The sequence below is a fragment of the Tamandua tetradactyla genome, chromosome 22, assembly GCF_023851605.1.
Source record: "Tamandua tetradactyla isolate mTamTet1 chromosome 22, mTamTet1.pri, whole genome shotgun sequence".
Classification (NCBI taxonomy): Eukaryota; Metazoa; Chordata; class Mammalia; order Pilosa; family Myrmecophagidae; genus Tamandua; species Tamandua tetradactyla.
The window spans coordinates 6,282,638-6,354,726 of record NC_135348.1 but is presented as its reverse complement, the minus strand read 5'-3'; the positions used below and the strand labels follow the sequence as shown (position 1 = coordinate 6,354,726).

The following is a 72,089-nucleotide window of genomic DNA, read 5'->3' as shown; positions in this document are numbered from 1 at the left end:
TATATTCTTACTTTCTAAAATAGCAATTGAGGCATCCAGTTTCAAAACTGTCTCAGGAAAGACAGACTTCAGGCCTTGTAATCTTGAAATCTTCCACTACCCATTAACACTCACTGTCTACCTTTTTTTTCAGTGGATTGGTGAATGCTTCAAACAATCACAAGACCTTGTGTACTTTCTCATCAATAATTATGACTATCAAAGCTGCTTTAAGACATTCATCAGAGGCTATGGTTTCAACCAGCTTTCACCTTTAGTGATTATTACAGAATATAAAAGAAAATTGAACAGTTGGTGGGACACCCTTTTACTATAATGATGACCTATATGAAAAGAAAATGGACTTCTTGGGTTAAAAATTGAGAAACGTAATTAAATTATAGCCTTGCTTAGTTCATGTTTTGTAAATGAATTTCATCTAGAAAAACATTTTTCTTTTAGATGAGGAAAAATCAAATTTATCCAGGATGGACTTGTATTAAGGAGGTCTATAGTTAATTGCTTAACTTGGTAATGGTGATTTCTAAAGCAGTTTCAGAACATGTGTGTATATAGCCAACAAATCACATTATAGGGGCTACTTCAATGTGAATATATGTAAAGTCTGGCATGGTATGTTTTAATGATTATTAAATTGGTGTTACTGACAAGGTAGAAAATAAGACATTTTCAGTGTTCTGCAGTGTTTAATTAGACTTATCATCCGAGGAACTGATTATGTAAATATTTCATTGAGTGATAAACTTCACACAAAGCAACTGTTCTAACGCTTGGTGATAAAGAACTTGATGTTACTTAAAATTCGCCCGAAAGCTAAACTGCATGAATCATTGTGACTCTAAGAAGGAGCAATGAGTTTAATATAGAAATAAAAGTGACCTGTAAGATTTCTTATGGCTTAATTTGGACTCCTCTTGAGCTGTTCCTGATTTACATCTGTCTATTTTCAAAGTGTCATTGCAATTCTTAGCATCTCTGCAATTAAAGGTACCAGACAAAGCAGCAGGATACTATTGGAATAAGATATCTTTCTACAGTTAAAAATTCTTGACATCATTGAATTACAGCCTAATTTACAGGACTTTCAGTTTCAAATCTAGATAAGTGGCATTTGTTTTCTAGTAGATCCCTGATAAATATCAAGATATCTTTGTTTTCTCTCAACCTAGATCTATATCGTACACCTATCACCCACATGCCTAAATGAACTTGACGAAGATCGTTTTTGGACCACAGAACAGAACCAACATGACATTTTCCCTCCTGAAGAGCTCCTTTCAGCATTCTCTTCTACTGCTTCTTAACACCCAAATCTGGAGTAAGGAACGGTGTTCCCAATCCATGAGCCCCATCATATGATGTGATCCTCAGGAACGGGCTTAGCTCCTTGGTGTGCCGCAAACTCTTGTATCTGCCACATGTGTTGTGTAGGGGAAACAGAGCTGAAGAAAGTGACTTTTGAAAGGAACAGGTGCCAGTTCCCAGCTATTGAGTGCATTGGAAGTTTCAAACGACCAGTTCCTTCCAGCCTGCTGTCATCATGGGTGCTCTGTTGAGAATCTTTTTACTGTGCCTACTGCTTTTATTTTAAAACCAATATCATATATAGTTTTGCAATTAAAATTTTCATATGCAATTCAGCAGATGGCCATGATGATAATGGTTTTATTTCCAAATCGATAACATTTGGGGTTCATTCCATGTCATGGCTAAAGCTACAGTTTGCGACAATCATTGTTTCGGTAGCTTTGCCTTTTATACAGCATGATGTCTCTGTTGAATAATCACCCTCTTTCTCCTCTGACTTGGCTCAATGTCAAGGATAGAAAAGCAAGTGGAATGTGAGTACCCCACAAACTCTAAATGCATTTCTACAAGGTCTTGGAGTCATGAATTTGTTTATCGAAAGAAAGTTATAAATTTGCAACATAGTCATCCGTGAGAAAAATCATTTACAGTCATTTAAGGTCATTAAGTGGTGGCTGTTCATCTGTAAAATAGTAGAATTAATGATTGTTATATAAGGCAATCGATTTAAAACACTTACCATGCCTCTGGAATATATTAATTAGTAAATATTAGTTATTGTTAGTAATATATTTTGAGCTTTCTTGGAAATATCAGTTCTAGCCTTCTTAAATCTAGCAGAACATGAGTTAACAACCCCCCCCTCCATTTGTTTCTTCTGCTTTCCAGCAGCGAGTCCTTCTTGTACTTCTTTTTAGATTTGCAAGCTGGATTTCATTTTGCACTTAGAACGCTTGAACTAGGAAATATTAATAAAGCCAAATCTTATTCACTGACAATGTCAAAATATAACAGACTGATTAAAGAGAAAGAAGACACGAATAAAATGACAGAATGCACATTAAATTTTAATCACTACAGGTTCATCTAAGACATGTAGCTGAAATGCTGAAAGGAATTATATTTAGGTCAGAGAGATGGCAGTGTTATAAGAGGCTGGATGAATTCATCGAGTTAATGGGAAGATGATATAGAAATTAGGGCGTGAAGAACCAAATATCTTTCTGCTTCCTAACACAAATGTTTGGACATTTTAAGTGCCAAATAAAGCTGGGTGTTGTTTTGATGTTAATGTATTTGGAATAAAAATGTTAGCGTGTAAAATTTAAGGAGCGCTTTCTGGAGCAGTCTCCTCTGGCGCCCATCTGATTTAACTCAGAAAAGGTCCCTGGAAAGTCAGTAAGGGAAGAGATGCCTGAAACAGACCCTACCTGTGAAAGACAAGCAGTGAGATGAATTACAAGTGACAAAATGTTTATTATGAATGCTTGGCTATTTATTAGTGTGAAGTTGCATGTATTATTTTACTATGTCCTTTCATTTATTCCTTAAAGAAACTGCCATGTCTGTCAGAATGAGGTACAAAGCCATTTTAACTGCCTACTTGAAAGTGTTCAAATTACTTAGCATAAAATATAATGGAATCCATAATCTCATCCAACCTGCCCTTTCCACTTTTCTTCTTTACAAATCCAAGAATCCAATTACCCACCAGCATTCCCACTTTTTCGAAAACATGTCTTCAGTTGGGGTTGAGGTGGGGAGAAGGAAGGTCATTCTAAAAAAAACCCACCTCTGTTTTTGTATTTACAAAATGTATGCACCATTCAAGGCTTAATTCAAATATTATGTCAGTCCTAAACCTTTCTGTTTTATTATCTTTCAGAAAAAGAGAGTAAATTTGCTTTTTCTCTTCAAGTTTGTGACAATTTATTCATAACTATCTGTTTGTGGTAGTTAGATTCAGTTGTCAACTTGGCCAGGTGAAGGCACCTAGTTTTGTTGCTGTGGACATGAGCCAATGGTACATGAACCTCATCTGTTGCTAATTATATCTACAGTCGGCTAGGAGGGGTGCCTGATGCAATGAATGATGTTAGATTTAATCGGCTGGTGCTTAAATGAGAGAGCACAACATAGCACAGCCCAAGCAGCTCAGCATACCTCATCTCAGCACTCGCAGCCCAGCCCAGGCCTTTGGAGATACAGAAAGGAATCACCCTGGGGAAAGTTGTTGGAACCCAGAGGCCTGGAGAGAAAGCCAGCAGAGATCACCCTGTGCCTTCCCACATAAGAAAGAACCTCAGTGGAAAGTTAGCTACCTTTCCTCTGAAGAACTAATGAAATAAATCCCCTTATATTAAAAGCCAATCCATCTCTGGTGTGTTGCATTCCAGCAGCTAGCAAACTAGAACACTGTTGGAACAGATAGTTCTGTTGGAACTTATTAATTTCCATGTTTCATAATAGTTACCTATGTATATTTCTTACTAAAATAGCCCTAAAGAGCAAGGGCTATGTCTTTTTGTTATTGCACATATCATGAATCAGTACTTTGCTGTTGGTCATCCATTCATATATTCATTTATTTCCACTTAAAACTCTTTATGTTCCAGGAATGTCTGAAGGCACTGTGGATGCTGAGATGCAGAGAAAGAGGGAGGGCATGTGTTAATTATTGCCAGAGGTTTTCTAGGGAGAGACTACAGATGTTGTTGTGTAATGCTTTATGTACAATGGATATCTGAGTGGTTTAGTATGCTTGGAACAGAGGGTAATCATGAGAGAGAGAGAGAGTGAGAGACTAAAGTGAAGGATTAGAGATGCGACATGAAGTCCTTGTTCATACTTTGCAATATTTGGACTTTACGTTATAGGTGGAGGGCATTTGCTAAAAAATTTAAGTTCAAAAATTATACCCTCTAATTTTGGGAAGGATGATTCTTAGAAGCCTGAAAATTGAAATAGTGAGGCCAGGTAAAATTTTGTTGAGGTTAAAAATAAAAAGGAATAATTAATGAATAATAATTATTCATTATTCTTTTTTATTTTTAAAAATAGCCTGGTAGATGTTATTTTCATTTAAACACAAGAAAACCAAGGCTCAGAAGAATTGAGTCATGTGACCATTATCATATAGCTAATAAGAGTGATAAAATACAGATGTAAGTTCAAATGGGAAATGACTTCCCAGCTCAAGGTCTTAACCAGTATGAAACTGTCTCAATGGCCTCTAAATCCTGAGTAAGGGGAATGGACAATCTGATTGGTTTTTTTGTTGTTATTGTTTTAAACTTAATGATTCAGCATATTTGTGGCATCCTGTTATTTAATACACAGTGAAGAAATCAGGTACGATGACAGTTGAATCCTTGCCAATGTCAAATAATAAATGCTCTCATTATGCCCATATTATTCTTTACTCAAGAAAGTTTACATTATACCTGAATAGCATATAACACCTTATAATAGGATCCTGTGCTTAAACTGGTAGCTCATCTGAAACTCATTAGGAATATCCATTTTAATCAGGTGTCTATCTTACTGCACCAAATAAAAGAACCATCATATATATATTTATTTGACAACTCAAAGAAGATATGGTTGATTTGCAGATACATTTAGTGTTGCCATTAGTTTCTCTTGTTGGAATGACTAACATTATTTCTAAGCCAAAAAGTTAGTTGTGCTGGGAAATAACACTAGGCCATAGCTTTTCAGCTGGTGACATGATGTAGCTAGGTCAAGTTGTGATAGCAGAACAAAACATAAGAATACGAAAAAATGGGGAATGATGAAATGTATGGACTAATTGAGTTAATTATTTGACAATCAACTCGAAGTTAACTCTATTCAGAGACAGAACAGCTGACTTAACAGTCAGTTAAGTCTAAATAGAAACAATCTAAACTCATTTACTCTTTTCTTTCAAGGTGTCTAATAAATAACAGGCATATTCCCCCAAGAGTCCCCTAGGTGATTAATAAAATATGTTTCACAGAAACTACCATGCTTAATAGCACACTGGATTGGGTAGCAAGGATCAGAAGACTACAAAAAAACTAAAAGCACATAGGAAATCCATGAATGAATCTTGGTACATTCAGAATGAATTACACGTCATTGCCAAACTGTAATGCTTCTATGCCAATGTGTTCATGCAAAATGATTTCACCTCTGCTACCAGTAGGTGAGAAGAGCATGTGGTGGTTTGGCCTTAAATAATAAATGTTACACTGTCATTAACAAGTTCTGCAATTTTTAGAAGTTATACTTTATACTTTAATTCTATTTAAGTTGGATTATGCTAGTATATTACAAGAAATTTTAAATGATGCCATGTGTAGTTGAGAAACCCATAATTAATACCATGCAGATTATGGTAGGGTGCATTTAATTGGTATTTATAATTTACTACTGGATAATATTTTTAGTTTATTATTGTTCTTGCAATGTATCAGCGATAGTAACTCATGTTTCTCACAGCATAGATAGTTTTCCTTATATCATGAAGGGAAGAGACTCTCACCTACCAATTTAAATGCTTTATGCATGATGTACAATAAAGTTTAGGCAAATAAGGGGTTGAAGTCTAGAATTATTGGATGGAGATGTCACCTACAAATTGGGTAATAAAGACTTAATTGGGAATAGATACTTCAATATGATCTGATAGGTTGTTTGTTGCACTAGTTTTCTATTGTTGCTGTAATGAATTAACAAAACTTTAGCAGCTAAAAACAACACCCATTTATTATCTCAGTTTTCATGGGTCAGAAGTTCAGCACAGCCTGCCTCAGCTGGTTCTTAGGTGGGTCTCACAAGGCTGAAATCCCCGTGGTGGCCAGGCTGTGTTTGCTTCTGAAGGCTCTAGGGAAGAGCCCCCTTCCAAGCTAATTCAGGTTTTTGGCAAGATTCAGTCCTTATGATCACAGGACTGAGGTCCTTGTTTCCATGCTGGCTGTCAGCTGGGTTTTTCTCAATTTGTGGAGACTTCCCTCATTCCTTATCTTGTGAACCTCTCCATCTTCAAAGCTAGCAATGATGGGTCAAGTCCTTTTCATGCCTCACACTTCTATGACCCTCTGTGGTGGTTTGAAGCCGTTGTGTACCCCAGAAAAGGCCATGTTCTTTCAGTCCATTCCTGCCGGTACAGACTTTTCAATTACATTGTTTCAACTGAGGTGTCCCACCCGGTACAAGGTGAGTCTTAATCCGCTTATTGGAATCCTTTATAAGAGGAAGAAGGACATATAGAGAAAAGCTCCCAAGAAGCTAAGAGAGCCAGAGGAAACATGCTGAAGCTGAGAGAGGAAGACCCGAAGCCATTAACCAGAAGCAACAAAACCTGTGAATGAAGAACTAACAGATACCACCATGTTGCCTTCCCACCTGATAGAGGTGTTCCAGGTGCCAGCAGCCTGTCTGCAAAGTTCAAGTATCTTTCTGTTGACGCCTTGAGTTGCATGCCTTTCATGGCCTTGGAATTGTAACGTGAAAGTTGATACATCCCTGTTGTTAGAAGACAGTCCTTTTCTGGTATATTACATTCCTGCAGCTTTAGCAAACCAAAGCATCCTCCTGCCTCATCTCTCCACTGCCTTCTTCTTTGAAGACGTTTCATCTTTCTCTTCTGCTTTTAAGGGCCCATGTGATGGCATTGGCCCACCCAGAAATCCAGATAATTTCCCAATTTAAAGTTAGTTGATCAATAACTTCAATTCCATTTCCAAATTCTTCCACAGCAGTATCTAGATTAGTTTAATTGGACAACTGGGGCTCTGAATTCTGCCCATAACAACCTATTTCAGTTGCGACAGAAGAAACATACAAGGAAATCTTTGAAACGAGTCCAATTTTGGGGAAAAAATTATTGTTTTACATTCTTCTGTAACTATGGGGACCGAAGGGAAACAAGTGCCCTTAAGACTTTAAAACATATTCCTGCCCCTTCTCACACCATCTGTCCTATGCTAAAATTAATCACAAAATCTGGTTTTTTATATATATATATATATATATATATATATATATATATGTATATTAACTTTACCTGGCTAGCATTTCCATATCTAGTTAAAGAACTGGACATTTTGAAATAGTAGACATTTATCATGTCATTTGAGCAACCAATTCGGTAGATCAAAAGAGTCTTGAAACGTCAAAACTTTAAATTGCAGTTTAGTCTATGATATAACCTAATAAAAAGAAAACACATTTTGTAGGCAGAAAATAAGGAGAAGAAAAATTGAAAGAAAAAAAATCAAGGAGCAGATACCTAGTTGCAAGTCACTAGATACCTAGTTGCACCACTCTATAATATTTGTTATGGTTTATTTAACTAAGATCAACAAACGTATTCTACGGCAGCCTTATGCCACTCTGTGCCTCGTTCTGGAGGGCAAAGAAAGCAGAACCCCTGTCCTTAAAGCTAAGGGTAATATTGTCTCATATTATTAAATGATTTCTTGGTAAAACAAACAAACAAACAAAAAAAAAACAGGTGATGAACAGGTGGCTTTTCTGCTACGTTTCGAGCTCTCACAAAGCATCACCTTTCTCTTAGACTTAATGCCTGCACTGAGGGACTATTGCATATGCTTGAATAGCTTGAATGATCACCTGCTTGAATGGCTCCTTGGATTCTTTGTTGTTGTTGTTCAGTTAAAAAAAAATTATCTTATGCATGTTCCCATAGGATGGAATAGTGTGTGCTCTCTAAAGGGGTTCTTGGGTGTAAACGATGGTTCCACTCTGTGGAGTGCTTTGGTTTTCCCTCTGAATTCTCACAGGTGGCATCCTGCTTTTCTGTTTCATGTCACTTTTGACAGGGACTGTCATTTGCTTTCCTGATGCTGTTTTAAATCTCTGCCACTATCTCTGCTTTCTGTTATGTCTGCTTTTGGTTGTTACTGTTCTTCTCTTTTCCACATCCCTCTTGTTGCCTATCTCTTCCCATCACAATAACCAGCTTTCTTTCATACAGTGTTCTTGAGTGTACAGGTCTGCACTTTTTACTGTCTGCACTTTTTGTTCATTCAATTTGCAACTCATTTATGAAGTGTGCACGCACAACCTCTCCCACTGCTCTCCACAAGGATACCAATGTCATTAAGTTGCCAAATTGTGGATATTTTTCCATCCTATCTTCCTGGGTGTCTCTGTTATGCTATGGATTATCCTTCCTTCTCTTAAATATTGGTATTCCATAATATTTTCTCCCACTTTCTCACGCAGTTCTTTCTTCTTGGGAGATACCACGTATTCTCAGAGTTTCATCATCTACCTCTATGTTGGAAATTCCCAAATTGGTATGACTACACCAGAAAGTCTTTTCTCAAAGTCCCATACTCATGTCTAATGTCCTGCTGGACATCCCTCCTTTCACAGTTTGGGTCTTTCAGAAGCAGACACTGAGACAGAGTTAGATGTGTCAAAAGAATGGAGAAGAAGATGGCTTGACCAGAGAGAAACGTTGGATCCTGGGGCAGGCATGACAAACTCTGAGCCAACCCTGTGGAGTTTCAGAACAATTATTGTCTATCGGAGGTGCCCTGCATTGCTCAAAATGGCCAGGCCCAGAGAGTCCCATTTTGCTTGGTCATTGGATGTGGCCATCCAGGGAATAGTATGGCTCTAGCTATTTCCGCAGCTGAGAAAGACCCTGAAGTAACTAATAACTGGAGGGTCAATGCCAACATCCCTTGCAGCTGGACAGAAATTCCTTCCTTGAAGCAGGACCTAGATGGCACTTCTAATCAGTGACATTTTCTAAGTGTTTCTTCATGAACTTAAATTCATGCAATCTTATGTCCTCAGGGGCCCTCATTCACCTTTGGCTGAAATCAATTTAAATCTACCCTATGTAATGATTAATTCCACAAATTGATCAAAAATCTAACAAATGCTAGGCTGTATTCTAGACACTGGGGAGTCACCCGTTAAAATAATGGGGAAAACGTTTGATTATTTTAAACAAATACTCAAATGAATCATGTTGCAGGAGGTGGGAATCTCCTTTCCCCTGGCTCCATGTTTTCACAGATGGACTTGAGCTTATGTGGCACCCCTGGCATCTCACCCCCTAATTTATTATTCCCTAATAAGGTAGTTGCCTGGTGCATATGATTGGTAGGATTATTACTTAGGATTCAGTTTCATTAGGAATGATAAGCAACCCCAAATAACACTGGCTTAAGCAAAATAGAACTTAATTTCATGAGTATAAACGCAGGCAGGCCGCGACTGCAGGGGCAGGCAACTCCACAGTCATCAGAGATCCAAGCTTCCTCTGTTGCTCTGCCAACCTCAGTGTTTGGCATCTACCTTCAGGTTCAGGACATCTGCTTCAGCCAGCTGTCCAATCCACATTTTAACCAGATAGAGGGGGAAAGCAGTGGAGGACGAGCATACCCCTCCGTCCCCCTTCCTTCAAGGAGTTTTCTAAAGGTTGAATGAACCACTTCCAGTTACATTCTGCAGACTATAACATGGCCACATTTAGCAACAAAGGGGTCTGAGAAATATGAGTCCTACTACAGGGTAGCATGTGCCTGGCTTAAAACCTCGAGGTTCTATGATAATATAAAGAAGAAGGGGAGAAGTGGTATTGAAAGACAACCAGCAATTCATTGTGTGACACCCATCAGTGGACACTGCTTTATTCCTGAGAGTTAATTCGCTAAAAGCTTGCAACCATTGAGGATTTTCTCTTTTTATTGTTTCTCTACAATTGAACTCTGAGGGTGCAGCCAGCTTGGGTAGGGCTAACTATACAACCATGGGAGGGAGGGACTGGTGCAAGGCGGGAAAGAATATTAATATTTAGATTTAGATGAGATGGTAGGGGTAGGGATTATTTGTCCTTAAATTCATATTTCAGAATTAGTTTTTGGTCAGCAATAAAGTTGACAGTTTGAAATCCATGTGTCCCCTTTGTTTTACTTTCCAACTGAAGGCAAACACGGAAGGGGTATTATTTATGTTTTTAACCCCCTGGGAAATGTAGTTTTCTTTGAAGGATTTAAGGAAGACTTAAAAAGTAAGCACAAACCACAGCCTATGTCTCTGACATATGTTCTCTGCTCTCAGACATAACGCTTATTACCATGTTCTTGATCTTCCGACACTGGCATGGACAACTGTTGGGAGATACCTGCCCTAACCCCATTCATCCCCTTTGTCTGGACTTATTTCTCCTGCCAGGAGAAGAATCCTCGCCTTTCCCTCATTTTTTCCCCCTAACCTCACTGATTGGGATAATAAGGTAGGGATTTAGTATGGGGGAATTTCATAAACTAACACTGAAGGATCATTGCTTTACGGAGTCTGTTTGCTTTTTTGCCACCCCCCTCCCCCAAAGAGAATGGAATATTTTTGCTAACAGAGTTTGGTTCCCCTGTAGTCATAGATGTTCTTTCTGGCTGTAAGAAAAATAGTGGTGCATGCAATAACTGACCTGGGCTAAAATCATGGGGAAGCAGGGGTAAGTTCCTCCCCTCTTCCCAGGGGAGAGGGGAACTTACCTGTTTACCACACTTCCTGAGATCTTGCTTAACAGGAATTTGACCTCAAAAGTACCAGCACATACGAATTCCAAGCCTCAAAGTTTGATTAGTGCTTCTTTCTTAACTTCAGTCTCGATTCCCTAGGGCAACAATCTTGCCTCTGTATCTTCAGCTTCCATCAAATCAAAATAATTTAATATTAGCAAACCAGAAGTCCATCTTATGCCTCTTGGGAAATTTTGGTGTGTTTTGTTCCCAAATCATCAGCTCTGATGAAACTGGATTGTCTAGCCACATGTTTTAATAAAGATTGTTTTAATAATTTGCCACATTCATCATATCAAAATATTTCTATTCTTAAAATTTGTGCAGAAGTTTTCCATCCTCCCCCTTGGAAGATAATCCAATTTGTTATAGGAGTTCCAGCAGCTCTTGACATAAGAGCATCCACATTAAATAAATATGAAGATGATGCTAAATATAACAAATAGTTTTGATGCCATCTTTACTTTCTTCATGTGAGGTTAGTGAAATTGTGATGATGTCCTAGGATCTATCATGTAAATGCAGTGCTGCTCAGTACTTTATTTTCTTTTGTAATTTCATGTTATTTTTAAAAAAAATCATTAACTCTGAACATCTGCCAGTGTTTAATAATAATCCCATTGTTAGATCATTATAAGTAGGATTACAGAACAATTTAAACTATACATGTATATGTATGCATACACATAAACATACATATATGCACTTGCACAAAGAAACCTTAGCCAAATCATTTTGTGGAGAGTCCATCTCTTTGGCTATATCCAACTCCATTTCAGGAACATCTCTTGGCATTTTAGAGTGCTTAGTTAAACACCAAATCCTAATTGAAATAATGGCCCTGAGTTTTTATAATTATGTCCTACTGAAAAAGGGTTCTTAGAAGTAATGTCTTTTCCTTCCTTTACAGACATAACATCATGAAGAGTTATATGTGCACACCTATATTATAAATCAAATTTGATTTCCACTTCCTTTTAAACTAGAAGCAGGATTTATAAGGTCCGACAGGTATTTTCTCTTTGTGGACCAAATTTTCTTTTCAACATTTTAGAATGAATGTAATACATCTTCAACCAATTGGAATCCATCCTGGTCTATGTCAGATTGGATGATATTCTCCATTAGTTTCTGGTGTCAGTTAATATGCATTGTCGGTGGATAACAACTGAGGCATTCTCTCGCCATTCTCATTTTCCTACATAACTTACTCAAAAGTTGCTTCAGTGTTTGTTGACTAAACACTACTTCTTACTCAAAATTTCTGAATTAAAACTTATGAAGAAAATTAAAAAAAACTTTTTAAAATTCTAAAAGCAAAGTCTGTCAAAATGGAATTAGATATGTCTTTTTGGTTCCAACGTGCTTAGATCTCCTGATATTAAAAATAACAGCAGTAAATAGATGTGAAACCATCAAACCCTCTCTGAAACAACATCTCGTGATGCTGCCTAAGGCAGAATCTAGGAAAATAGGAAGGAAATGAAATTATAAGGAGTCCTGTTACTCTGGAAATTATTCATCTAATAGGCTATTAGTCTTCTCACATTTGCTTAAATCTTATTCATGGATTTATACAGTGTAGCACTAGTTTTTCATTTTATGCTTTTCCTCAGATAGGTTTTAAGCTCCTGGAATGCAGGGAATATAGCAAAACTTTTTTTCCCCCTCAGCATGGCCTTGCAGAGTGCTGAGCATTTAATAGATATTTAAACTTCTTGGTTAATGACCTTTTTTTTTTTCTTGAGCTGATGATTATATATTTTCTCTCTCTGAATGAATTAATTGAAATGCATTGGGCAGAAAGTGTGGCCTGTACTCTGATCCAAGAAAGGAAATCTTGGGAGGTCTAAGGCAAGTCATTCATCATGATGGAGCTTAGTCTGTTTCTTGCAGTAGGCTAAGAATGTCTGACACAGTGTATACTAAGTGGGTGACAAGCAGACCAAATGATAAATGGGGTCATTGTACTATTACATGGGAAACTTTGACTAGGAACATATCACCCAGAGTCTTTTATTGCCCTCATCTACTCCAGGAAATTGTTCAAAACCCTATCAGATAAGGGTCTCTCATGAGGAATTGATAGTTACATATTTGTGCAATAATGAGCCCCTGGTGATTTGCAGCTTTCTGAATAGTCTTATTAAGCTTTGTCTTTCTATGTCAGCCTGCCTAAGTGTCTGCCAGCACAGGCTGACATTCCAAGACAGAGTTTAAACCAATTGAATGCTCAGAGATATTGCTATCAAGAGAGATAACTGGGGGCTGAATACCATGACCTATATTTGTATAGGATTTTTACAGGGCTGGTAACCTGTCAATTTTACTTTATGGTTAACTACCATGAAATGTTGTAGGAAGAAAAGTCTCATTTCTTCCTCCATGGTACAGCTAAGCCTATAATACCACACTTCCAAAACCCACGAGCCCTTTTTCTCTTATTGTTTGAATATTTATACATATGTTTTTAAGGTAAACTAAGCATCAATACAATCAAAAGTTGAGAATCTATTTTATAGGAACATTAATAAATGTATAGGTTAAGGAAGAATTTGAACATTTCTCATAGGGGAACAATTTATACCATTTTGTTTTGTTTAGGCAGAATCAGTTTCAGCTTGTTACAGTTTAATGCCTGGAATGTAAGAAATGAAAGTCCAGAAATAAGAAACAATGGTCTAACACACACTGTCTTTCTTTTCTTAGTATATCTCAATTCTATTCACTCTTAAAAATACAATGAACATATATTTCATTGCCCTTTTATTTCTTAGAGAAATATTTTAAAGTAAGTGTTATTTTCTACTGGTGCCTTGGCAGTGATTTTTAGATACAGTACAATTCACATCTGGAATTTTAATTTTAGAATTAAGGAATAATTTTTAGATTCCATCCTCTAGAGGGAAGACTGTGTTAGGAAACACAAGTTAAAATCCATGGATTGTATTTTGATAAAAACAAAACATCTTTTAGGATTGTGAGGAGAGCCTAGTGTCAGGTATTTAAAGCTCCTGGCACATCTTCAATTAGTTGATGACCCATTCATTTATTTGTAAATGTTTATTGAGCCAGCTTTTGGAAATACAGGGTAAAAAAGAATAGTTTTTTGTCCACAGGCAGCTCAGATCTAAGTATAACTGCAGGTATATATAAGTTCAAAGGCAGACAAGATTAATTCTGGCACTAGAAGAAGAATATGTTATGGAAAAACTGATGACTGAGAGAAAAACTTAACCAATTAAGGGAAGACATTGTCAACATTCTAAAAAATATTTAAAACTGTTAAAAAAAAAGAGGTTCATGATTTTGAGCTAAGTCAAAAGCAAAGATAAATCTGGAATTTGGAGAAAAGATAGACAAGCCCAGAATGAGGTCCTCCAAGTAAATCCTGTCAATTTACTCAGACTTGGTTGAGTCTTGAAGGACAAAGTTATATGTTAGGGAAAAGTAATCTGAAATGCAATCGATTATTGAAATGATTCTTCTATCCTCTTATTTCTTTCTTGAATCAATTTTACATTGTTGGTAAATGCCTGAGTATACACACATGTTCTTTTACCAACTAAACATGATATATGCCTTATAACTCTTTTGGCATGCTATCAGAATTATTAACAATCCTTTTCTTGGACAATTTTCTCTATTCAGATGGTCATTCTCTTAAAGAGATTTTATGAAATAGCAAATGAGAAATTATGCAATTATCAATAAAATTCTATCTGTAAATCACATTTTTATAAATATTTACATAAGAATATCATATATTTGTTTTCACTCAAGTAGATAATGCACATAATGAGCATCTATCTGCTGATTCCCAGATCAATTTATAGGTACCAAGTTTCATCTGAACTCTGAGCCTTATGTGTAGTTTCTATAGAATATCTTATTAGCCCTCAAAAGAATTACAAATCATTACACTCAACTCCACCCAATCATAAACTTCTTCTCCAATTTGTTCCTCTTGATATTGCCAAAGATATTATTGTCCTATCCCCAAAGCTAAAACATTTGCTTTTGCGATAATTTTTTCAATTCCCTTTACCTTCATATCCAATCATTTAACCTGCTGTGCTGGTTTGAGATGATGTATGTACCCTAGAAAAGCCATGTTTTAATCCTAATCCCATTTTGTAAAGACAGCCGTTTCTTCTAATCCCTATTCAGTACCATATACTTGAAATTTTAATGAGATCATCTTCCTGGAGATGTGACTCAATCAAGAGTGGTTGTTAAACTGGATTGGGTGGAGATGTATCGCCACCTATTCTAGGTGGGTCTTGGTTACTTTACTGGAATTCTAAAAAAGAGGAGACATTTTGGAGAAAAATTGAGAATCTGAGAGACCAGAGAATGCCACAGTAACATGAAGCAGAGAGTCCATCAGCCAGTGACTTTTGGTAATGAAGAGGAAAATGCCTACTGGGTAGCTATAGAGGAAGCTAGCAGATGACTCCGTGTTTGTCATGTACTGTTCCAGCTAAGAGAGAAACGCTGACCGTGTTTGCCATGTGCCTTTCCACTTGAGAGAGAAACCCTGGACTTCATCGGCCTTCTTGAATCAAGGTGTCTTTCCCTGGATGCCTTAGTTTGGACATTTCAATAGACTTGCTTTAATTGGGACATTTTCTCAGCCTTAGAACTGTGAACTAGCAACTTATTTAATTCTCCTTTTTAAAAGCCATTCTGTTTCTGGTATATTGCATTTCAACAGCTAGCAAACTGAAACACCTGTCTTATTGAAATCACCCCTGAGATATTGACCTTCATACTTCTCTTCACTCTCCTGCTACAATCCTGGTTCAGAATTTAATTTATTTTGATTATTTCAAAGTTCTTTCTTTGTCTAACAGTTTTCCTCTGCTTCATCCTATGTTCCATACTTTCAGTTAAGAAAAACAAATACCCCACAAAATTATATCCACCCATGCCATTTCCTATCTCCAAAATTTTCTTTGGTTTTCCATTGTCTATAGGAAAAAAATTAACTTCTTAGCAAACCATAAGCATTTCTTAACAGTCTGAATTGTTGTATGATTCACCCTTTGGGAAAACACTACCCACTTCCCTTCCTTTTCTTCCCTCTGTGACCCTGAACCTCAGGCTCACCAGGCCATTTCGATTCAGTGTATTTGCACTGAATGCTCTGCATTCTATCTTCGGTGTCCTTTATCCCTTAGTCAACTGGTAGCCAACCAAACCCAGCTCAAATATTACCCTCATTTTAAGGGTTCCTTGTAATTGCCAATTAGGATATCAATTTTGATTGACACTTTTACAATAAGAACATATAATAGCATTTAGTAGGAGAAGCGGCAAATTTTTAATACAGTATATTGTCTCCTAGTAAGGCTGTGTGCTTCTTTAGAAGAGGCACTATGTTTTATTCATCATTATATCACCAGTTCTTAGAACAGAGGATTGTAAATAGTTGAATTTCATCATTCTTTGTTGAGTAAATAAATGAAGAAGTAGTAAAGTCTTACATAGCCGTAACATACTTTTCCACGTAACCCATAAATTTAACTGTAGCATAAATAATATACTCCAAATAGTTAGGCCCTTTAAATGTCCATTATTAGTTGTTATTGCAGTAGTGTATCAATCAGAAAAAAACTTTTTTTTTGTAGAAAATAAATTATCAGAGCATGTTCTGGTTTCTAAACTGCCAGAATGCGATATACCAGAAATGATATTAAAAACGCTTTTAAATGGTATTATTTTATTTTAAGTAGTATTTTATTTATTTATATAAATAGCATTAAACCTGATTTTAGAAAGAGGAATTTATTAAGCTGCAAGTTTACAGTTCTAAGGCCGTGAAAATGTCCAAATTAAGGGAAGGCTATAAAAATGTCCAAAGTAAGGCATCCATGGAATGATATCTTGGTATAAGAAAGCTGATGATGTTCAGGGGCTCTCTCTCAATGGGAAAGACACATGGTGACATCTGCTAGCTCTCTCCTCATTTCATATGGCTTCCCCAGAGGCATTTTCCTTCTTCATCTCCAGAGGTCTCTAGCTGTGTGGGCTCTCTCAGCACTAAAGCTTTTTCTAAAATGGGTTCCTCTTAAAGGGCTCCAGTAAACAACCCCACCTTGAATAGATGGAAACACATCTCCATGGAACCATCTAATCAGAAGTTATCACCCATAACTGGGTGGATCATATTTCCATGGAAATAGTCAAAAAAGATCCCACCCAGCAATACTGAATGAGGATTAAAGGACATGGCTTTTTGTGGGGTCCATAACAGCTTCAAACCAGCACAGAGCTGGAAGGAAGGCTAGATATTATCTCGCACAACACTTTAATTTTAACATTGAGGAAACTGTGACCCCTAAAATTAAGTAATTTGACCTATATCTCACAGCTGATTGGTGACAGAAAAGTAATAATTGTTAAGCATTATGCTTATTTTCATTACTCTACAGTTGATGTATTCCTGTATACAGAGAACAGACAAATTTTATGTATTTATCCTGCCTCTCATCTGAGCCCCTTCAGAGATTTGTGTTTCTCTGAATAAACCCTGCATAGTATTTAACACACTAATAATTGTTTTTCTTTCATTATTCCTTTTACTAGTAAAATGTTGTAGTAACATCGATTTATCAGTTTTGAATCTATGAAACAATTTAATGAACCAATAATGATCTGTAATTCAAATCATTTTATAAGTATGTTCAATACATAATACATGCTTGAAAATATCCCTCTATCTCAGTGTATTTTAGTTACAATAGCTATATTTCTATAAGACTAGAGCACAATTTACAACATTTTTTTCTTAGGGAGCTGCACTCATAAATAAATATTTCAAACTGCATATTCCTAATAGTTTTCTTGATCTTCTGTATCCAATTTAATCAATTTATTTTAATATAGTAAGCAACCACAATATCTATTTATTACTTAAATGTAAAGTGCTTTTTGGTGGGTCTTTAAAACTAACTTCTCAAAATTCTACTTGTTTATAGAAATAAGCATAATCTGTTCACTCCATGTAAAATGTAGTTACCAAAGCAGTTGGAGATGCAGATTCATTATCATTCAGTCTTGCACCTCTGGGGCTCTGGCACAGAGGGACAAAAAGGGCATTTACAAGAAGAAAACTTGGGTTCTCATCCTGGCCCTAGTCTGAAGAGCCCTGAGATGTGGGCAATTCACTTAATTTATCAATATTTTCATCTACTAAATGGGCGTGCTACCATTAAAAGGTAAGCTTTTACTTTATTTATTTATTTTTGTATGCTGCATGGCAGGGTCACATTTCCTTATTTTTTCCATGTGAGTATCCCATTATTGCAGCACCATTTGTTGAATGTTTACTTGTTTGCTTATTTTTGTTTGTTTGTTTGTTTTGCTTGGTTGTTTGTTTTTTGAGAAGTGCATGGACCGGGAATTGAACCAGGGGTCTCCTGCATGGCAGGCAAGAATTCTATTACTGAGCTATCCTTGCACTCCCAAAAGGTAAACTTTTAAACAAAACAGTGTTATGCTACGTTAGTTGTCATCTCCATCTTTCTCACCAAGGAGGGGGGTGGGGCCCTGCCACCTGGGCTTATCACTGATGAGTCATTATCTCAGCAAGTCACTTAAATTCCCTGTGCCTGGCCCATCTCATAACATAAGAGTAGCAACTCTACCTACCTCTTAGGGCTGTGGTGGATTCTGTGAGTCTTTAACATGGAGAGGATAGAACAGCAGTGATATGTGATACTTCCTCTTTCTCTCTTGTAACTATCTGCTTATTATCTATTGCTATAATGACAGATTTACTAGGAATCAGCCAGTTCATAAGTTTTGTATCATACCTGGAAATAATTTTGAGATAAAAAAGAAATTCTTGCGGGGCGGGACACGGTGGCTTGGTAGCAGAGTTCTCGCCTGCCATTCTGGACCCCTGGGATCTATTCCTGGTGCCCGCCCATGTGAAAAAAAAAGAACTTCGTGGAGAGAGGACTCAATACATGCATGCTTTTCACACTATCAGGAATGGAGTTCCCCCTGAGGGTTAGGTGCATGACAGGGGTTCTTAGGAGGCAGCTCTGGTGCCCTAAGGAACAATCACGGACATCCATGCACCTGAAGAAGTGTAATCCTGACCTCTGCTTTATTCACTCTTGACACGCTCTTTTATCCCAGATCTCAAACACTGGCTTCTTTTTTTTTTTTTCTTCTAAATCAATAGAAACTTCAAAAGTCTTTTCAAGCTATAAATGTGGGCTGTAAATTCATTTGCTTTAATTTCTAATTAAAAAATTTTTAAAGATATTTATAGCATCATGGCCAACTTGCATTCAGGCTTTAACACTATTCTTGAAGATTTTTAAATATAAATATATAGGCTCTTTCTTTAAATAAGGTGGATAACTACAACAAGAGCTTCAAAAACAAGTCACTGTTCCTGAGTACTAACAATGAACGAGGCTCTATACTAAAGAATTTATAGCCTCATCTAAATAAATCACAGAATAATCCTCTTCTAGTATCATCTGCATTTTTCAAATAGTGAAATCAAAGTTCAGAGACTTACATAACGTTTCCAAGAATGCAAAGATGTGTGATCAGTAAATGGTGGAATCAGAACTCAAAACCCCTTTTCTTCGGTCTAAAAGCCCATATTTCCAAGCACCATCCTATTGCATTCATCTCCTAAAATAGGATAATATGGTTCACTCCATTTACTAATTCAGACTTAACAGAAAAGCCTAAATGGGGGAATGGTCACAGCAGCTGTTACTCTTTGTACCAGATGAATATAATGACTCTTACTCTTCAAATAGGCTCATTGAGAAATAGCTTCCCATAATTGTGAAGTTTAAGGTTTCCCTTATACAGCCTGTTTCATTCAATAAGAATGTACCATCCATAGTCAAAGGGAATACGCCATCACGCTAAGCATTAAGCACAAAGACATTTGTGATTAAAAATTTTCATCTTGGTACCTTTTAGTGACCCAAATAAGCATTTTCTTGTATGGATTCAAAGTGTTGTCCAGAGGGATTACCATCAAGGCGACATGGGTTTTATTTTGAATAGTTTAAGGATATCATCCGTGAAAACTCTTAAACACAATGGTTCTCCATGTGGAAGTCTTGGAAGAGGGTAATTTTTAGAATGGCGCCTGTTTTCATTTTCTAACTGAAGAGAATTTATACTGCCTTTTGTTACAACTGCTTGAGCACCCTCATCATCTTTAGGTCAAAGATGCATTTTTAAAAAGAGCCCAAAGGCTCATTTACAGGGCGTAATAGAAAGTAACAGCTGGGAAGACATTGTTAATGCCGACTGGGTAATTAACATTGGTTCTCAAGAAAAGCACGCAGCCTGAAATACATATTTACTTGAGAAATCACAGTAATTCCCAGAGAGCTCTTATGTGCTGTCAGGTAAATAGCAGTGCAAGTAGAAATGAGGATATAGGGCAGTATGTGACAGGCAACGAAAATGTTGGTTTCTTTTTCCACGTCTGATGTGCTCCCTTGTGGCACTCAAGGTGTTAGTTACACTTTGCCCCCTCTGCCTGTGCATTAACAAGTTTTCCAACCTCTTCCAACTATTGTGATTTAGGGGATGAGGCACTTGGTGCATGCTAGATTTTTAACCCTCTGAGTACCAGGAGGGAAGACCTGAATCTGCATACAGTGACTAAGTTATATATCTTAAGTTAATAATAAGAAGGGGGCAGCCACAGAGTTGCAAAAGGGCAATTGCAGAGATCAAAAGGCTTACAGTTGCAAGGGAAAAGAAAAAAAATTTTTTGAATGTGAACTACTGAATATGCTTATGAACGCAAAAGACATTCACTGAACCCATCAGATAAAACCAGGGTCTTCAAAGAAGTATTAATTTGACTTTTTAATCACTTCATTAAAGAAATAGAGCCCTTATTACTGAAGACTATAGAATCTCCTGCCCCATCCCACCCAAAGAGATACTGGCCTAAATAAAAACATATTGATATTTTTCTATAATGAATTATTCAAATCTCCTTTCTCTCTACCCACTTTTTCTGTTCCATGGTGTCAACTCGATCTTTGTGATTAAAACATACATTTGTAATTTTGGCCTTGATTTTTGAACAAGCTCCAGCCTCATTTCTCTACTTCCTCAAAGAAGATCTCCAGTAGGATATTGAACTATTACTTCAACCTGATGAATTCAAAACCCTATTTATTCTTCCCCATAAATAGATTCTGCTTTGCAGCATTCCTGTTTCTGATGGCATAATGATATCATTCTCCTTGGCTCAGAATTCAGAGTTAACTTTCAAGTCCTTTTACTTTAACTTCCATCTTCAACCTATAAAAGTCTTAGTTTTTCCAAAAAGTATTTACTGCAACTATATCTGTATTTTGATGCCCTACCTTTTGTAGATCAAGCCTGTATTGCCTTCAGCTTGTACTCTTGTTCTTACATTTGTATTTGTTCTTGCATCTACCCCTAAACTTTATTTCTGATCCAAACCAAATAGAAAAGCCTCCAAAAATGTGTGCCATTTCACTGAGTAGATTAACAATAAATAAAAACAAAATACAAAAGATCCTGAACCTAAAATTTGATAATTTATGTTTATTGGAAATTTGGCTGATGCATAGAGTCTGAAATATTTGCTATGACTTTGATCTTTGCCTTTTTAAAAAGTATTGCATCATGATAACTCCACAAAGTACATTGCAATGCATAGTGTGTTTGCTACAAATAAAATAAGATGCACATGATAATTTAGTGTTTCAAGGTTGAATATGTTCATTTATACAAGAAAATTACATTGCAATAATTTCTTTCAAATGTCAGAGACTCACAATTGTAACTGAATATGGAATAAGCAAAAAATTGTTACAGGAGAGGAAGATTTTTTTAAGGTTGGTAAGCTAGGTGTGTACTGAGTGAAAATGATCTATATAAGAGTGTGGAATTTGTACTGCATGAAGCGCAAATAAGGATACTCAAATACAAGATGCGTTCCTTATTGTCAGTCTAATTCTTGAGAAAAGGCACGCATGTTAGAAAAATCCAAGTAAAGTATAGGATAGAAAATAGTTGAGGAACAAATAAGACAGAAGTGTTTAGCGCTGCATGAAAAATTATGCATCCTATGTAAAGTTCAACAGAATTGTGTGACAAATGAATCTAATTTAATTCTAGAACATTAGAAGGATGACGTTAAAAAAGTAGAATTGCCCTTAGAGAATGTTGTTGGAGTATGAGAAAAAGTCATATAATTACATTTTTGAATCAGACAAAATGCTTACTGAGAAAATAAAAAATGGCGATTGACAATCAGAACATAATAATCCCAAAGGACATAAAAATGCTCAAAATAAGGCCTACACAGTGCTATTCATGATCACGTTTGGAACATGACAAAAGCAATTCACCAATTACAACTATATCCTGGTTTTCATCCTCCTGCTTCCTGGAAAAAAAAAGTATTGTGAAAACCAATCAGCAAATTGCCCTTGGTCCTGGCAGTCTCCAATCTAGAATTGACCCCAATTCCTTAAGCCTCCCATAGAATTATGTAGCACAAGCTCAAGACCTTTAAAAACTCCTTTCCAATTTCTCCTCACTAAGACTCTCCGTAATTCTTCTGGGGTGTGTCCTTACTTGCTGTACCAAATTCAATAAACTTAATTTTTATTTGACTGTAGGTGTGTTCCTGGTTTTCTTTGGTTGTTGGGAATTGACATTAAAAAGTGACAAAGCTCAGAAACTTATCTCAGCCTCAGGCAAGTGAATGGCAATTATGACCATTTATAATGTAAAAATTGCTAAAGAAATTAAAAAAAAATGAAAACAAGTGGTGGGGGGAACTTGAACATAAGTAGTATGATTCAGACTGGTAAAAAAAACACATGTATACGTTCAAGATCTAGTTGAAATTTGATTGAGTACCTTATATGGTAAGAAAGATGACTAATATAGGTTTTAGTTTCTTTTTCTCATACTTCTTTACAAGTAGCATTGTGTCACTTGGTGCTAGGGCTAAAAATGATGCAGTTGGTTCTCTAAAGAAACATGCAGTTTAGTGTGAGAGATACAAGTAAATAGATAATTACAAGCAGTTACAAAGTTTGAGAAAGGATCCAGAAATTGCTCTGATACTACAGAGAAGAGTCCCTGAGAAGGTGAGAAAGGGCAATCTAAAGGAGATAAAGGCTCAGCTACATTTTTAAGGAAAAACAAGGATTGGCCAAATGAAGAGAGCGTTAAAAGTTAGTTTATGGCACTCCAGGCACAGGAAATAAAATGTCAAAATGCACAGAGGTATAAAAATATATGATACATTGGTGACTTTTAAATAATTTAGGAAGATAAGGTTCTGAATGCAAGCAATGACATGGAAATAAGAGGAGGGAACACTTCAGAGTGATGTTAAATAAGTAAAATTAAGTAGCTGTTGAGGTAAGGTGAAAATCAAGGATGACTCTCAAGTTTTTATGGTGATGAGATGATGCATGGACAGATATGGTAGGGAGAAGATGATTTTTTTCCATGCGTTGACTTTGAAGAACCTAAGTATATTCAAGTGAAAATGTCAAATGGAGAATAATACGTATGGGTTAGAAGCACAGATGAGAGGTCTGAGTTGACATAAACTGATGAGCCATCTGGGTGCAGTACTCTTTCAAATTAGTAGAGTGAATGCTACAGCCCATGAAGAATGAGTAGACGAAAGAAAGGAAGAAAGGGAGGGAGGGGAGAGAGAGAGAGAGGGAGGAAGAAAGAAAGGAAGAGAAAGAAAGAAAGAAAGGAAGGAAGGAAGGAAGGAAGGAAGGAAGAGAAAGAAAGAGAGAGAGAGAGAGAAAGAGAGAGGGAGGGAGGGAGGGAGGGAGAGAGGGAGGGAGGGAAGCAAGAAAGGAAGGAAGGAAGGAAGGTAAAGAAAAGAAGTGGGAGAGAAAGAAACAACCAAACTATGGATAGAATCCTGGGGGAACCCAACTCTAACATTTAAGATATAGGAAGAGAAAGGGGAGTCCAAGAGAGAAGATGAGAGGGACTCAAAATAAAATACAACTACAGTAACAATTGATAACAAAATAAAAACCAGTTTCTGTAAGGAAGACTTACAAACTACTTTGCTCCTTTCATGATGATCAGTAACAATTCTCTTTAAAGCCAGAAGCCAGAAAACCAAAATGAAAATCTCTCCATTTCCTCTCTTAAACTCTAAGATTCCCAAAGGGAAACTGATGAAAGATGTCAGGATGTTAGGATTCCAGACCAGGCACTCTGCTGATGTTAATGTAGTCGTATTTTAAAATGAGACTTGTTCTGTCTAGGTTACTAGCCCCTGTTGCAGCTGCTCTTTTTGGTCTTTATCTACTTGACCCTGACTATTTCAGAGCCACTAGTCCAATTTCCAAATGAGCACTTTTTCTGGCAGCAGTCTGCTCTGCCCTCATATATGACATTCTATGTCAAAATAGTTGGGAAATTAACCCTGTCTCCTCCTTCTTTGGGAACAAACCTTCAACTAGTGACTGATGGATACTGTTACATCACCACACTGGTATCTTTGCTCCTTAGTGAGAATAAATCTGAGGCACATGTTTGACCCTCACTCCCAGAGCTCTTCTGAGGAATTAGACTCCACCTGTCAACAGCAGCAACTTCCTTTATTACCTTCCTTTCCACTTCAGTCTCACTTCTCCACTCCTGATGGGTATTTCTGAGGTCACCTCCCAAATAAAACATGTTCTACATGCCCCAGATCCTTGTCACAGGAAAAGCAAAACTAAATCAAGCCCAAAGAAAATAGGTGCCAATCATTCCAAAGAAAGTGGCTAAGCACAGTTCACAGTTCTTAGCAATAGACTATTTAAAAAAGAGGTTGAAGGAGATAAAGAGTGGACTTTGGGAAAAAAGAATTTCCTTGGAGAGGGTTGTAGGTATGCTAAGTCTAGCCCCATCATGGTGGAGGGTTGGATAGTGCTTTTCACTGGCTTCAAATCTAGTGATCAGATCATAGAGTCACTGAACACATTCCCTATGTTTCCAGTTTGTCTTTGTGCCCTGAGATTTGCTAGCTGTTCTGATGGAATATTGAGATGTGTCTGCCTTGAGAATGTCCTGGATTCACTCCCAAAGTTTCTGGGGGCAAAGGATGTTGATTTTTCAATGACTCAGAGTGACGCATAGTAGGGAGAGTTAGATGAGAGCTATTTTAAGATATTTTGAGAGACATAAGGTGTCTTTATGACATAGGCAACTTTAAGAAGGCTTCAGTTCAGATGACGGAAGATGGACAGAGGTGAAAGAAGAGTCATAAAGTGCTTCTCAGAGAAGACACATTTTTTTTTAAGGGAATTTCATCCCCAGAGATGCCCCAGGGGATGGAGAAGTGGTCATCAAAGAACCCATGTAAACAGTTTAAGATGCAAAAAGTTAGATTCAAATATGGTAAAGCCTGTGAAGGCATTGTGAGCGTACATTAATGCAAAGGGGCATTATCATTTCCGATACCCACTTAAATCTCAGAGGAATCCCCAAGCAGTCAAGTTGGCCGTATTCCCCTTTCACCGGATTCTTCCCTCCCTCAGCAGACTCCCCTATCTAAACTGAAGAAAGAGAGAAAGAAGTTCATCTTAACAGAATTTTCAGTTATGATTATGAAAGACACTGACTAGTTTAGAGAATTATGATTCCCCTGAGACTAAAAGTAACTAAAAGACTTTTTACTGTCCAAAAGCAACTGACTAGGAGTCATGGGATAAGCCCAAGTTTCACCCATGGGTTGGGAAAACTGTCTTCACAGGAAGAGTGTGGGGGGAAAAAATTTAGCTTTTTTTTTTTTATGTTTTTGACCTTTGAAATTCCACTTTTCAGCAAAATTGGCGCAACTTTTTTGCCACTCATGAACTGACATCTGTTCCTTGGTAACAATGGATTCAAGGGTCTCAAATCCACGTTTGATTTAAACTCATGGAAATATTCTGAGAAGATGCCTATGGTCAAAATTAATAATGGATATCAGTAGTGAAACGTTAGGGAATGCTTTGCATCTTTGAATTCTAAGTAAACTAACCTATGACTATTTTAGTTGTATACTAGAATTCTGCAAGTGATTATGATTCTTGAGGTGTGAATCATAAGACTTTTTTACATATTGATAAATGTCTGCTTTGCATAGATTAGGGACAACCTTACTGAATTGCCCCACACTAACAATGTGGCTGGCTGCTTTTGTCTTACTTACGGTGCCAGCTTAGCATTGGGGCACATCTTTCCCCTTTCCTGTGTTTTTTTTTTGTTGTTGTTGTTGTTGCCTGCTCAACAGCTGTTCTTTGTACAACAATGGATGTCATCCAGTTTCTAAACATGTCCAGCTCAGGAGGACAAAACTGCAGCAAATTCATGTCAGGCTGACGGACTGGCCACCTTCCAGGCTCTTCATGTTGGTGATCTTGTCAGATGATTACATGCTGATTATGGTTTATTGATGATACCTGTGAAGCTTCTTAAGAGGCCAGATGCAACATGTCTGAGAAGTTGAAGCTCACAGCCGGTCAGCATGTTGCACAACACTTGCTTTCAAGACTACATGATGCTGCATCAGTGACACTGTACCTGATAACTTCCCGAAGGACATGTACTTCTTGCCTGATTTACTTTTCAGCTTCTAGATGCTTCAATTCACATTGCTGCCTGAATAGAAATGTACAGTATCCATGTACTTCTAATTCACTGGCATTTTTTGTTTTTTCAGTAACACGTTGTTTTTTTTTTTTAATCTTTCCTGACTATAAGCAACTTTTTAAAGAATACTCATGTAATTAACTTAAAAATCAGAATACTGGAATATCTGAGCTATGGTAGGTGTGGATTAAGCTTGAAGACATGTCGATAAAATCAGTATATTTTAATCGTGTCTCTAAAATTCCAGGAAGATTGTAACAATAAATATTCCAACTTGACCAAGACGCAGAATTCATTATAAAGATTCTGTGAAATTGTATTTATCTTATACAATGAGGCAATATGATTATTATCTGAAATATTAAGAACTATTTATGCTATTCTATTATGAAATTGTTTACCGAGTACCATTTTTTAGTACTATAAATAATTCTTAAACCTGAAGTCAGCTCTCAAGTAAAGTTGATAAAGGAATTCCTAAATGAATTTAGTTCTGGAGATTTTAAGAATTACTTAAATGTGCAGGCACTTGTTTGATATTCAACTTCCGACATGCTTTTTCTGCATCTTACTATCAGAGAACACAATCATGCTCCATGGTTGCTGGAATTTTGTATATCTTAAAACTAGAGCCGCTGATTGAGGTGATTTCTGCAGTGGAATTATTTCCTGACCACTAGATGGGGCTATGAAATGCTTGCATTATTAACAGAACTGCAAATGTTTGCTTTACTGGAAAGGAAATGTTTTCCATGAAAATTTTTGAGTCCTTTTCCTTCCATTTTAACACTATCATCCTTTGGGTGACAGAATAACTCTCCAGATTCTCTATATAATGACAAATCAGCATTAAGGTAATAACATGGAAGGGTGATCAAAGAAAATGGACATGGTTGGCCAACGTCACTTTACAGTTAATTCCGGCTCTCCAAAAATAGGAATAGGTCCATCATGGTGACAAGCTAACAATCCTCCTTTCTTCGCTCTTTTCGTCCAAGACATAATTCATTAGCTTCATCCATTTGGATAATATATCACAAATTGTTCCTAGGACTTTGGAGATTACGGAAATGTGCTTATATTTGGGATAGATATATAAACCACTAACAGTATAACAACTAAAAATTTAATAACTTTTCATTTTATTAGTTCCTTGTCAAGATTAACTGGTGTGATCTGCAGTCCTGGGGTCTCTGGAGAAATGAGGGTCACTTCTGGACAATGACTAGCATTAGATATGAAAAGCTGAGTATGATGCAGTAATGTGCTCCTTAATACTGATCTTCCCTTTTAGAGAAATATTTTTTTCAATTTGATTGAGAAGAAATCATTGTACTGTTTTGGCTTTCATCTTCAATATCGTTGGCTAAGAAGGAAAAATTCAATTTTCCCAAATATTTCACTGTATTCCCTAGCAGAGATTATAAATGCCATGCACAAAGTAGCCAGTCAATAAATTCAATAAATTCTTACTACATGAATGAAAGTCACAACACCATGATTATGTTTTTATTTTGAAATCAGTGCAATTTCATTTGGGTCTTTACTATTTTCCATATTCTAACTTACAATTTCAACTACCAATAAAGCTTCCAACAGCTAGATACCGTAGTCCATATTTAAAGCATAGGTTCAGGTATTTAGACAAGAGATTCATGGCCTAGAATTGTTTTAATCAAGGATATTTCTTTTGAATCTAAGTTCAGATCGAAATTTGCAAGTAAGCAGAAGAGGCTAATTGTTAGTCAAATATGTTGGGGGAGGAATATCTGTCAAGAAAGTATGGTCAGAGGGATTTTTAATTTTTTTAAGTCAGATGATTTTGGTGAAGCAGGGGGCATGAAACGCAAAGATGCTTCACACAGCTCTTTGCTTCTAAAATGAGGCAGGTCTGGAAAACCACAGATAAAGAATCACTCATTAATCTCTGCTGGCACTCAAGCCAACCTGATACAAATTTAGGAACTAAAATGAGTCCATTTTAATTTTAAGAGTTAACACAACCTCGATTTCTTTTCAGCATTTAGAAGGTTTCTTAAAAACATGATGATACCTGGGCTAACAGAAAGGAAACACAGTAAAATGTATGTCTTTTATTTGCAAAGTAAAATTAGAATATCTTCTGATTTTGACAGCAAGACAAATTCACAACAGGAAATTCAGAAAAAGCAAACATTGCAAATGAGAAAATAAGAACTGCCTATAATTCCATGCTAGAATCATGCGTATATGTTTGTGTATCTGTGGGACCAAATTCACTCTATGCACCAATATATTGAGAGAATTTTATTAATTTATTCTTTTAAAACACAATTTTACTAACTGTATGGAATTCTACTGTATAGATACATCATGTAATTTAACCAGTGTGTATTTTGGAACTTTAGATGTTTTCTAGTTAAAGCTACAATGATTTTTTTTTTTGGCATGAGTCTTAGGCTATTTTGTTAATATAAATTCCTCAATTTGTAGATGAAGTACTGAATCTAAAAGATATAAATATTTTAAGGTCAATGTATTCTCTACAATTACTGTAATCTCTACATTGCTGGCTTAAACTCCAACCAGCAATGTAGAAGAAACCTTGTTTTGCTAAATTTCTTATCACTAATTATAATCTTTAAAAAATTGCCAATCTAATAGACAAAACATATTTGAAATGGGCATTCAATTACTAATGATACAGAAATATTGAATATGTTTAATAGAAATTTTTTGTCTTTTGTTGACTATCTAGGTTAGTTTATTTTTTTATGCCGTAGTAACCCTCCTTTTTACTGTTCTGTAAACCCCTTTCTATATCAAATACAGTAATATGCCCTGACAAATGTAGTATAACTATGTTTTTATAGCATGAAAATATATTTCAATTTTTAAGAAAAAGCTGTTTGAAACCTGTTTCAACTTAGAGCTCAAAAAAGTATTGCAATACCTCTGTTCATTAACAGGCTTAATGGCCACAGCAATCCTCAGACAAAGCTGACCACAAAAAATACCTAAGAATGAGTATCCACATCTAGAACCCTGCTTAATTACAAGCAGCTTTTACTGATAATTCTGCTCTTTTTCAGAAGTCTGCTTTGACCTCCTATAAGTCCTCCTTCTCAAGAAAATAATAACCAAACTCAAAAAGTCCTGGAAACAGATGTCTAAATGATCACGTTAACTAAAAAGTTCACAAGACTATATTATTTTAGGTATATGCACCCAACGAATTGAAAGCAGGGATTCAAACAACAATGTGTTCACAAATATTCATAACAGCTCTATTAACAATAACTGAAAGGTGAGAACAGCTCAAAGGTCCATGAACAGATGAATGGATAAACAAAATGTGATATAGCTGTAACTGGGTACATGCTGCAGCATGGTTGAACCTCAAAAACATTAAGCTCAATGAAAGAAGTCATAAACAAAAGATCACATATTGAATGATTTATTTATATGAAATACCTGGGATAGGTAAACCCATAGGGAGAGAAGGTAGATAAGTGGTTACCAGGGCTTATGGACAGGGAAATAAAGAGTGTCTGCAAATGGGTATAAGACTTCCTTATGGGGTGATGAAAATGATTTTTGAACTAGATGAAGGTGATGGTTGTATAACATTGTGAATGTACTAAATGCCACTGAACTGTGTGCTTTAAAATGGTGACTTTTATGTTATGTCACTTTCACCTCAATAATAAAAAAGATATTTTAATCGAGTGAAAGATTTAGACAAATGAAAGCTGGTTAAATTAATGAACCTACTGTTTGGAGCAGTAAGTATGGACTGACTTATTGAATCATGGCATACTGTTCTAAGGCACATGCTTTATATTTTTTACAGTTAATATTTAATTCATTATCCGTTCATTCAATGCAGCTTAGCAGAGCATGTACAGTAGTGAACAAAATGTCAAAGTTGCTGGTGTAATGGACCATAGAAACGAGTGACCATAGAAATACGCAAAGTATGGACATACCAGTAAAGATACACATACATATAGATAACCGACATATGATAAGTTCTTTGAAGGAAGTGATGAAGTTGATATCTGAAGGAAGCGAAGTTGACATATAGAGAGAGTTTGTCTCATGATAATGTATTTGCACATGATAATGATTCTTATCTACCATTACATGTAAAAAGTAGAAGCTTAAACAGCACTCCAGGTATTCTATTGAAAAAGCATGGGAGAAAAGATAGTGGTGAGTTGAGGGATTTTCTCAGTTGTATTTTTCAAATAGTTGGCAGAAATGCTTAAAGATTATGTCTATCTATACTTTCTACGGTACTTGAACTCTTTATTTTGGAAGAGAGCCTAAAAATAAAATAATGTGCCTGAAAGCAATCACATTTGTAATCAACATCAATGCAGGGTATATTATAGCAGTGAGTAAAAGAATTAATGTATGGTCACAGATGCCACTCCCAGCAGGCCTGCTGACAATAAGCATTTTACTAATTTTCTCTATTTGGCTGTAACTTCACTTTAGGTCCCATTTGTAACATAGCTCTGGTAAACTCTGTTACTTTCGCTAGAAAAACAATGTAAATAATGACCAAAATTTATACTGTGTTCATCAAGAAAATATTACCAAGTGGCAATCATTAGCTGATTTACCTTAGTATAAAAATATTATTTTCTATAGGAGAATTTTTACTCATATGTATATATAATTATGCATATATTTTTTTACTTTTCATTTTTAATTAATTTCAAACCTACAAAAAAGTTGCAAGAGTAGTACAAGTGGTGGATACCTACAACCCAGATTCCACAATTGATGACATTAAACCGCACGTGTTTTATTGTGTTCTTTCTCTCTATCATCTATCTATCTACTTACCTACCTACTTACCTACCTATCTACCTACTTATCTAGGTAGGACTTTGGCGGGACTGTTGCCCAAGTGATGTTGCATTCTTTTTATTACATTTTATCCCACTATCACCAATATTACTGGTGATACTAACTGCTCACTGGTGATTTCACTTCTAGGTTAGGTGGCTATTTCTTTTCCTTTACAATAAGTAGGTACTTTGTATTTTGTGGGGAGATACTTTGAGAGTATGTACTTTTCTCCTTCCTTATCAAATTTACTCCCACGAGTTTTAGCACCCATTGAGAATTCTTGCCTGAAACGGTTAACACCGTGATTTTTGCCAAATGTGGTTTTCTGACTATTCTTCCCTACATTAAAATGCTGACCAATGACACTCTTATTTTGAGGCTCAAATTGTCCCAGGGTTAGCCAGCAAAGTCACTTTATGCTGATTTCTGTACCATTTCTTATCTTCCTCAACAATCTTTCAGAATTCTCTCATTTTCTGACATACCAATACATGCTAGACTCACTTGTACATTCACTGCCCCAGGCTCTGAATCAGACCTTTTTCTGAGGAGCCCTATTCTTTCTGATGTAGCATAGTATTTAGAAACCAAGATACAAGTGCTAGGTGTGTTTACTGCCACTTGGGTGTCACTGCTTCCAGACCCATTCAGCGGATTAAGTTAGGAAAAATATGTATGTGGTGTATGTGTATGCATATGTATATGATTCTGCATATGTACAGACATGTACACACACTTACACCTATATTCCTCTCTTTCTCACACATACCTTAAATTCTCACCAGCACCTTAAGTTAACACCACTCATACACACACTCACAGAATTCATTGTAGCTTTTCAACATTCTATATTTGCAATTCCTTTTCAAACAGTGAGAGCTCTAACCTCTGTTGACTTATTTACTGAATACCCTTGTAATTAATCCATCACAATGACTCCTCAGGGTTGCTGCCCAAAACTCAGCTTGGCTACCATTTTGTTTGAGTGCCTAACTCCCTCGGTTGCCTCCAAGTATTGGGAAAAGGGAAGAGGAATGGAAAAGAAATGGCCCCAGGTGTTTTTTCAACAAAATTATTGGAAGAAAGGAAGGAGGGAGGAATGGGAGAAGGAGGGGGGAAAGGTTTAATCAGATGAGATACATAACATTTGAAAAAAAATCTTCCCAAAGAGCAAGATTCAGGCCTTTGATTAATATTAAAGGCCAGTGTCATATGAAATGATCTGAGAATTCATGCAGTTATCTCCAAAACATGATTCCTTAATAATTTTATCACAGCTGCGTAAAAAACTCTAAGGGATAGAAAGCTGGCATACCCGTGTTTATCCTTAACCTATTCTGATGTGACCAATTTTGTTTAAATTATGTTCAAGCATTAATGTTAACTACAAAGGATACAGATTTTCGATTTTTTTTTTTAGTTGTATTCACTCAGGAATATCAGGTTCTTTTACAGAACATCAAAGATATCTAGAACATTTTTATTTGTATCCCGGTAGAAAGAATAAAATGAAATTAAAGTTGTCTTCCTTCCCTATTTCCAATAATAATAAGTGTGAAATGCTATAACTAAAGAACCCAACTTTGATCATTTAGTAGCATTGCTTACCAAACTTTTAAATGACACAAAGAACCTGAATGGAAAGGAAGAATAGCTGAAACAAAATCATTGTGTAAATTATATACAATGTTTGTAAGAATAATGCACACAGGACTGGATTATGTCAAAGAAAGATATTTTGCATTGAAATTAAGGTATTGACATCATGTTAGAAGGCTACATTGAGTAGGATGTAATTTTACCTACTTTTTCTTTCTGATTTCTAGTTTGTAGTTATAAAATGTCATTCTTGCCTTGTTTATCAATATTTCAAGCAAAGAAGATTGAATGCTTTGTAGTGACATTGTCACACAGTTTTGAAATTTATTTCATTTATTGAATGCCTCCTATGTGTTAGTTACATTTCTAGTTCCTGATGGTACCATGATAAATAAGATAACCAAATCCTTGCCCTCATAGACCTTACATTGGGAAGGGGCATATAAACATATTAAATATCCACAATATATTTCAGATAATGCTCTGTTATATGAAGAGAAATACAGGAAGGAATAAGGACAGAGAGGAGAGTTAGGTGCTAGTCTAATTACAAACATGAACCACTGAAGAATAATAAAAATTTATATTTTAGAACTGAAAAAGAAATCAGAGATTGTTTAGCTCAACCCCTTCTTTTTACAAACATTGAATCTGAGTTCTACAGAGATTGTGACTTGCCTAAAATGTAATTTTATTTTGTGTCCATGTTGGGCTTTGAGTTCTGTTATCTAGCAGACCGTTAGTCACTGATTCTTCTCTTAATTATTTTTCCTTATAGTAACATATACACAACTCAATATTTCTTATTTTAAACACTTAAAAGCGTACATTTCAGCAGTATTGACTGCATTCACAATATTGTGCTGCCATCACCAACATCCATTACCTGAGCTTTTTGATCATATCAAACAGAAACTCTGTACCTTTTAAGAAACACCCCCTACCTGTAACCTATAATCTATTATCCATCACCATGAAATTTTCTTATTTTAGATATTTTGTATAAGTGATATCATGTTAATATTTGTCTTTTTGTGCCTGGCTTACTTTGCTCCACATGGTGTCTTAGAGGTTTGTCCATGTTGTAGCATACATCAGAACTTCATTCCTTTATATGGCTGAATAATATTCCATTGTTTGGCTATACCACATTTTGTTTACCCAGTCATCAAAATGGATGGACACTTGGGTTGCTTCCACCTTTTGGCTATTACAAACAGGTTGCTATATAAACATTGGTGTACAAATATCTGTTCGAGTCCCTGTTTCAATCCTTTTGGTTGTATACCAAGAAATGGGATTGGTGGGTCATATGGTAATTTTATTTTCAACTTTCTGAAGAACTGCCAAACTGATTACCACAGGGGCTGCACAACTTTATAATGCCACCAGCAACAAATAAGGGTTTCTAGTTCCCCGCATCTTCATCAACACTTATACTCTGCTTCCTGTTTTTTTTTTTTTTTCTTTTAAGGAACCATCTTAGTGGGCAAGAAGGGGTTTTAATTTTCCTTTTCCTGATGATCAACGATGTTGAACATTTTTTCATGTGCTTATTGGCCATTTGTATGTATTCCTTAGAGAAATGTCTATTCAAGTCTTTTGTCCATTTTTAATTGTGTTTTAATCTTTTTTGCATGGGCAGGCACCAGAAATCGAACCTGGCTCTCTGTCTGGCATGGCAGATGAGAATTCTGCCACTGAGCCACATCACACCACCCTATTTATCTTTTTATTGTTGAATTATAGCAGTTCTTTATATATACTGAATATTAACCCTAATCATATATATGGTTGACAGTTATGTTCTGCATTCTGTAGGTGGTATTTTTACTTTCTTGAATGTGTCCTTAACATTTTAAAATTGTGATGAAGTCCATGTTTTTCCTTTTGTTGTTTATACTTTTGTTGTCATATTTTAAAAATCACTACCAAATCCAACTTTATGATCGCTCCCACCCCATGTTTTCTTCTAGTAGTTTTATGGTTTTAGCTCTTATATTTAGGTCCTTGACCCATTTAGATTACATTTTGTATATAATTTGAAACAGGGATACACCTTCATTCTTTTGCAAGTAGATACCAGTTATCTCTACACTGTTGAAGAGACCATTCTCTCCCCAATGAATGTACTTGGCAGCCTTACAAAAATCAGTTGGCCATAGATGTATGGATGAATCTCAATTCTGTACCTATCAAAAGCCCAACAGCCATTATTTTGCAAAAGTGGAAAAGCCCACCCTCAAATTCATATAGAATTTCAAGGGGTCCTGCGTACCCAAATCAATTTTGCAATTAGAGAACATAGTTAGAGGTCTCACAGTCCCCAATTTAAACACTTACCACAAAACCACAATAATTAAAATGGTGTGATACTGACATAAAGATAAACGTACAGACTATGGATTAGAATTGAGAGTTTTTGAGTCTTTGCTTGATACCATGATATTTCACTGCAAATATAAATGGAGCCATAGCGCTTCATCTAGTTCCTTGGGAACATATATTTTCATTTAATTTGTAAATTTCCTTTATGTTTATCAAATTAATACCTATACATAGTTTTAAAAGACAAATAATTCTATATATACATAATTTAAAAGACAAATAATTCTATATATATATGTAAAATAAAATGCAATTGGAAAAAGCAGTTTCTTTCTCCACCTTTCCCAGTACCTGATAACTGTTCTTAGAGGCAATGAATTTCCACTTTTTTTCTGATGCCTCTTCTGGTATGCATCTCCATATATCTAAAGGATATGCTCATATTTCTATTTCTTGATTTTCCAGTTTTTGTGCCTGATATTTTCATTGACTAGGCACAGCTTCTGGCACATTATAATAATAGGAATTAAAAATAGACTAAGGCTAAGTATAAATCAGATTAAGGCTAAGTATAGGATTGCTACATGATCCAGCAACCCCAGTATTAGGTAAACACTTGGAAGAACTGAGCAGGGACATGAATGGATATTTTCCACTGGGGTTTATGGCAGCAGTGTTCACAATGTGCAATGGATGGACGTGGTCTAAGGGAACATTAACTGATGAATGGAAGGGCAAACTGTCATCTCTATAGACAATAGAATACAGAGTGACTGCAAAAAGGAATGAAATTGTGAAACATGCAACTAGGTGAATGGATCTTGAGGATGGTATGTTGAGTGAAATAAGTCAGAAATGAAAAGACAAACATAACACCTCACGAATATGGACTAACCATAATGTACAAACTCTGAGAATTGAATTCTAAAACATAAGTTATCAAGGGAGGCGTTATTGTAAAGGTTCCTAGATTGTAGGCTCTTGCAACAGTCACATCTATTCCTGAATTGTAACGATTATTTCTAAATTCTGAGATGCTGAGCTCCTTTTGTATTAACTGATTGTTCCTGGAACTTTGGGTATATACATGATACCTGAGACCCCGAGTGAGAGTTCTGCAGCTCTGAAAGTCAGCATTACCCCATACAGCAACTGTTAAAGAAACTGAAAAAGAGATCAGACTTCAATTGGAAATATGAACACAATTGATCTTGTTAGGACTCGGGTAAATCAGACTAAGGGTAAAAGATGAATTGACTGTATTTTAAAACGTCAACTTCTGTATGGGACCAAAGGAAGAAATGTTTATTTGGTGCAAAATTTATATTTTCTATAGCACGCTATTTAATTTAACTCGTATGGCAAGTTAACTCGAACACTAAGATTACATGGAACCTTGAATAGGGAGTGAGATCTTGTTGGTTTGTACAGGTTAGTGTGATGCCCTAACACATTCAACAGCAAGTTCGGCAGAGAATAACAAAATTTTTGCAAAGCCCCCTTGAAAAATGTGGAAATATTAAACTTCCCTCTTGGGGTGGACCTGATATTCTTGTAAACATTGAGGACTACCAATTTAATAGGATGAGCCCTCAATCTTGGGGCTTACCTTTATGAAACTTATCCCTGCACAGGAGAAGCTAAGATTACTTATAATTAAGCCTGAGTCACCCCCAGAGAATCTCTTTTGTTGCTCAGATGTGGCTTCTCTCTCAAAGCCAACCCTGCAATAAATTCACTGCCCAAGCCCTTACATAGGACCTGGCTCCCAGAGATGAGCCTGACCCTGATATTGTGGGATTAAGAAAGACTTCTTGACCTAAACAGGGAAGAAAAATGGAATAAAATAAAGTTTCAATGGCTGAAAGATTTCAAATAGAGTCAAAAGGTCATTGTAGAGGTTATTCTTATGTATCATATAGATAACCCTTTTTAGATTTTAGTGGATTAGAATAACTAGAAGGAAATACCTGAAGCCATTGAACTGCATTCCACTAGATTTGATGTTTAAAGATGATTGTATAACTATATAGCTTTTACAGTGTGACTGTGTGTGGCTGACACTCCTTTTAACTAGTGGATGGATGGATGAGTGAAAAAATAAGGACAAAAAATTGGGTGGGCCATGGTGGCTCAGCAGGCAAAGTTCTTACCTGCCATACCAGAGACCCTAGTGCAATTTCCAGTGCCTGCCCATGCAAAAAAATAAATAAATAAAATAAAAATAAAAATAAATAAAAAATAGGGAGTGTTAAGGGGGTTGGGATGGTTTGGGTGTTCTTTTTCATTTTTACTTTTATTTTATTCTTACATGTGTTATTTGGAGTAATGAAAATGGCTAAAAATTGATTTGATGAATGCACAACTATATGATGATACTGTGACCCATTGATTATACACTTTGGATGATTACAGCATTTTGATGATATCTCAGTACAATTGCATTAAAACAAAACAAAACAAAAACAAAAAAAATAATGAAAAGTTTTGCAGCATGCTCTCCTCTTCCTGCTGTGTTTCTTATAACCTGGCCTTGTGCTTGTTTAGATTCTTTGATATCTCCCTGGTGCCTGACTTTGGACTTCCCTGTGTCTCTTCCTTTGATTCTTTTTTTTGGGGGAATGCATGGTCCAGAAATCAAACCCAGTTCTCCCACATGAAAGGTGAGCATTTACTGCTGAACCACCTGCGCACCCCTCCTTTGACTTTTGAGGGTCAAATTTTGAGGTAGGAAATGACAGGAGAAGAGAAGTTTCCTAAAATATTAATAATATAAGATGGCATAATAACACTCAGGGTTTGAAATAAAATTGACCCATTCTAATGTAAGGTGATTCCATGGATTCTTTTGATTTCTATCCTCCTTTAGGTTCTCCAACTTGCTGTTCCATTCCTAGACCCCAGAAATTATATCATTGTTAGACTCAGGTTTAAACTTTTCAAGTAATCCATTTGACAAGATCTAGGGTATCTTACACTGAGTATGGTCCCCTTCTGGTCTGCATAAACAGCCATGCATAATGTGTCCTGACAAACTTTGGGAGTTCAGGCAGTCTCCCAGCCCAGCAACCTCTCTTGCACAAAGGTTGAAACTTTATTCTCTATGCTGAAGGTAAGGGGCAACACTACTTCTCCTCTTTCATGGTGGAGGAGATGGGACTTCCAGCATGCCACCAAACTTCTCCAAAAATTGTCTCTTAATCTCATAACTTTGCATCTCCAATTTTATTAATGGGCTGCAATTATCTGTTCAACCAAGTATTGAAAACAATTTTCAATTACATTTTGTAACATGTGGTATATTATCTGGGGGCCTCAGCAAAATTAAGACCTAAAATGTTCTATTTTTATCACATGATTTCAAATATTTCTACTGATTTCCTACTACTAAACATAAGAATATAGCTCTTTCCTCCATCTCTCACTCTACCTACTTCTCCTGCCTCTATTATTTCCAAAAAAGTTACATTACCTTTTGGGTTAAATCAGCTTTTAGTAAACATTATCACATTATTGTGATTATAAATATTTATAGCTGAGCCATGTAGTAAACCATTAATATACAATTTTACTCCTACAACTTTTTCATCCCATAGATTTTTCTCTGATTAAATATTTAGAATAATTTAATAATTTAAAAATATTTTTTAAAGCTCACGTATGTTCCTATCATTAATTCCAAAACATTCCAAAGAAACTAAATATTTATTTAATATGCTCAAAACTCAGGAAGATATCAGTTTAATTTTGTGTAGAAAGCTCTTTTAGACTCTCTATCTTCATGCACTTCTAGACTTCTCTCTCTTAAGCCTGCTTCAGAGTTACTGCTTGCGACGTGCCTTTATCATCATTGCTGGAATCCTCACCTTTCTTTTGTATTAGAGTCCTTCAATATCTCACATCTGGAAGCTTGACGTTACTCTTTCTTGGCTTACCCACTAATTTTCTGAGTACCATAGATGATATACATTTGTGATCTAATGGTCTGAAAATGTGTTTATTCAACCTTCATATTTGATTGATAATTCGTTGCATATACAAGACTAGGTGAGAAATCAGCTTATCCTCAGAACTTTAACTTTGCTCCAATGTCTTCTAGTTGCACTGGGTTATGGCACAGTTTGAGGTGATTCAATCATTAATCTTTGCACGCAGCCCTCCTTCTCCCAACTGTCATACAAGCCACTGCGTGGTGCCTGACTTTCATTCTGGAAGCTCATGTCTTCAGTTCTGGGATATAATCTTAGAATTTTTGGATAATTTCCTTCTCCCTCCACCCCCTGCTCAATTTCTCTTTTCTTCTGGAACACTGAACTTATTATTTGAACCTTGTGAACTAGTCTGCCAGTTTTCTTATCTTTTCTTTCCAGTTTTTGTTTTTAATATCTGGGAAATTTCTTCCACTTTAAATTCCATAACACCCACTGAATTTTTTATTTATGCTATGAGACAAGTATTTTCCAAGAACTACTTATTATTCTTAGAATACTCTTGCCTACACCAAACTCTGCAAAAAAAAAAAAAAATAACAAACATACTTTCATTTTAGATATAATGTACCTTCTCATAGGATGTTATTTACTTTTCTATTGTTCCCTGGATTATTTGTTTCCTCTGAGTTCTTTTACTTTTTTTGTTTACTTTTCCTTAAATCTGTGCTGATCATTTCTGCTTATTCTTAAGAATGAGATACTAAAATGCTACTTGGAAATTATGATTATGCAGAAGTTTTATGGTCTCATGGATTTTATTGTTGTCCTAGCAGTAAGGAAACTGAATGTTTGATGGAGACATTTCCAAATGTCAGCATCTGTGGATTTTTGCTTTGAGTTAGTCAGTTTTCTCAAAAAGAATTCTTTAAATCCCCTACTTGTGCATAATCAAATGTGGCTCCCAGCATTCTTGAATTCAGTTTGTTAAGGCAGGCTTTGTCAGTTCAGCATCCCACCTGCAGCCAACCCTCTTCAGTTGTACATTTTGTGTCAGAGTCCAGATTCTGCCTACTTCAAGCTCTGTGGAGAATAAGCAAACCTCTAGTTTTCCATCATGGTAGTGAAAGGTGAAAAATGCTTGCCTGCATAAGGAAGATAAGGGCTTCTTGGACATCTAACTACTACTCATAAAAACTTTCAAGCAATTGTTTAGCTCTCCATTGTAGACAGAATCCTGCCTCTAGAAATAGAGATCAGTTCTTCTCAGCCAGGTAGGTCAGTTACTCCTCCTACATTCATTGTGTTCCCTTCAATATTTGTTGATATCTGTTTTCTGCTATTATATATTAGACTCCTGTTTTGCAGATTTATGACATTTTTATTCCCTTACGGTATTAACAGTGAAGTTTTGAGATGGAGCTGAAATAAACACATCATTCTATACACCATGCTATCTGGAAGCCACATGTTTGCTTTCCTTTCCCATCCATACTCTTTTGCACTTTTGAAAAATGTCACCTTCAAATAAATTATTGTAACAATGATTTGAATAATAATATATATTTGTACCAGAATGTGAACTTATTCAGAGAGAGGGTCATTGCAGATGTAATTAGTTAAATTGAAGTCATACAGGATTAAGGTATGCCCAAAATCCAATATGACTGTCTTTATAAGAAGGACACAAAGAAGAGACATGAAGATAGAGACAAGGAAAAAATCCATGTAAACGTAGAGGCTGAGATTGGAAAGATTGGGGTGATACATCTAAACACCAAAGAATGCTAAGGATTTCCAGCAAACATCAGAAACTAGAAGAGACAAGGAAGGATTATCTCCTAGATGTTTCAGAGAGAGCCTTGCCAACACTTTGATATGAGACATCTGGCTTGAAAACATGTAAGATAGTAAAAATCTGTTGTTTTAAGCCACCTGCTTTGTGGTACTATACGGGGTGGGAAGGGACACTGTGATGGCAAGGTGAGGGGGTGCTGGTGAATTTCTAAATGGTTCCTGTTGATCGGGGGGAAGTACTACCAGAGCGACTGTGGGAGCAGCCAGGACTAAGCAGAACAAGGTACAGGAAACCAGGGAGCCAAGGTACTTTGTTATGGCAGCTCTATGAAACCAATGGAGTTTGAAATTAAAAAGGAAAAATAATAAATGTTTATTTTGAATTGTCTATATGATTGGGTGATGGATATAATATAATATGCATATAATGTGCATCACCCAACTACGTATATGAAATTTAAAATGTCTATATATGAAGTTAAAAATGCAAGACTGCCTGTCAATGAAGAGGGAAGTGTAAGATACTTCAGGGTGCTATTCCCCCATAGAATCTTTGGTTAACTAGAAAACAAATTAGCAGCACCATCTTCCTAAAAACTCTGGAAAACAGTTAAAGGATTATAGTAACTGGGCAAGAGTCAAATCAAGAAAACACAGCTCAAAAAACAGTAGCTGAGTGGGCCATGGTGGCTCAGTAGGCAGAATTCTCTCCTGCCACGTCGGAGACCTGGGTTCAATTCCCAGTGCCTGCCCATGCGAAAAAAAAAAAAAGAGAGAGAGAGAAATTAAAAACAGTAAGCAAAGCTTCTGCCATATTTGCTTGCCCTTTACCTGCCCTATTTATGGTGTGATATGGAGATAGCATGAGCTCCCACTTGTAGGTCTCTGGACCTGTTCCAGAAGCAGCAGAGTGACCCATGCCCACACAGTGATTTCTGAATGTTGGTGTCAGTACATCAGGTAGAAGCCCAAAACCCTGAACAAGGAAACTTGTCTTGGACTCACTATCCCAGAACTTGTTCTGCAGGAAGGATTTGTTTACAGACAGCTAAAGCAATGTAGAAATAATTAAGTCTAAGTAGCCTGGGGCAAAGGATCACCTTCATTAAGTCATACAATAGCATATCCAGGAGGGGGTGGAAATCAATTTCATAAGGAGTAGAAGAGGCATTCCAATTCCTGTCAATGAAAGAACCCCTAAGGCCATGAGCAGGCCAAGTTCAGGATAAGAAGCAGGCTCCATTAAGGGTCAGATAAGAAAGGCAGCACCCTGCACTTGGCATTCACCTTGAGCTGATTTTCTTGATAAGAGGACTAAGTCCTGAGGGAAAACACAAGTCAAAGAAAAGCCAGTTTGCAAAAAATGTGAAAATTGCTTTTGCATTTGTTGGTTTTTGTTAGTTTTGGGCAGTCAATGAAATCTTTAGCATATCACTAGCTGTATAAAAACTTAAAGAATGAACAGCTCAGAACTAACTCCCAGAGTTAATACTTTTAATTATTAAAATTTACAGTGTGCAGCAAAAAATTACAAGATAAAAATAAAAACAAGCAAGAATTAATGGCTCATACAAAAGAATGAAATAAAAATCCAGAAAAAAAAATCAATGAAGAGGACCACACTTTGGACATAGTGGAAAATAATTTTAAAAATATGATCCTCAGTATGCTCAAAGAGGTAAAGAAAAGCACAGAGAAAAGATATCAGTAAAACAATGAATAAACAATATGAAATTCTCAATAGAGAGAAAAAAATTTTAAAAAGGGCACCAAATAGAATTACTATCGTTGAATACTACAATGACTGAAATGAAAAATTCCTTAGAGGGTTTCAACAGCATATTGTTGCTGACAGAAGAAAGAACCAGTGTTTCTAAAGACAAAACAATTAAGATGATCAAGGCAGAGAGGCAAAAAGAAATCAGAATTTTAAAAAGTGAACAAGCCTGAGACCTGTAGGATACCATTAACATACCAATATATGCATTATGAGAATCTTAGCAGGACAGGAAAGAAAGGGCAAATGGAGTATTGAAGAAATAATCATAGAAAAAAATCCCAAACTAGTGAAAGACATATGCATATACAAAAATTCCAGTGAAGTCCAAACAGAATAAACTCAAAGAGAACTATGCCAAGACACATACAAACCAAGCTGTTGAATGTCAACAACAAGAAGTAATTTGGGAAGCTACAAGAGAAAAGCAATATACTATATACAAGGAGGTCCCAGAAAGATTGAGTAGTAGTTTTGCACCAGAAATCATGAAGGCAAAAAGGCAGAGAGAAGAAATATTTAAAAATAGAAAAAAATTGCCAGCCAGGAATTTTATATCTGGTGATACTGTCTTTCAAAAATGAGGGAGATATTAAGACATTTCCAGATAAACAAATCAGAGGGAACTTGTTATCAATAGACCAGAACAAATAGAAAAGTGACAGGAGACAGACACACATTAATAGTAGTTACTTTAAATATAAATGGATTAAACTCTCCAGTCAAAGGACAGAGATTGAAAGAATGGATAAATATACAACCCAACTATACGCTGTTTACAAAATCTCATCTTCAATTCAAATGTACATGTAGGTTAAAAGAGAAAAGAGAGAAAAAATATACCAGGCAAATAGTAAACAAGAGACTGCTGTGGTAGCTCTATGAATATCAGATAAAATAGATTTTTTGTCAAAAACTGTTATGACAGACAGGAAAGTCACTATGCATTCATAAGTTGATCAATTCAATGAGAAGATATATCAATTATAAATATATATGCACCTAATGGCAAAACCTCAAAATATATGAAGCAAATATTGACAGATTTGAAGGGAGAAATAGAAAATTCCATATTAATAGTAAGAAACTCCAATACACCAGTTTCAATAAGGAATAGAACATCTAAACAGAAAGTCAATAAGGAAGTAGAAGACTCAAATGATACTCTAAATTGACAAGACTTAACAGACATACATAAGATACTTCACCCAAAAGCAGTGGAACACATTCTTCTCTAGTACACATGGGTTATTTTCCAGAATAGCCCATATGCTAGGTCATAAAATAAGTGTCAGTAAAAACCATACAATGTATCTTAACTGACCACAATGGAATAAAGTCAGAACAGAGGGAGAGTTAAACAAGAAACTCTTAAATAACCAAAGGATTAAAGAAGAAATCTCAAGGGAAAATAGGAACTATGTTGAGGAAAATGAAAATGAAAGCACTAACATACCAAAATTTATTGGAAGTGGGAAAGTTAGTGCTGAGAGGAAAATTTACAGCTCTAAATTTTACATTAAAAAAAGAAAAATCTCTCAAATCAAAGACCTAACTTCAAGACTGGAAGATCTTGAAAAAGAAAATCAACTTAACCCAAAGATAGCAGAGGGAAGGAAATAACAAAGTACAAAACAGAGATAAATGAAGCAGTGTATAAGAAATAAGAGAGAATTTAATAAGAACAAAAATTGGTTCTTAGAAAAGATCAAGAAAATCAATACTTAGATAGACTGACGCAAACAACTAAAATCAGTAATGAAAGGGAAAACCTTAGTACTGACCCCAGAGAAATAAAAAGGATTTTGAAAGGATACTATAAACAACTTTTACACTAACAAATTAAATAACCTAGATGAAATGGGTGAATTCCTAGAAACACACCCTACCTACACTGAATCAAGAAGAAATAGAACATTTCAACGTGCCAATAATAAGTCGAGAGATTGAATCAGTAATCAAATGCATCTAAGAAAAAAAAATTTCAGGATGAGTTGGCTTCACAGGAGAACTTTATGGAACATTCCAAGAAGAAATAATATCAATCCTGTTCAAATTCTTCCAAAAAAAATTGAAGAGGAGACACTGCTAACTATGAGGCCAATATTTTATGAGGCCCTTATTTCAAAGCCAGATAAAAACACTGTAAGAAAAGAAAATTACAATACCCTTAAGAATATAGATGCAAAAACACTTAACATAATAGTAGTGAACCAAATCCAATAGGACATGAAAATAATCGTGAAGTGTGATCATACGGAACTTATCCAAGATATGTAAGGGTGACTCAGCACAAGAAAATCAAAACTCATTATGTAACGTACCACATTAGCAGAATGAAGGAAAGAAACCTCACAATCATCTCAATTAATGCAGAAAAAGACATTTGAAAAAATCCAGATCACCTTCTTGATAAAAACCTTTAGAAAATGAGGAATAGAAGGAAACAACTTCTATAATATTACCAACATGATAAAGGGCATAGTATCCCTTATTGTGTGTGAAAAACCCACAGCTAACATTTTATTTAAAGATAAAAGACTGAAAGCTTTCCCTGTAAGATCAGGAAAAAGGCAAAGATGCTCACTATCACCACTGTTATTCAACATTGTAAGTAATTGGGCAAGACAAAGAGATAAAAGGCATCCAAACTGAAGAAAAAGAGAAAAAAAGAAAAGTATTTTAAAAAGGCTTCCAAATTGGAAGGGAAAAGTAAAACTTTCCCTATTGCAGATGATATGATCCTACACGTAGAAAATCCTGAAAAAAATCCACAACAAAACTACTAACTTCCTAGAAGAAAACATAGGGAAGCAACTTTAGCTTCTATTGTTGGATAATGGATTTTTAGACTTTACACCAAGAACACAAGCAAGAAAAAAAAAAGGTTAATGTGTCCTCATCAAAATTAAAAATGGTTGTACATCAAAGCATGTCATCATAAAAGTAAAAAGTCACTCTGTAGAATGGGAAAAATACTTGAAAACTATGTATCTGATATGTTCTTAATATCTGTAATATATAATGAAATCTTACAATTCAATGACAAAAAAGACATACCTCACTTAAAAAATGAGTAGAAGACGTGAACTAACATTTTTTTGAAGAAGATATACAAACAAAATGCATGAAAATATGCTTAACATCATTAGCCATTAAGGAAATCCAAATCAAAACCACAGCGAGATGTCTCTTTATACCCACTAAAATGGCTGCTATTAAAACAATGGCAAATAACACGTTACAGAGAATGTAGTGAAATAGTAACTCTCAATAATTGATGGTAGGAATGTAAAATGGTGCAGCCACTGTGGAAAACATTTTGTTGGTCCCTCAAAAATTTCAGTGTAGATTTACTATATGATCTGGTTGTAGTGGTTTAGAGCTATGCACCCCAGAAAAACATGTTCTTACACTTAATCCATTCCTGTAGGTGTGAACCTGGTGTAAATAGGACCTTTTCATGAGTTACTTCAGTTAAGTTTGACCCAAACCAATCAGGATGGGTCTTAATCCTGTTTCTAGAGGGCTTTATAAGTAGAATGAGATTGTGACAGATAGTGAAGCTAGAAGAAGCAAGAATCTAAAGGCCAGTGGAACCTGAAAGAGAATTCAGAGACCAGGACAGGCTACCGTGTGCATTGCCAAGTGACAGAGAAGCCCAGGACCAAGGATGACCAACAGCCAGCCTCACAGCGCCAGTCTTTGAGAAGTAAACCTTGCCTTGTTGACACCTTGATTTAAACTTTTCCTAACCTAAAAACCACGAACTAATAAATCCCCGTTGTTTAAGTCAACCCATTTCATGGTATGTGCTTAAGTTGCCAAGGAAACTAAACTCGAACAATTCCACTTCTAGGCATCTACCCGAAATATTTTAAATAGGTACTCAAATGGCTATTCGCATACCATTTTTCACGGTGGCATTTTTCATAACTGTAAACAGATGGAAGCAACCCAAGTGTCCAACAACCAATGAGTGGATATGCAAATTATAGTATCTACATACAGTGGAATATTTTTCAGCCATAAAAAAATTGTGAAGATCTGTTACATGCGACAACATGGATGAACTTTGAAGAAGTCATATTAAGAGAAATAAGGCAGGCATAAAAATGACAATTATTGCATGATCTCAATGACACAAAATACTTAGAATAAGTAAGTTCATAGAATCAGAAACTAGGATACAGGTAAGCAGGAAATGGGGGTAGGGAATTGGAAGTTAATGCTTGATTGGTATAGAATTTCTATTTAGGTGATGGAAAAACTTTTGGCAATGGATGGTGGTGATGGTAGCACAACATTGTGGATGATACTGACACAATAAATTAAATGTTTAAGTGTGGTTAAAAGGGGAAATTTTAAGTTGTATATATGATACTAGAAAAAATTTTGAGCAAGCATAAGGCTGTACAACACAAACAATGAATCCTAATATCAACTTTGACTATAGATTACTGTACAATTATAATAATATTTTTTCATCAATTGTAACAAAGGTCCTATACTAATACAAAGTGTTAGTATTAAAGTGGGTTATATGGAAACTTTGTATTTTCTGATTGATTTTTATTTAAACCTTTAACTTCTCTAATAAAAAACAACGTGCAGAATATTTGGATGCTTCCTTGGTCTGATAAACAGCCCCTAAAATATCCAAATAAACACAAACTGTTTTGGAATATATATATAGTGTGGTACGCAAATACCAGGTTATTATTAATACTGAATTGTTAAAAACTACAATTTGCACTAATATTGGTTGCTTCAAAAATGAATTTACAAAAGATTTTCTGAGGATACAACAGGTGCAAAAGTTCATAAAAAGCATTTTAAGTGAATATCCAGTCATGAAATGTTTTACCATGCATCAGCAAAATAAATCCTATCATCTAATAATTCCTTATCGTATGATGTCCAGAAGTTATTTCTCAATAATGATGCTAATAAATTCTAAAAATATTTTGTGGAAAAATGCAACAAATAGAAAGGTGGTTATATATTGCTACTCATCTATTCCCCAGCTTTGATCTGCTAATTCTTCTTGGGTCAGTTCTCTTCTTAGCTAGACTCTTGCAAGGGCTGAAGATCTATTAGTGAAGGATCACTGCACCTCTTACCCTATCTGCAACACCTTTTCAACATTTTCAGCAGCTTGGCCATGTCATACAGACCTTGGTTGTAAATGGTTTTGCAATAGCTGAATTCAAACAGTACACTTTTCAATATTCCTCTGCTCTTATGAAGACACTATATAGTGCATCACTCAGCTTGTATTTTCTTTTGCTCTCATGGTTGTATGGATTAGTAAAAGGCTATGTCTAGGTGTTTTTTTTTTTAAATCTAATTAATGTTAATAACTTCTTACTGAAATTCTATTATTATTAGCTAATCAGACTTCCTTCTTCCAGTAAAGAGTTCTTTCTAAATGAAACCTTCAGCTTCCTAAATTATGAAGTTAATTATGGCATGGTTAAATTGATGAGTGTCTCATTCTGTAATATGAGGAATGATGCTAATAAAACATTAAGCCTAGAAACTGAGGAAAGAGTAGACAGGTGAATGGTGAATGTAGCAATACACTACGATAGAAACCTAAGTACCAAGGTAGAAAGTGAATATAAGAAAAAAAAAGAAAAGAAAATGCATAATGCAGAAAAGGAAGAAAGCTATAATTTCCCTATAAAAGTGCTTAATCATCATTATCAACAACAAATATTCAACAACGAATATTCATACTAAAATAAAAATGAAGGGAGATATAAAGACAGTTGAGGTGGCAGGAGGAGGTGGGGGAGGAAATGATCACAAGCTTGTTGTGGCTATTTCTCCATAAATAACCTTAAAATTTTTAGACTAACAGTCAATAGTCAATTTAGCATTTAAGAAAGCCACATGATTTCTAAAAGTTTCATAGCTTTGTGTAAATCTGATTTTCAAACTGGCCTGAAACTTTCTGATATCCATAATACAGTTTTTCAAGAAAAAGAATTAAAAAAATACACCTGATCAAAATGAAAAAGACTGTAACAAGAAATCTAATGTCTTCAGAGGAAAAACAACTACCACTTAGCACGATCAAAGGGTTCATTTATAATGGCTATTCATCAGAGACAAAGAGGAAGCCACTAGGAAGTATTTAGCATCTGCAAGATACATATTCTAATTGCTTGTAAGATTTTTGACTTTGAGTTTTTGCACTTTAGAATTGAAGGGTTCTATTAAATAAGAGAAGGCTCTTCTTGTATGGACTATTGTCTCTAATTTGTGCTATAAATTTTTGCAAATTGACAGTCCTATCAAGTCTGTGAACATCATAAATATTACAACCATTATGTGTATAATTTTAAATGTTGCAACTTATTTAGATACTTAACTTAAAAACATTGTATAGCTACTAGAACATTAGTGGTACTTAGTAGAAATTAAAAATCTCATTATTGATTGAAAGTATCACTTTTAGTATTCTAAAATAGTTCGATCATCATGTAAACAATTATTTAATTATTTTTCTAAGAAGAAAAAAGAACTGGTGGCCAAAATCCGTGTCTGAAATTTCCCCAAATCTAGTAAATCTGTTTTAGAGATTGTAGAAAGCATGCTATTCAGTACTCTCCAGACCCATACAAGTCTGAGAAAAATTGATAATTGTAAAATGGTAAAAATATTAAAATTGACTTATGCAGATAATTAAGAGCTGAGAAGTGTTCTTGTATTTTGATCATTCTATAAATGAATCAACTTCTCTTGTTTTTTCTTTTTTTTTAATGCCATGGCATCATACTTCTAAGGAGAATTATACTTAATTTCTGATACAGTCTCATCGAACTTTGCAAGGACTAACTCTTAATTGGTGTTGCTTTAATTTTAATTTTTCCTTTAATCTGCTCCTGTTTCTTTTCTCTTCTCCCCTATAGGTTCCCACATTTATTATCTTAGTGTGTGTGTGTATTTGCATGTGTGTGATCTTGTAAAATACACAGTAATGTTTATGTTGTTGCGTTGTACTTAATTTACACGTTGCTTAAGTTACATTGGGCCACGGTTCTTATTCCGTTTGTATTATTTTTATACTGTTAAAAGACTTTCAAAATGGCTGCAAAAATTTCTCCTCCTATTGTACACGAAAGTCCTCTATCTCTCATAGGCTTGGTCATTTTTGGTATTAACTGCATTTCTAACTTCTGTCAAATCCACTCATAATGGGACAAGGCTTTCTTGTATAAAATTGTATTTCTTTGCCTACTAGACATTTATTCCTGGTTGATTTCAGCTGTAAAAAATCAGTTCTCAGTTACTCATCTACATGCTTTTTTGATCAGAAATCCTTTGATATAGTCATAGAGTCATAAAATGCTTATCCACTCCCAAGTCACAATCACAAAATTATCTTACATTTTCTTTTTAGCTTGAAAATGTTGCCTTTTCTATAAGGTATATAATCTATCTTGAGTTTACTCATGTTTATGATGTGCATAATCTATTGTTTCAATAATAGAAAGTTTTTGTAACATCTACTAAATATCTCATCCTTTCTCTAATTATGTCTGTGCCATTATTAAAATATATTGTTTTCTTATATATTGGACTGTTTCTGAGAACCTACTACTGTTTTGTTTGTTTGTTTGTTTGTTTGTTTTGTCTCAGTACCATGTTGTGGTTATTATAATGAGCTTTAGGATATTTTAATATATGATAAGGTTAATTCACCTCTTTGTATTAAATTTTTTTAAGTGTCAGCTCATCATGGAGTTTATTCTAATGTACAGGTATATGATAAGTTTTTAGACTTCAGGAAATTTTGTCATTTTACTAAAAGGATAATAAATATACAATAAATATACACATTAAAACTGAAGATTATTGGTATCTGTGCCGGTTTGAAATTGTTGTTCCCCCCAGAAAAGCTATTTTCTTTCAATCATGATCCAATCTTAGGGTAGAAACTTTGATTAGATCATTTCCATGGAGATTATCCCACTCAATTGCAGGTGTGGCCTTTTGATTAGATGGAGACATGACTTGGCCCATTCAAAATGGGTCTTGATTAGTTTACTGGAGTCCTTTAAAAGGGGGAACATTTTGGAGTTGCTTCTGAACTGACAGAGATGCATACATTTGGAGATGTTTCGAGAGCTGATACAGAGCAGATGCGTAGGCTTGGAGAGAGCCCAGCAGACGCTGCCATGTGCCTTCCATGAGATGCTCAGCAAGCCAGAACCAAGAGTTGTGTCCTGGAGGAGCTGAGTGAGGCTGCACAGATGCTGAGAGAGGAAAACACTGGCATCAGAAACTGGAAGCAATGGAACTGGGAACAAGGACTTGCAGATGCCAGCCATGTGCCTTCCCATGTGACAGACATTGGCCTTTCTTGAGTCAAGGTATCTTTCTCTGGAAGCCTTCATTTGAACGTTTTCATAGCCTTAGAACTATAAACTTGCAATTTAATAAATTTCTTTTTAAAAAGCCATTCTATTTCTGTTATATTTCATCTGGCACCATTTAGCAAAGGAAAACAGCGTCTTTGCTACTTTAATTTATCCATTTCTGAGCATATTATATCTCTCCATCTACATAGGTCTTCCTTTATATTCTTTAACAGAGGTGAATTTTGTAACTGGTATTGCTGGTGCAAAAAAGATGTGATAATTGTGTAAGCTGTATCTTACATGTATCTGACAATTTTGCTAAACTCTTCATTATTATTATTTAAGATTTCCATTGCAATTTGGTTGACTTTTTTGAAAAACTCAAGTTGAAAATTTTACTATGAATTAAAAACCAGGTTCTTAAAAATCTTAACTGACCCGATATGAAACCATTAAAAACCTTTAAAGGTGTATTGAGAAAAACCAGGCTTTTAAAAAAAACCAACATGCTTGTCATTACCAAAAAAGAGACGTCTTTGCGTAAAAATACAACCCCCCCCCCCAACCCCCGCGCTGCATAGATAATGGAGATAGTTCTAGTTATCCAGTCAGTGGGCAAAAAGCAAGCATTAAGGTTTTGTTCTCCAATCTTTTGTTCCTTTCTTATTGCTGGAGTTTCATATCCCTTCTTGTTGGATGACTAGGCCGGATGCCGGCAGAGATGGTAAGTGGGCATTTACTCAGCCCCGCCCTGCTCGGCCTCGGGAGTGGACGAATTCTCAGCTAGTGGATGCGCTGCTTTTGTCTCTTTGCCATCTCCTGGTTCCGAGATGTAAATCGACGCTGCGGTGGCTGCTGTCCTTGGGTCTCACCTCCTGTCTGCTCCTCACCATCTTCCTTGCCGTCTGCTCTACGCTGTCTTTGGGGAGGAGGGTTCCCTGCAGAATCGTGGTCTGTAATCCCGATACAGGTTCTGCCTCACTGGTTTAACTTGCCCTGCACCCTGGTTGTCAGCATCTCCATGACCTCTCCTTGCGCAGCAAGGCTGGGACACCCGCCAACGCCCAAAGGGTCCCCGCAGGTTGTCGGGCCTGGCCCTCGGGACCACCCCTCCGATCCCTCCTTCTCTTCCCCATTCTCGTTATTCCGGAAATTTTTCTGGTAATTGCGTGCAGAACCCCTACGACTTGGATCACGTCCATCGGTCTGCTGCGTACTTGCTGCCTTGCATTCAAACTCCTCCAAGGGCCCGTCACGTTGGCTCTCTCCGCCCTCTCTTCTCCTTCACCGGCCTCAGAGTCCACCATCTCTCCGCCTCCGACACTGCCAGGGCGCCCCTGGGGGGTGCTTCTTCACGGCGGACCGGTGCACAAACACATCTTCCTTGGTGTCCTTCCTGTGCATGGAACCATATGCATTTCTTCCACTGAACCATTTCACTGTCCCCAGAACCTTCCTTGCGGTGATCTTGACTCGGTTTGCGGGCTCGGGCTGTGCAGCGCGGAGCGCGCGGGTGGCTAGGTCTCCGCGCCGCCACTCCGGGTTGTGCGCTGGGGACGCGCTGCTGCGGCTCCTGGCGGGGTGCTAGGGGGAGCGAGGCGGCCGCGGGGGCTCCCTGGGGCCCGCTCTTCTCGCTCCCGCTCCAGATCCAACTCTTTGCGCAACTCCCAACAGTCTTGCCGGTTTGTCTGGGATGCTGTGTTTTCTGATAGGGCGGCTCCACTCGTCATCTTTTTATCCATCTTCGTGACTTAGTTTTCTATTTTCTTTGCCATGTTGTCTAGGGTGTGCTTAAGGCTGATCTTTATGACAGACAGACCTGGCAGGGGATCTCAACTACAAATCTTTCCATTCAGTAGGATGTTTGCTGAAGGATTTGTGCATAGCCTTTGCCATTTTACGTCTAATTGTCTGCAGTGGTTTATAAAACTTTTCAGTTTTCCCGTTGCTATTGAGATAATCATGTGATTTTTCCCCCCTTTCAAGCAATCAGAGTAATGAATTAAATTGTTAAAAAAAAAACCCCAAATATTCTTAGAGTAAACATGTATTCAATGTGTTGCGTGTTTTTGTGTATGCTACTGGAGTCTATGAGCGAATATTTTAAGATTGTTCTTAAGTAAAAAGTGTCTAATTTCTTTTCTAGATTGTTATTAAGTTTTGGAACGAAGGTTGTATTAACCTCATATAATGCTTTTAGTGCTATCCTTTTATTTTCTTGGGAAAAAATGGAAGATCTAAGTAATACTGATTCTACAAATGGTAGAGTTCACAAATAAATCCATTTAGGCTTGAACATTTTTTATTGTGAAGTTATTGGTTATCATTTTAATGTCTTCAGAAGTTATTATGTATTCAACTTTTCTATATATTCTATTGCCAATTTCAGCAATTTTCAATAGGTTTATCTATTTTATTTTTTAATTAGTTAAATTCAAAAAGTTCAACTGTTTTGATTTCTCTCATTTTATTCTTTATTTTGTTCATGTATAAACTCTTATATGTTTTCATTCCAGGATATTTCTTTTGATCAATTGTAACATAGAACCACTTTTATATTTTAGTCATCTCTATTTTTCCTTTCTATTTAATTAATTTTTTTGCATCATTCTCATTCTTTCCTTGCATGCTATTTCTTTGAATTTAATTTTGCTTTGAATTAATGTTGCTCTCAAACGTTTTGAATTGAATTTCAGATCATTTGCTTTTAATATTTCTTGCTTTGTCTTACGATTTTTTTTTTTTTTGTATGTAGATGGGTACATGAAGCTACATATTTCCCTTTCAGTTGACTAATGTGAAATTAGAATGTAGACTTATTTTTCCTAGTTCTAAGTATTTTAGAATTTTACTTAGGTTGTTCCATCTTAAACTCATGGTCATTCATTATTATGTTTGAGGTTTTGTATGTAGATTGTATGCTTTTTGCTTTTACTTTCTAATTGTTAATTTATATTATTATTGCATTTAGTCAATGATCACAAAATATTGTTTTCCTGGAATTTATTGATTATACATTCTTTATAAGTCAGCATATTATTGATATTATAGATGTTTCTTTGTTTATACCAAAATAGTCATTTTTTTGGTGTAAATAAAGATATAGCTGCCAAGTTTATGCTTATCAATTATGCTTTCCAAATAGTCTAATGTTTGCCACTTTAAGTGTTCCTCATATCTCATTTTTCTGAAGGTAAGGTGTTATAAAATCTCCCTCTAAATTTGTTGATTTAGATCTTTTCTCCATAGTTCTAAAATATCTTGCTTTATATTTCAAATCTTATGTAAGCTGAATATATACTCATAATCATAATATCTTCTGGATCTGATATAACTCTATCATGATACAAAATGCCTTAAAGTAGTCTTTTATGATGTTTTTCATTAAAGTGGAATTTTCTCGATGCTAGAATTGTTATAGGCTTTTCTTTACCTCATATTTGCCTGGTATTAATTTAGTTTTACATCCATTTATTTCCAGGCTTCTTCCTCTATTTCAGGTTTGTCTATTACAGGTAATAAATAGCTGAATTTATTTATTTAAATTCAGTTTGAGAGTTTTTGCTTTTGGACTGGAACATTCATCCCATTTCTATTTTACATGATTGCAATTAAATTAGGAATTTATGCCATTTTATTTCATATTTTATCTTTGCTAGAATTCTTTTTATTGATTTCCCAGATTTTCCCCATTTCCATTTTACATTCCTTTTTATTTTTTTTCTGATGGCAAACTCTTCTAAGATCATATTTATGATAATATTTAGCATGTTAATCTTATAGACTCTCCCTTGACTGTTGTGTGTCTTCCTACAGTAATTGCACAGAGGTTATTATAAGGTTAAAATGTTGACATATCTATGGATATAGAAAAATTTAGATTCACATGTTAGTTTGGTGGTTTATAAAGTTACAAGTTAGAAGTGATTCTCTTTTAAGCATTTAAAATATGACTTTATTATCCTTATATTGAGGGTTACTGTTGAAATTTTGATAATAACCTGAATATTTTTTCCCTTAGTGGTGTATTCTTTTGAAAACGTGTAGAAATTGTTCTTTGTCATTGATTTTATTTATGTGAAGGTATAAGAAAAGCTGTTTAGCCTTCTGTGGGCTATTTTGACTTTAAAGCTTTTATCTTTCTTTAATTCTCACTTTTTAGTTTTATTTTCTGTTTTTTTTTCTTTCTTGAGTATATGGATGTTGAAATGTCTAATTCCATTTTTTATATCACTTTATTATTCAAAATATATGCTTGGGTTTTTTTCTTTTTTTTTTTTTACATGAGCAGACACTGGGAATTGAACCAAGGTCTCCGGCAGGTGAGAACTCTGCCACTGAGCCACCATTGCTACCGGGTATATGTTTTATCTTTGAAGATATTTTTCAAAGGATAGTTTTTAGTTGATATTCCAGATCATTGATTCATCATTTGGCTATATCCATTCTGTCATTTAAATCATCAATTAATTTCTATAGGTCAGTTAATAATCAATATTAAGATTTGCATACAAGATACAATTGGGCCTATATTAGAACTACTTGCATACAACAGCTAAGTATTGCCAACGAAAATATTAAAGTAACATTTAAAATAATATCATAAATGCATGAACTAATCAAGAATAAGGTTAATAAAAGTTGTGCAAGTCCTCTACCCTGTAAACTACAAAACATTGCTGAGAGAAATTAGGACAATGTACATTAATGGAAATGGGGAGATATACTATAATACATGGGTTATAAAATTCAGTATTTTAAGATGTCAGTTATTCCCAAATTTATCTATGGATTAAACAAAATCCCAATCAGGATCCCAGCAGGCATTTTTGTAAAAATTGATAAGATGATTCTAAAATGCTTATGGAACTGCCAAGGACAAAGAACAAGTTGAAGATTTGCACTGCCTATTTCATGACTTACGATATATAAAGCTGTTACCAAGGGAAACTCAGACCTGATCAGGGAGACCTCTTTCATGCCATTGACAAAGGGAGTTAACCACAGAGGTCAGGTAAGCAGCTTTATTATTTGCATCTGCAGAGGCAAGGGGCCAAGGCCCGAGCCTAAAGCTGCAACCCATTGACTCCCTGAACTCACTTCTACTTCCCCATTGACTCTCTGAACTCACTTCTACTTCCCCTCTTCTACCCCACTATCTTCCCTCCTCCCCAGCTCACCACACATTTATTTATCACTCTTTTATGCATAAGCATAAACATGTTCAAAAAATGGTATCTAAATTCCTCCAAAAGAGGGGGAATTTACTATTACAATGGGCCAAAATTTATCTTAGTACAGATTCGTCCCTTCTGTGCTTGCTCCAAAGTCTGATTTGAACCAGCCTTGCCACTATAGTTCTTGACAGGATACCCTGACCATGGCTACTGGGTGCTGATGGCTGTTTCTGACCTGTTCCATCCTCTCTTCATTTGACTGGATAAGGAGACTTCAACATTGTTGGTTTGGGTGTGGGAGGGGCCGCTGGCCTCATCACGGGTTTTGCTGGCCCAAAGGCTACTGTATACACGTCAGCGTGGTATTTGTTTGCGAGTGAAAAACAGATCAAGGAAACATGATAGATACCCAGAAATAAACCTATACATATACAGTCAACTGCTTTTGTCAAAATGCCAAAATAGTCATTGTTTGAATGAAAATCTTTTCATTTATTCTTCTTGGGGTTGCTGAGCTTTAAAATTGAAGAATTGATATCATTCATCAAATTTGCAAAAGTTCTCAACCATTATTTTTTCAAAACCTTATTTTTCTTGCAGTGTCTTTATCTCTCCTCCTTGGAATCTAACTATATATATATCTCTATATTCTCACATGTTACTGAATCTCTGTCATTCTTTTCAATTATATTTTCTCTCTGATATTCAGATAGAATAATTTCTAGTAATCTGTCTTTAAATTCTCTAATCATTCCTTCTGTAATCTTAATCTCCTCTTAAGCATACAAAATGAGTGTCTCATTTCAGCTATGATACTTTCAGTTTTATTATCTTTATTTGATTCTTCTTTATGGTTTGCATTTCTCTTTGAGATCCCTCTTCCATTTAATCATTATATGCATCTTTTCCTTTAAATCTATGAACATATTTATAAGAATTCTCTTATAGTACTTGCTGTTAAGTATAATATCTGGCTAATTAGTTACTATTGATTGTTCATATTCTTGACTGGAAGTCACGCTGTCCTCCTTTTTCCTATGTTTAGTAATTTTGGGTTATATGATAGACCTTTTATATGACTTATTATAATGACTGAGGAGTGAATAGTTTTCCTGTAAGTGGAGTTGATTATTTTTTTTCTGGCAAGGAGTTAAATTACTGATGGATCTTTTTAGTAAATTGAGACTTAACTTTTCTTTTTCCTTATTTTTGGTCTTTTTCAATTTCATTCTTAGTCAAAATCATGACTCTTATTAAGATCATAGTTTCTACTCCTAAGGTATTGCCTTTTTTGGAGTCTTAATTGATCGCCTTAGGTGTGCTACAAAATTTCTAAGCACCCCACATTTTATGATCTGTGCTATAGCTTATTAGCTATCATCCTTATAGTTTGGCCAATTAGTCTTGCCATCCATTCAGTCTTCACAAAGGGTTTGCATAGCTCAGTCCTTGATCAAAGACTTGTAGGGAACACATCAGAGACTTTCACATGCCCTTTTTATTTGTACCCTACTCCACTAATTTTAGTCTCATCATCAGTGCCTGAGCACCAATCCCTGCCTTTTCCATTCAGTGAGTGCATTGTGCTTTGCACCATAATCTAGAAAGTACCACGAAAAGAAAACCGAGGAAAATAGGATTCTGATCTACTGAATTTTCCTTTTCTCAATAATCATATTTATGTATTGCCTTTTCACTGGTGCCTGAAAACAATTGCTCATGCATTATTTCCCTGTTTATGGTAAAAAGGCAACTCTGATCATGACCATCCTAATTTCATTTTTGTAGATTTTAATGTATTTAAGTTCATTATGTCTACTTGGAGCTCGAGAATTGATGTCAGTTCTGTTAATGAAGTACTGTATTAAGTAATCTTTTCATATATTTATTGTTACGGTCTGTGATATCATAAAAGGTTAACAAAGAGTTAGTGCTAGAAGATTTTTTTCTTAAAATTATAGGTTATTGCTTACAGGTAAATGCATATACTTTTTTTTTTTTTTTTTTTACTAAGGGTTTTGCCAGGGAAACAAAAGATGCTCTGTGTATTTAAGTATGATGGTTCTTAATATAGATAATGACAGGTTTTCATCACCACTGAAAGAACTTGAGTTGTAAAGGTCAGGAAAGCATATCTTAGACTGCCAGAGGGATGTGAGTGCTTCTCAAGAAGCTGGATTGGAAGTTGCTTCAAGCATCATGTCTGCCTTTCCATTTGCCAGCAATTGCCCCTGAAGTATAATGGCTGCTCCTCTTATTCATCAGCTCTCACCTGAAACCACGTAGAGAAGGAGAATCTGGTAAATGTAATTCCTGGCTTCTTCTCTAGAGCTAGAGAAGGCTGTGCTGAAGAAATTATTGGAAAAGGTACGTGTGCTATTTTGCTAGCTGCCAGAATGCAAAATATCAGAAACAGAATGGCTTTTAAAAAGGAGAATTTAATAAATTGCAAGTTTACAGTTCTAAGGCTGAGAAAATGTCCCAATTAAAGCAAGTCTATAGAAATGTCCAATCAAAGGCATCCAGATAAAGATACCTTAGTTTGAGAAGGCCAATGAAGTTCAGGTTTTCTCTCTCAAGTGAGAAGGCAGTGGCAAAAATAGTCAGGGCTTCTCTCTTTCTCAGCTGGAAGGGCACATGGCGAACACTGCGTCATTTGCTAGCTTTCTCTCCTGACTTCCTGTTTCATGAAGCTCCCTGGGAGGTGTTTTTCTGCTTCATTTCCAAAGGTCCCTGGCTGGTGGACTCTCTGCTTCATGGGGCTACAGCATTTTCTGCTCTTTCAGATTCTCCTGGCTTTCTCTCTTGTGGTTCTCTTTTATAGGATTCCAGGAAACTAATCAAGACCCACACGAATGGGTGGAGACCCGTCTCCACCTAATCCAGTTTAACCACCATTCTTAATTGAGTCACATTTCCAGGGAGATGATCTAATTACAGATTCAAACATACAATACTGAATGGGGATTAGAAGAAACAGCTGCCTTTATAAAATGGGGTTAGAATTAAAACATGGCTTTCTTAGGGTGCATACATCCTTTCAAACCAGCGCACTATAGCTCTGTCATTAATTTGATATCAAACCACGCAGCACAGTGTGGTGTCTCTCAACTATTTCTATTTTTCTAAATGGTAAAAAAATCCAAAAATTATTATTAAAGGCTTAGTACATCTTTCTTGAGGGAAAACTAGTGCATAAATGTTGTGTGGATATATTTGAAAATGTTTGAATTATTTTGGACAGAGACAAATATTTTCAGTTAATAGAATAAATATGATATTCCTGAAAGAAAGTACTTGAGATTTAAAATTAAACTCTTCTTACAACTACGACTTTAAATGTTACTCTAAAATGTTTCTTGTCTTAGTTACACGTGTGACAATGGCCTAGTTATGTAGTACTCTGACTCAATTTTAGGAACCCATAGGATAAAAGTGAGCATTTAAAAGACAAAGAAAAATCCAAATTTTGGCTCTCTGATTTGCCACAAGTTTTCCTTTGGAGATGTATTAAGACTCAACCTCCATTAAAATGTAAGTAACACTGCCAATTAACCAGAGCCACCACCTCCGCCATTTGAACCAGAAGGACCCTGTAAGACTCTACCGGCCTTTGGGTATCTTAACTGCCACGGCCGCAGGCCATTTATGCCTATTCGAAGTGTGTCAAAGCACAGGGGAAAAAAGACTTAAAATACAGAGGGGAGAAAAGAGGGAGGGGAGTTCATGCTTTCATAGCCGTAGGTCTTCCAACGTTGTTCTGGGCTCGCCTTGCTCTGACCACAGTGTCCACCATGTCAGTGTGCCCAACCAACCGTTTCCCACCTGCTACCCTCAACCCTGCTGACGTAAGAGGTGTGAGGGTGCCATTTCTTTTTCTGTTTGTTTGCATGGGCAGGCACCAGGAATCGAACCCGGGCCCTCTGGCATGGCAGGCGAGAACTCTGCCTGCTGAGCCACCGTGGCCTGCCCTAATGTTGCCAATTCTGCACATCGATTGCTCTCATAATATTTTCCTGCACAGGTAATCCATCTATTTAACATATATTTATTGAGTGCCTGCCACATGCCAGGCATCGTTCTAAGTTTTGGGTATACATCACTGAATACTCATGCCTTCAAGGCGGTTATATTACGGTAACTAGAGTCAGAAGATGAGCCAAATTATAGGTAAAATATAAAATCTGTAAAATAATAGTTTCTATAGAAAAAATAGTTCAGGGAACAGACATTCACAGTTATTGCTGGGTAGCAGTGTTGCAGTATTACATGGGGCAGTCAAAGCAGACTTCATTAAAATTGTGCATTTGACTCACTTGTAAAAGTTGGGCCTTTTGTCTCACTAGATCCTCCCCATCTCTTATATTTCATGTCCTCCATTCTTTTTTGATTATTCTATATCTATATGCATGTGTGTACATCTATCTGTATCTCCAAATTTATATATCTCTATCTATCTATATACATCATTCTGAACTTACTTATCTTTTTTACAGAGTTTCTAGCTACTAGAATGTAATGTCCACGATGACAGTAAATTTTGCATGTTTTGTTAATTGCTTTATCCCCAGTTGCTATGAAGGGCTTGGCTCATAAAAGAGTGATGCTGTCCTCACTTCAGCAGCACATATAACTAAAATGGAATGGCACAGAGAAGATTAGTATGGCACCTGCACAAGGATGACATGCAAATTCATGAAGCATTCAGTATTTTTGAGAATTCAATATGAATAAAAAATTTGAAAACTCTCCAAAGAAACCACAAATATGTAGAATGTATTTATGACCTCAGGGTAAGGAAGGAGTTCTTAAATAGGATACAACATGTTAACCGTAAAATAAAATTGTTTTTATATTCAAGTCCGTAATAACTGAATCTGATAACTCTAAGTATAGGCAAGAATAGAAATCAGTGGAGTTTTTTATAAGTTTTCTTTATAGGTATGTAAATTGGCATAACTACTGTGGAAAACAATTTGGACTATTTTGAAAACTGTGTAACCATATATACTATAATCTATAATTACCACTCCTAGATTTATACTCCAGAGAAATTTCTGCAAATATACATCAAGAAATATGTATAAGAATCTTTATAGCAGAAATATTTATAATAGCAAATAAATAAATAGGGAAAACAACTCAAATGTCCATCAGCTGGAGAATAATATATGATATATTAACATAATGGAGTATTATAGAGTAGAGAAAATTAACAAATGCTACACTTAACAATAAAGATGAAACCTAGACACACAAATATCAATTATAAAAAGCAAGGCAGAAAAGACTATATGCAAAGCCAAAACAGTATATTATTTAGGAATACAAACAAAAGTGATTGACTAATTTTTTTTTTGCATGGGCAGGCACCGGGAATTGAACCCAGGTCTTGGGCATGCAGGTGAGAATTCTGCCTGCTGAGCCACTGAGGCCCACCGTAAACTAATTTTTAAATTCAAAATGTTTTGGTAAGAAGGCAGGGAGAGAGGATAAGGAAGAAGTACACAAACAACTGTAGTTCTTGGTGATGTTACAGGACTTAAGCTGTGTAACAAGGTCATAGGCATTCATTTTAATTAGTATTAGTCATAATTTGCATATGTAATGTATCTTTTGTACGTATAAAATGTAACATTGAAAGAATTTTAAATTAGCATCATAAATTAAACCCACATCTTCTTTAAAAAAAGAGTGATACATTATTAAATAAGAGATAGAATGAGTGAATGAAGAAAAACATTTCAGGCAGAGGGAACAACACGTGCAAAGACCCTGTGTGAGAGTGTTTCTGGTGAATTAAAGGTACAGCAAAAAGGCCAGTGATGCTGGCACAATAGTAGGAGATCATAGTAGAGAGGTGATGGGGTAGGGAATAGAGAGGAGCTGATATAGTCCTTAAACCTACTTGGAGGGGGATAGAAAACTATATGGACGGGTCATATTATGGCATGATCTCATTTTTTTTGTTTGTTTTGCATGGGCAGGCACCGGGAATTGAACCCTGGTTGCCGGCATGGCAGGTGAAAACTCTGCCTGCTGTGCCACTGAGGCCTGCTTGATCTTACTTTCGTTTTTAAAGAATCACTCTGACTGTTGTATTTGGAATTGATTGAAGAGCCAAGAATGGAAGCAAAGCGACCAGGTAGAAAAATAAGTATAACTACTTTATTTTCCAGAGTGCTGTTTATTCTGTAGGGGAAAATAAGAGCAAACATAAAGCACCTTTACAAACAAATTAAAGTGGACAAAGAAAAATGCTTCAAATTATGTGACTTAGCTTAAATAATGTACATGGAAACAAACTATGCCTAATATCAATTATATTTAATTCAAATATTAAAATTTTAATATTTTGATTAAGGTAAATATGAGCGGAAGGAACACTTTGAATAATACAGAAAGTTACTGGGATAAGCATTTTTCAAATATACCACTTTGAATATAGAAAAAATGGCCCTTCAACTCTATATAGAGAAAATGGACCTTCAAATGTATTTGAACGGCAATATAATATTTCTAATACTGATTCAATAAAAATATTCTCTGGAAAATTAAATTTATAATGAGGCTCTTGTATGTAGTCAACACATTTCTTGCTCTAAATAAAACTAATTTACTCCTAAAGGAATTACACTGGAAAAATTTATTTACACCTAATTCTGGCACAAAATGAGGTTTTAAATTCTTATTTCAGTGAAATAAGTGCAAGAAGTTGTAAGCTTGACTGTGACTGTTATGTAAAAGCCAAAAGTCACTTCTTTCCTATCTCAATAAGGTTGGATAGCCTTAACACTCCACAGCAATAAGTTTCATGAAAGGGCTTTGCTAAAACTCTATCCATCAGAGACACCATCTTTCTTTCTTTGAACACACACACATACAAAAACACATTCATTACCTAACAATCACTTATCAACCCCAAAGATTACTGCCAGATATGTCGGTGGTTATAAAATAGTGAACTATAAAATAAATAGTTCATATATATATATATATATGAACCATATATATATACTATATATATCAATATATATTGAATAGTATCTAAATTGTATTCAATATATACCAATATTTGTATATATCAATGTATATTGAATGGCATTTAATTTATATTTTTCTGAAGTTTCCTTAGTTATTAATGTGCCAAAAAATTATATAGGGACTGGTAATATTGAAAACTAATAATAACTAATATTTCATCAATGGTTATCATGTGACAAGTAACATGCTACATGCTTTATATATGTTTTCATTTGAAATTAACCCAAACCTTGTGAGTAAGTTGCCATCATAATTCTCATTTTAGAGATAAGGAAACAAGGATAAAAGTTAAATTTCCCAAGGTCATGTAGATAGACAAGTGGCCTGGAAGAGCTTCAAACCATTCCATAGAGCAGCTATTACCTGCCACTGCAGAAGACTATAATTTGTTCTTAAAACTTACGCTTTGCATAACTTGCTAAAGATGTTAAAAATAGATCATTTATTAACTTAAATTAAAGAGTAATTAATTGCCTCTTTTTAAAACATGCTTCTTATAAAAATTAATGAGTTTCCAGTGTTCTGTCTTTTAGGCCAGTTAATCAAGAAGGGTGAGGAGTTTGCAGAGAATACAGCAATGAAAAATGTTTTTGCTTTTAGGCCCCTGTTCACAATATCTGAAATCTGTTTTCAGAAATAGTGCTTAGGCATGAAGTAAATAATGAGTCATCCTTACTCCATTACCTATTCTGCATAACAAACAATTCCAAAAGATAGAGGCTTTAAGCAAAACTTTACCTAATACTATTATCTCTCACAGTTCTGCGGACTGTCTGGGTTCAGCCAGGTTGTTCTCACATGAAGTCTGTCTCAGTTTTGTTAGGCTGCAATCATAAACACCACATACTGATTTTGGCTTAAACAATAGGAATTTGGAAGGCTTGTTCTCTTCCAGGGTTGGTAGTATGCTAGTGTCTAGCAATCCTTGAGATCCTTGGCTTCCCCATTACATGGTGATGCTATCTGCTTTCTCTTTCAGGTTGCATTGACATCTGGCTTCCAGTTCTTCTCCGTGGCTTTCTCTCCTGCTATGTCTGTATTTCTTTTGCTTATAAAGGACTCCAGTAGTCCAGATTAAGGGCCACCATCATTCACTTGCACCATACCTTATCTAAAAATAACATCTTCAAGAGATTCTATTTATAATGGGTTCACAAGCGTCTCATGTGGCAGCAGTCAGATGAAGCCTGGGGCTGCAGTCATCTGAAGGTTTGACTGGGCTGGACATCCCAGATGGTGAACTCACATGGCTAGCAGTTGATGATGGCTATTGCTTACAGCTCAGCTGTGGCTGTTGACTTGAGCTCTTGTGCCTATACGTAGCCCTTTCAAGATTTTTTAGTTTCTCAGAGCATGCAAAGTGGAAATGTTTCAAATATAAGTTTATCAAGAAGCCTAGGCTAAAGCTCTATATTAGTTAGGGTTCTCTAGAGAAACAGAATCAACAGGGAAAACTCACAAATATAAAATTTATAAAAGTGTCTCACATGACTGTGGGAATGCAGAGTCCAAAATCCGCAGGGCCGGCTGTAAAGCCAACAATTCCGATGGAGGGTTTGGACGAACTCCACAGGAGAGACTCACAAGCCAAGACAGGAAGAGCCTGTCTCTTCTGAATCCTCCTTCCAGTGATTAGATTAAGCTTCATTCATTAAAGAAGACACTTCCCTTTGACTGATTACAAATGGAATTAGCTGTGGATGCAACTGACATGATCATGATTTAATTCTATGAAATGTCCTCATCACAACAGACAGACCAGCACTTGCCCAACCAGACAAACAGGTATCACCACTTGGCCAAGTTGACACATGAACCTGACCATGACAAGCTCTAAAGCTTCTTATGGTTTATCCTTGGAGTCCTAGTAACTTACATCTCATTTTAAAGGTCAAGTAAATTGGTAAGTCCAGCCAAGATTTAAGGGGGGAAATAAGATACCATTCTTGATGTGGGACCGTGATGTACAGATTAAAGAACATATTTCTGGCTGAATTTGGAGAATGAAATCCATACTTATCAATCAAATGTTTTTCAGAATACTGTGAATAGTTTAAATTGTATTTGAAATAAAAATGGATAAATTATGCAATGAGGGACTGAATACAATGTTTGACTGAAAACATCTCAGGGGGCCTACAAGATTTCTCTTTTTAAAGGAATTTAAGTTCACATATAGAGAAGAAAACGAAAATAAAAACTTAGTGATTTACCATATCTAAAGTTTCTATGACTTGAATGTGAAACTTTATTAAACCAGTTTCTTCTTTTGCAATGTACCATCTAGTATAAACCTAGTCTTTCTGGGTTTAATAATGGAAACAACACTTTTCACATGAAAGAAGATGACCTGCATTTGCATTTGCCTGATAGTACAAATAAATATAGCTTGAACTGTTTCCTTTCTAGATGTTGATTTAGAAAGAGTAACTACATTTTTAATTTAAATGAACGAAACTCCTAGGGTGAGATTTCATTATCATTAAATAGTTAGAAGAATTTTTTTTAGTTGGAAGAGTTGAATTCATACAGTTTCATCAGTTATCTACTTCTCCTGCAGGACCAGGACTGCTCTACAAATTCATGAAGCGAGAAACTTCATGTGAAGCTTGCAAGAGAAAGAGAAAAATGAGTTGGGAAAAAAAAACATGAGAATGGCTGTGTGGGTATTCTGTTTGATGGGCAGACATGATGGGAGAAGAATTACAGTATCTGACAAATTTTAGGAAAATTTGAAGCAGGAATTTCCATAACTTGGATTACAGGGTGGTCATTTAAGAGATGGGGAGAATTTTTTTTTTTTTTTACATATGCAATCAGTAATTCTTAATATCATCACATAGGTGTATGGTCATCATTTCTCAGTACATATGCATCGATTTAGAGAAAGAAATAGCACAACAACAGAAAAAGAAATAAAGTGATAACACAGAGAGAAAACACAAATAAAAATAAAAAGTACAAAAATATATAAGAGAAAAACAAAACAAAACAAAACAAAAAAAACTATAGATCAGATGCAGCTTCATTCAGCGTTCCAACATAATTACATTACAATTAGTCAGTATTGTGCTGACCATTTTTTTATTTTAGACATCATAGCATTCTACATATGCAATCAGTAATTCTTAACATCATCACATAGATGCATGCTCATCGTTTCTTAGTACATTTGCATCGGTTTAGAAGAACTAGCAGTATAACAGAAAAAGATATAGAATGTTAATATAGAGAAAAAAAATAAAAGTAATAATAATAAGAACAAAACAAACAAAACAAAACAAAACAAAAACCTATAGCTCGGATGCAGCTTCGTTCAGTATTTTAACATGATTACTTTACAATTAGGTATTATTGTACTGTCCATTTTTGAGTTTTTGTATCTAGTCCTATTGCACCGTCTGTATTCCATCAGCTCCGATTACCCATTATCTTACCCTGTTTCTAACTCCTGCTGAACTCTGTTACCAATGACATATTCCAAGTTTATTCTCGAGTGTCGATTCACATCATTGGGACCATACAGTATTTGTCTTTTAGCTTTTGGCTAGACTCACTCAGCATAATGTTTTCTAGGTCCATCCATGTTATTACATGCTTCATAAGTTTATCCTGTCTTAACGCTGCATAATATTCCATCGTATGTATATACCACAGTTTGTTTAGCCACTCGTCTGTTGATGGACATTTTGGCTGTTTCCATCTCTTTGCAATTGTAAATAACGCTGCTATAAACATTGGTGTGCAAATGTCTGTTTGAGTTTTTGCCCTTAATTCCTTTGAGTAGATTCCCAGCAATGGTATTGCTGGGTCGTATGGCAATTCTATATTCAGCTTTTTGAGGAACCGCCAAACTGCTTTCCACAGTGGTTGCACCATTTGACATTCCCACCAACAGTGGATAAGTGTGCCTCTTTCTCCGCATCCTCTCCAGCACTTGCCATTTTCTGTTTTGTTGATAATGGCCATTCTGGTGGGTGTGAGATGATATCTCATTGTGGTTTTGATTTGCATTTCTCTAATGGCCAGGGACATTGAGCATCTCTTCATGTGTCTTTTGGCCATTTGTATTTCCTCCTCTGAGAGGTGTCTATTCAAGTCTTTTTCCCATTTTGTAATTGGGTTGGCTATCTTTTTGTTGTTGAGTTGAACAATCTCATTATAAATTCTGGATACTAGACCTTTATCTGATATGTCGTTTCCAAATATTGATTCCCATTGTGTAGGCTGTCTTTCTACTTTCTTGATGAAGTTCTTTGATGCACAAAAGTGTTTAATTTTGAGGAGTTCCCATTTATTTATTTCCTTCTTCAGTGCTCTTGCTTTAGGTGTAAGGTCCATAAAACCGCCTCCAATTGTAAGATTCATAAGATATCTCCCTACATTTTCCTCTAACTGTTCTATGGTCTTAGACCTAATGTTTAGATCTTTGATCCATTTTGAGTTAACTTTTGTATAGGGTGTGAGATATGGGTCTTCTTTCATTCTTTTGCATATGGATATCCAGTTCTCTAGGCACCATTTATTGAAGAGACTGTTCTGTCCCAGGTGAGTTGGCTTGACTCCCTTATCAAAGATCAAATGTCCATAGATGAGAGGGTCTATATCTGAGCATTCTATTCGATTCCATTGGTCGATATATCTATCTTTATGCCAATACCATGCTGTTTTGACCACTGTGGCTTCATAATATGCCTTAAAGTCTGGCAGCGCAAGACCTCCAGCTTCGTTTTTTTCCCTCAAGATGTTTTTAGCAATTCGGGGCACCCTGCCCTTCCAGATAAATTTGCTTATTGGTTTTTCTATTTCTGAAAAATAAGTTGTTGGGATTTTGATTGGTATTGCATTGAATCTGTAAATCAATTTAGGTAGGATTGACATCTTAACTATATTTAGTCTTCCAATCCATGAACACGGTATGCCCTTCCATCTGTTTAGGTCTTCTGTGATTTCTTTTAGCAGTTTTTTGTAGTTTTCTTTGTATAGGTCTTTTGTCTCTTTAGTTAAATTTATTCCTAGGTATTTTATTCTTTTAGTTGCAATTGTAAATGGGATTCGTTTCTTGATTTCCCCCTCCGCTTGTTCATTGCTAGTGTATAGAAATGCTACAGATTTTTGAATGTTGATCTTGTAACCTGCTACTTTGCTGTACTCATTTATTAGCTCTAGTAGTTTTGTTGTGGATTTTTCTGGGTTTTTGACGTATAGTATCATATCGTCTGCAAACAGTGATAGTTTTACTTCTTCCTTTCCAATTTTGATGCCTTGTATTTCTTTTTCTTGTCTAATTGCTCTGGCTAGAACCTCCAACACAATGTTGAATAATAGTGGTGATAGTGGACATCCTTGTCTTGTTCCTGATCTTAGGGGGAACGTTTTCAATTTTTCCCCATTAAGGATGATATTAGCTGTGTGTTTTTCATATATTCCCTCTATCATTTTAAGGAAGTTCCCTTGTATTCCTATCTTTTTTTTTTTTTTTTTTTTTTTTTTTTTTTAAAGGAAAGACAGAGAGAAGGAAGGAAGGATAGAAGGAAGGAAGGAAGGAAGAAAGGGAAACATTTTTAAACATTTTCTTGTTTTATTGTATTCTGTTTCTCCGTTTTTGTTACATGGGCTGGGGCCGGGAATCGAACCGAGGTCCTCCGGCACAGCAGGCAAGCACTTTGCCCGCTGAGCCACCGCGGCCCGCCCTGTATTCCTATCTTTTGAAGTGTTTTCAACAGGAAAGGATGTTGAATCTTGTCAAATGCCTTCTCTGCATCAATTGAGATGATCATGTGATTTTTCTGCTTTAATTTGTTGATATGGTGTATTACATTAATTGATTTTCTTATGTTGAACCATCCTTGCATACCTGGGATGAATCCTACTTGGCCATGATGAATAATTCTTTTAATGTGTTGTTGGATACGATTTGCTAGAATTTTATTGAGGATTTTTGCATCAATATTCATTAGAGAGATCGGCCTGTAGTTTTCTTTTCTTGTAATATCTTTGCCTGGTTTTGGTATGAGGGTAATGTTGGCTTCATAGAATGAGTTAGGTAGTTTTCCCTCCACTTCGATTATGTTGAAGAGTTTGAGGAGAGTAGGTACTAATTCTTTCTGGAATGTTTGATAGAATTCACATGTGAAGCCGTCTGGTCCTGGACTTTTCTTTTTAGGAAGCTTTTGAATGACTGCTTCGATTTCTTTACTTGTGATTGGTTTGTTGAGATCATCTATCTCTTCTTGAGTCAAAGTTGGTTGTTCATGTCTTTCCAGGAACCCGTCCATTTCCTCTAAATTGTTGTATTTATTAGCGTAAAGTTGTTCATAGTATCCTGTTATTACCTCCTTTATTTCTGTGAGGTCAGTAGTTATGTCTCCTCTTCCATTTCTGATCTTATTTATTTGCATCCTCTCTCTTCTTCTTTTTGTCAATCTTGCTAAGGGCCCATCAATCTTATTGATTTTCTCATAGAACCAACTTCTGGCCTTATTGATTTTCTCTATTGTTTTCATGTTTTCAATTTCATTTATTTGTGCTCTAATCTTTGTTATTTCTTTCCTTTTGCTTGCTTTGGGGTTAGCTTGCTGTTCTTTCTCCAGTTCTTCCAAATGGATAGTTAATTCCTGAATTTTTGCCTTTTCTTCTTTTCTGATATAGGCATTTAGAGCAATAAATTTCCCTCTTAGCACTGCCTTTGCTGCGTCCCATACGTTTTGATATGTTGTGTTTTCATTTTCATTCGCCTCAAGGTATTTGCTAATTTCTCTAGCAATTTCTTCTTTGACCCACTCGTTGTTTAGGAGTGTGTTGTTGAGCCTCCACGTATTTGTGAATTTTCTGGCACTCTGCCTATTATGATTTCCAACATCATTCCTTTATGGTCCAAGAAAGTGTTGTGTAAGATTTCAATCTTTTTAAATTTGTTAAGACTTGCTTTGTGATCCAGCATATGGTCTATTTTTGAGAATGATCCATGAGCACTTGAGAAAAAGGTGTATCCTGCTGTTGTGGGATGTAATGTCCTATAAATGTCTATTAAGTCTAGTTCATTTATAGTAATATTCAGATTCTCTATTTCTTTGTTGATCTTCTGTCTAGATGTTCTGTCCCTTGATGAGAGTGGTGAGTTGAAGTCTCCAACTCTTATAGTATATGAGTCTATTTCCCTTTTCAGTGTTTGCAGTGTATTCCTCTCGTATTTTGGGGCATTCTGGTTCGGTGCGTAAATATTTATGATTGTTATGTCTTCTTGTTTAATTGTTCCTTTTATTAGTATATAGTGTCCTTTTTTGTCTCTTTTAACTGCTTTACATTTGAAGTCTAATTTGTTGGATATTAGTATAGCCACTCCTGCTCTTTTCTGGTTGTTATTTGCATGAAATATCTTTTCCCAACCTTTCACTTTCAACCTATGTTTATCTTTGGGTCTAAGATGTGTTTCCTGTAGACAGCATATAGAAGGATCCTGTTTTTTAATCCATTCTGCCAATCTATGTCTTTTGATTGGGGAATTCAGTCCATTGACATTTAGTGTTATTACTGTTTGGATAATATTTTCCTCTAACATTTTGCCTTTTGTATTATATATATCATATCTGATTTTCCTTCTTTCTACACTCTTTTCCATATCTCTCTCTTCTGTCTTTTTGTATCTGACTTTAGTGCTCCCTTTAGTATTTCTTGCAGAGCTGGTCTCTTGGTCACAAATTCTTTCAGTGACTTTTTGTCTGAGAATGTTTTAATTTCTCCCTCATTTTTGAAGGATAATTTTGCTGGATATAGGAGTCTTGGTTGGCAGTTTTTCTCTTTTAGTATTTTAAATATATCATCCCACTGTCTTCTAGCTTCCATGGTTTCTGCTGAGAAATCTACACATAGTCTTATTGGGTTCCCTTGTATGTGATGGATTGTTTTTCTCTTGCTGCTTTCAAGATCCTCTCTTTCTCATTGACCTCTGACATTCTAACTAGTAAGTGTCTTGGAGAACGCCTATTTGGGTCTAATCTCTTTGGGGTGCGCTGCACTTCTTGGATCTGTAATTTTAGGTCTTTCATAAGAGTTGGGAAATTTTCAGTGATAATTTCTTCCATTAGTTTTTCTCCTCCTTTTCCCTTCTCTTCTCCTTCTGGGACACCCACAACACGTATATTTGTGCGGTTCATATTGTCCTTGAGTTCCCTGATACCCTGTTCAAATTTCTCCATTCTTTTCCCTATAGTTTCTGTTTCTTTTTGGAATTCAGATGTTCCATCCTCCAAATCACTAATTCTATCTTCTGTCTCTTTAAATCTATCATTGTAGCTATCCATTATTTTTTCTATGTTTGCTACTTTATCCTTCACTTCCATAAGTTCTGCGATTTGTTTTTTCAGTTTTTCTATTTCTTCTTTATGTTGTACTGTTAATAGTTCTTTCATCTTTCCCTTACGGTACTATCTCTATAGCTCCTGTGTTATAATTTCTGTCTCTGATACTTTTACTGTTGGTAAATGTTTTAATTTAGGTGTTAAGTGAATTTTTATTATAATGTGTTTGGGCTAGGTTTGGTTCAAAGTGGTCTAATAAGTGAAATCTTCTGGGTGTAAGCCAGGTGCCCATGTCCTCTTCATGTCCTCCCTCAATTTATCGATTTCATTTTTGAAGATGTTTTCCATTTCTGTTCGTATATTCAGGATTAGTTGTCTCAGCTCTTGTGTCTCATTTGAGCTATTGGTTTGTTC

General features: G+C 35.7%; 1 non-coding gene and 1 pseudogene across 1 annotated transcript; one reads left to right on the top strand and one right to left on the bottom strand.

The window, feature by feature from the left end:
• Positions 1-51,890: 51,890 nt before the first annotated feature.
• Positions 51,891-52,672, bottom strand: LOC143665961 (Y-box-binding protein 1 pseudogene; annotated as a pseudogene).
• An 8,267-nt stretch (positions 52,673-60,939) lies between these two features.
• Positions 60,940-61,046, top strand: LOC143666414 (U6 spliceosomal RNA). The gene has a single exon (XR_013167614.1). It is a non-coding gene; the product is annotated as a U6 spliceosomal RNA (small nuclear RNA).
• The last annotated feature ends 11,043 nt before the right edge of the window (positions 61,047-72,089 follow it).